Consider the following 72,089-nt stretch of genomic DNA (forward strand, 5'->3'; position numbering starts at 1 on the left):
TCACACTGCCGGTTCCCACTCTCACTCTCCCTCACACTGTTGGCTCCCACTTTCTCTCTCCCTCAAAATGTCCACTCCCACTGTATCTCCCTCACACTGCCAGCTCCCACTCTCTCTCTCCCTCACACTGCCCGCTCCCAATTTCTTTCTCCCTCACACTGCCCAGTCCCACGATCTCTCCTTTACTCTGCAGGCTCACACTCTCTCTGTCTCTCCCTCGCGCTGTCGGCTCTCACTCCCTCTCTCCCTTATACTGCCAGGTCCCTCTCTCTCTCCCTCACATTGCCCGCTTCCATTCTTTCTCTCCCTCACACTGCCCGCTCCCACTCTCAGTCTCCCTCACACTGCTGGCTCCCAATCTCTCTCCCACACAATTCTCACTCCCACTCTCGCTCTCCCTCACATTGCCAGCTTCCACTCTCTCTCTTCCTCACACTTCCCGCTCCCACTCTGTCTCTCCCTCACACTGCCCGCTCCCACTCTCGCTCTCTCCCTCACACTGACTGCTCCCACTCTCTCTCCCCCACACTGCCCACTCCCAATCTTTCGCTCCCTCACACTGCCCACTTCCACTCTCTCCCCCTCACACTGCCAGCCGCCACATTCTCTCCCTAACACTGCCCACTCTCTCTCCCACACACTGCCCGCTCGCGCGCTCTCTCTTCCTCTCAGTGCCTGCTCCCACTCTCTCTCCCTCACACTGCTCACTCCCACTGTCTCTCCATCACACTCCCCGTTCCCTCTCTCTGCCTCTCCCTCATTCTGCCGGCTCCTACTGTCTCTCCCTCACACTGCACGCTCCCACTCTCTGTCTCCCTCACACTGCCCGCTCCCACGCTCACTCTCCCTCACAAGGCCCTCTCCCTCTCTCTCTCCCTCACACTGCCCACACCCACTCTCTCTCCCTCACACTGCCAGCTCCCAATCTCTCTCTCCTTCACACTTCCCGTCTCCCACTCACTCTCTCCCTCACACTGCGTGCTCCCTCTCTCTCTTCCTCTCCATGCCTGCTCCCACTCTCTCTCCCTAACACTGCCCACTCCCACTCTCTCTCTCCATCGCAATGCCTGCTGGCACTCTCTTTCCCCCTCACACTGCCGTCTCCCGCTCTCTTTTCCTCACACTGTCCACTCCCACTCTCTCTCCCTCACACAGCCCACTCCCAACTCTCTCCCTCACAATGCCCGCTATCACTCTCTATCTCCCTCATACTGCCCGCTAACAATACCTCTCTCCCTCAAACTGCCAGATCCCACTGTCTCTCCCTCACACTGCCATCGCCCACTCTCTTTCTCGCATGGAGACTGCTCCCACTCTCACTCTCCCTCACACTGCTAGCTCCTACTCTCTCTCCCTCTCCCTCAGGGTCCCTCTATCTCTCTCCCCCACAATGCCCGCTCCCATTCTGTCTCTCCCTCATACTGCCCGCTCTCACCATCTCTCTCCCTGACACTGCCCGTTCCCACTCTCTCTCTCCCACACACTTCACGCTCCCACTCTCTCTGTCCCTCATATTGCGCGCTACCAGTCTTCCACTCCGTCATACTGCCCACTTCCACTCTCGCTCCCTCACACTGCCAGCCGCCACTCTCTCTCCCTCACACTGCCCGCTCACTCTCTCACCCTCTCCATCACACTGCCGGCTTCCACTGTCTCTGTCCCTCACACTGCCGGCTCTCACTTTCACCCTCGCTCTGCTGTCTCCCGCTCTTTCCCTCCCTCTGCCGTCTCCTACTGTCTCTCCATCACACTGCCCGCTCCCACTCTCTGTCTCCCTCACACAGCCCGGTCTCACGTGCACTCTCCCTGACACTGCTGGCTCACATTCTCTTCCTATCTCTGTCGACTCCCATTCTCTCCCTCACTGCCGGCTCGCACTCTCTCTGTCTCACAATGCCCAATCACACTCTCTCTCGTTCACACGACTGGCTCCCCCCCTCTCTCCCTCACACTGCCCGCTCCGACTCTCTCTCCCTCACACGGCCCACTCCCACACATCATTCTCCCTCACACTGTCCACTCCCACTTTCTCTCTCCATCACACTGCCCGCTGCCACTCTCTCGCCCCCTCATACTAACGTCTCCCGCTTTCGCTCCCTCATACTGTCCACTCCCACTCTCTCTCCCTCACACGGCCCGTTCCCACTCTCTCTCCCTCACACTGCCTGCTACCCCTCTCTCTCCCTCACAATGCTCGCTCCCACTCCCTCTCTACCTCACACTGCCAGCTCCCACTGTGCCTCCCTCACGCTGTCATCGCCCACTCTCTCTCTCAGACACCCTGCTCACACTCTAACTCTCCCTCACACTGCTGGCTCCCACTCTCTCTCCCTCACCCTCAGGGTCCCTCTCTCTCTCCCTCACCCTGCCCGCTCCCACAATCTCTCCCTCACACTGCCAGCTCCCTCTATCTCTCCACAACACTGCGCGTTCCCACTCTCTCTCTCCATCACACTGCCCGTTCCCACTCTGTCTCTCCCTCACACTGCCCGCTCCCACTCTCTCTCTCCCTCACACTTCCCGCTCCCACTCTCTCTCTCTCCCTCACACTGCCTGCTACCACTCCCTCTCTCTCCATAACACTGCCCACTCCCATTCTCTCTCCATCACACTCGCCACTCCCACTATCTCTCCCTTACACTGCCTGCTCCCTCTCTCTCTCCCTCACACTGCCAGCTCCCCCTCTCCCTCTCACCACCACACTGCCCGCTCCCACCCTCTCGCTCCCTCATGCTGCCCACTCCCACTCTCTCAAACTACCCACTCACACTCTGTCTCTCCATCACACTTCCCACTCCCTCTCTCTGTCCCTCACACTGCCCACTACCACTATCTCTCTCTCGCTCACACTGTCCGCTCCCACTCTCTCTCTATCCCTCACACAACCCGCTCCTACACATGTCTCTCCCTCAACTGTCCGCCACTACTCTTTCTCTCCCTCACACTGCCCACACCCACTCTCTCTCTCTCCATCACACTGCTCGCTCCCACACTTTCTCTCCCTCACACTGTCCACTCCCACTCTCTCTCCCTCACACTACCCACTCCCACACTTTCTATCCCTCACACTGCTTGCTCCCTCTCTCCCTCCATCACACTGTTTGCTCTGTCTCTCTCTCCGTCACACAGCCCGCTCCCTCTCTCCCCCTCACAAAGCCCACTCCCACTCTCTCCCTCACACTGCCCACACCCACTCTCTCTCTCTCCATCACACTGCTCGCTCCCACACTTTCTCTCCCTCACACTGTCCACTCCCACTCTCTCTCCCTCACACTACCCACTCCCACACTTTCTATCCCTCACACTGCTTGCTCCCTCTCTCCCTCCATCACACTGTTTGCTCTGTCTCTCTCTCCGTCACACAGCCCGCTCCCTCTATCCCCCTCACAAAGCCCACTCCCACTCTCTCCCTCACACTGCCAGCTACCAGTCTCTCTCCCTCACACTGCCGGCGCCCACTCTCTCTCTCCATCACACTGCCCGCTCCTACTCTCTCTCCCTGACACTTCCCGCTCCAAATCTCATTCTCCCTAACACTGCCAGCTCCCACTCTCTCTCCCTCACACTGTCCGCTTCCTCGCTCTCGCTCCCTCACACTGGCCCACTCCCTCTCGCTCCCTCTCCCTCACACTGTCATCTTCCATTGTCTCTCTCCCTCACACTGCCGGCTCTCTCTCTCTCCCTCACTCTGCCGACTCCTACTCTCTCTCTCTCACACTGCCCGCTCGCACCTCTCTGTCTCCCTCACACTGCCTGCTCCCACGCTAACTCTCCCTTACACGGTCGGCTCACACTCTCTCCCTCACTCTGCCGACTCCCATTCTCTCCCTCACTGCCGGCTCGCACTCTTCCTCCCTCACACTGCCCACTCACACTCTCTCTCGTTCACACGTCTGGCACCCCTCTCTCTCCCTCACACTGACCGCTCCGACTATCTCTCCCTCAAACAGCCCACTCTCACACCTTTCTCTCCCTCACACTGCCGCTCCCGCTCTCTCTCTTCCTCTCAGTGCCTGCTCCCACTCTCTCTCCCTCACACTGCCCACTCCCACTCTGTCTCTCTGCATCACACTGCCTGGTGCCACTCTCTTTCACCCACATACTGCCGTCTCCCGCTCTCTCTCCCTCACACTGTCCACTCCCACTCTCTCTCCCTCACACTGCCTATTGCCACTCTCTCTCTCCCTCACACTGCATGCTTCCACTGTCCCTCCCTCACACTGCCAGCTGCCCCTCTCTCTCCCCCACACTGCCCGTTTCCACTCTCTCTCTCCATCACACTGCCCGCTCCCACTCTGCCTCTCCCTCACACTGTCCGCTCCCACTCTGTCTCTCCCTCACACTGCCCGCTCCCACTCTCTCTCTCCCTGACACTGCCCGCTCCCACTCTCTCGCCCCCTCAAACTGACGTCTCCCGCTCTCGCTCCCTCACACTGTCCACTCCCACTCTCTCTCCTTCACACTACCCATTCCAACTCTCTCTCCCTCACACTGCCCGCTTCCCCTCTCAATCTCTCATAATGCCCGCTCCCACTCTCTCTCTCTCCCTCATACTGCCCGCTACCACTCCCTCTCTCCTTCACACTGCCAGCTCCCACTGTCTCTCCCTCACACTGTCATCGCCCAATCTCTCTCATACAGCTTGCTCCCACTCTCACTCTCCCACACATTGCTGGCTCCCACTCCCTGTCCCTCACCCTCAGGGTCCCTCTCTCTCTCCCTCACCCTACCCGCTCCCACACTCTCTCCCTCTCACTACCAGCTCCCTCTCTCTCTCCCCCACAGTGCCCGCTCCCACTCTCTCTCCCTGACAATGCCGGCTCCCACTCTCTCTCTCCCTCACACTTCCCGCTCCCACTCTCTCTCTCCCTCACACTGCCCACTCCCACTCTGCCTCTCCATCACACTGCCCACTCCCTCTCTCTGTCCCTCACACTGCCCACTACCACTCTCTCTCTCCCTCACACTGTCCGCTCCCACACTCTCTCTATCCCTCACACAACCCGCTCCTACACATCTCTCTCCCTCACACTGTCCGCCACTACTCTCTCTCTCCCTCACACTGTCCACTCCCACTCTTTCTCTCACCCTCACACTGCCCGCTCCCATACTCTCTCCATCACACTGCCTGCTCCCACTCTGTCTCTCCCTCACACTGCCCACACCCACTCTCTCTACCTCGCACTGCCCGCTCCCACTGTCTCTCTGTCTCCTAACACAGCCAGCTCCCACTATCTCTCCCTCAAACTGCCAACGCCCACTCTCTCTCTCCCTCACACAACCTGCTCCTACGCATATTTCTCCCTCACACTGCCCGCTACCACTCTCTCTCTTCCAAACAGTGCCTGCTCCCACTCTCTCTCCCCCTCACACTGCCAACTACCACTCTCTCTCTCCCTCACACGGCCCTCTCCCACTCTCTCTCTCTCCATCACACTGCCCGCTCCCACACTTTCTCTCCCTCACACTGTCCAATCCCACTCTCTCTCCCTCACACTACCCACTCCCACACTTTCTCTCCCTCACACTGTTTGCTCTGTCTCTCTCTCCGTCACACTGTCTGCTCTGTCTCTCTCTCCGTCGCACAGCCCGCTCCCTCTCTCCCCCTCACAAAGCCCACTCCCACTCTCTCCCTCACACTGCCAGCTACCAGTCTCTCTCCCTCACACTGCCGGCGCCCACTCTCTCTCTCTCCATCACACTGCCCGCTCCTACTCTCTCTCCCTGACACTTCCCGCTCCAAATCTCATTCTCCCTAACACTGCCAGCTCCCACTCTCTCTCCCTCACACTGTCCGCTTCCTCGCTCTCGCTCCCTCACACTGGCCCACTCCCTCTCGCTCCCTCTCCCTCACACTGTCATCTTCCATTGTCTCTCTCCCTCACACTGCCGGCTCTCTCTCTCTCCCTCACTCTGCCGACTCCTACTCTCTCTCTCTCACACTGCCCGCTCGCACCTCTCTGTCTCCCTCACACTGCCTGCTCCCACGCTAACTCTCCCTTACACGGTCGGCTCACACTCTCTCCCTCACTCTGCCGACTCCCATTCTCTCCCTCACTGCCGGCTCGCACTCTTCCTCCCTCACACTGCCCACTCACACTCTCTCTCGTTCACACGTCTGGCACCCCTCTCTCTCCCTCACACTGACCGCTCCGACTATCTCTCCCTCAAACAGCCCACTCTCACACCTTTCTCTCCCTCACACTGCCGCTCCCGCTCTCTCTCTTCCTCTCAGTGCCTGCTCCCACTCTCTCTCCCTCACACTGCCCACTCCCACTCTGTCTCTCTGCATCACACTGCCTGGTGCCACTCTCTTTCACCCACATACTGCCGTCTCCCGCTCTCTCTCCCTCACACTGTCCACTCCCACTCTCTCTCCCTCACACTGCCTATTGCCACTCTCTCTCTCCCTCACACTGCATGCTTCCACTGTCCCTCCCTCACACTGCCAGCTGCCCCTCTCTCTCCCCCACACTGCCCGTTTCCACTCTCTCTCTCCATCACACTGCCCGCTCCCACTCTGCCTCTCCCTCACACTGTCCGCTCCCACTCTGTCTCTCCCTCACACTGCCCGCTCCCACTCTCTCTCTCCCTGACACTGCCCGCTCCCACTCTCTCGCCCCCTCAAACTGACGTCTCCCGCTCTCGCTCCCTCACACTGTCCACTCCCACTCTCTCTCCTTCACACTACCCATTCCAACTCTCTCTCCCTCACACTGCCCGCTTCCCCTCTCAATCTCTCATAATGCCCGCTCCCACTCTCTCTCTCTCCCTCATACTGCCCGCTACCACTCCCTCTCTCCTTCACACTGCCAGCTCCCACTGTCTCTCCCTCACACTGTCATCGCCCAATCTCTCTCATACAGCTTGCTCCCACTCTCACTCTCCCACACATTGCTGGCTCCCACTCTCTGTCCCTCACCCTCAGGGTCCCTCTCTCTCTCCCTCACCCTACCCGCTCCCACACTCTCTCCCTCTCACTACCAGCTCCCCCTCTCTCTCCCCCACAGTGCCCGCTCCCACTCTCTCTCCCTGACAATGCCGGCTCCCACTCTCTCTCTCCCTCACACTTCCCGCTCCCACTCTCTCTCTCCCTCACACTGCCCACTCCCACTCTGCCTCACCATCACACTGCCCACTCCCTCTCTCTGTCCCTCACACTGCCCACTACCACTCTCTCTCTCCCTCACACTGTCCGCTCCCACACTCTCTCTATCCCTCACACAACCCGCTCCTACACATCTCTCTCCCTCACACTGTCCGCCACTACTCTCTCTCTCCCTCACACTGTCCACTCCCACTCTTTCTCTCTCCCTCACACTGCCCGCTCCCATACTCTCTCCATCACACTGCCTGCTCCCACTCTGTCTCTCCCTCACACTGCCCACACCCACTCTCTCTACCTCGCACTGCCCGCTCCCACTGTCTCTCTGTCTCCTAACACAGCCAGCTCCCACTATCTCTCCCTCAAACTGCCAATGCCCACTCTCTCTCTCCCTCACACAACCTGCTCCTACGCATATTTCTCCCTCACACTGCCCGCTACCACTCTCTCTCTTCCAAACAGTGCCTGCTCCCACTCTCTCTCCCCCTCACACTGCCAACTACCACTCTCTCTCTCCCTCACACGGCCCTCTCCCACTCTCTCTCTCTCCATCACACTGCCCGCTCCCACACTTTCTCTCCCTCACACTGTTCAATCCTACTCTCTCTCCCTCACACTACCCACTCCCACACTTTCTCTCCCTCACACTGTTTGCTCTGTCTCTCTCTCCGTCACACTGTCTGCTCTGTCTCTCTCTCCGTCACACTGCCATCTCCCACTCTCTCTCGTCTCACACTGCCAGCTCACTCTCTCTCTCCCCCACACTGCCCGCTCTCACTTTTTTGCTCCCTCTCATTGCCCAATTCCACTCGCGCTCCCTCACACTGCCAGCCGCAACTCTCTCTCCCTCACACTGCCCGCTCCCTCTCTCTGCCTCACACTGCCCGCTCTCACATTCTGTGTCCCTCACACAGCCCACTCCCACTCTCTATCCCTCACACTGCCAGCTCCCACTCTCTCTCCCTCACATTGCCAGCGCCCACTTTCTCTCTCTCCCTCACACTCCCTGCTCCCACTCTCTCTCTCCCTGACACTTCCTGCTCCCACTCTCTCTCTCCCTAACACTGCCAGCTCCCACTCTTTCTCCCTCACACTGTCCGCTCCCTCGCTCTCGCTCCCTCACCCTCCCTCTCCCTCACACTGTCAGCTTCCACTGTCTCTCTCTCTCACACTGCCCGCTCCCCCTCTCTGTCTCCCTCACACTGCCTGCTCCCACACTTAATCTCCCTTACACTGTCGGCTCACACTCTCTCCCTCACTCTGCCGACTCCCATTCTCTCCCTCACTGCCGGCTCGCACTCTTCCTCCCTTACACTGCCCACTCAAACTCTCTCTCGTTCACACGTCTGGCTCCCCCTCTCACTCCCTCACACTGACTGCTCCGACTCTCTCCCTCACACAGCCCATTCTCACACCTCTCTCTCCCTCATACTGCCGTCTCCCGCTCTCTCTCCCTCACACTACCCACTCCCACTCTCTCTCCCCCACAGTGCCCGCTTCCAGTCTCTCTCCCTCACAATGCCCGCTCCCACTCTCTCTCCCTCCCTCATACTACCCGCACCCACTCCCTCTCTCCCTCAAACTCCCAGCTCCCACTGTCTCTCCCTCACACTGTCATCGCCCACTCTCTCTCTCTCATACTGCCTGCTCCCACTCTCACTCTTCCTCCCACTGCTGGCTCCCACTCTCTCTCCCTCACCCTCAGGGTCCCTCTCTCTCTCCCTCACACTGCACGCTCCCACTCTCCCTTCCTCACACTTCCAGCTGCCTCTGTCTCTCTTTCCCACACTGCGTGGTCCCACTCTCTCTCCATCACACTGCCCGCTCCCCCCAAACTGCCCGCTGCCAATTTCTCTCTCCCTGACACTGCCCGCTCCAACTCTCTCTCTCCCTCCCACTGCTGGCTCCCACTCTCTCTCCCTCATACTGCCCGCTCGCACTCTATCTCCCTCACACTGCGTGCTCCCACTCTGTCTCTCCCTCACACTGCCCGCTCCCACTCTCTCTCTCCCTGTCACTGCCCACTCCAACTCTCTCACTCTCTCTCACACTGTCCACTCCCACTATCTCTCCCTCACACTGCCTGCTCTCTCTCTCCCGCACAGTGCCATTTCCCACTCTCCCTCTCACCCCCACACTGCCCGCTCCTACTCTCTCGCTCCCTCACACTGTCCGCTCCCACTGTCTCTCTCCCCTCACACTGCCAGCTCCCACTATCTCTCCCTCAAACTGCCAATGCTCACTCTCTCTCTCCCTCACGTTGCCGGCTCACTCTCTCTCTCCCTCACACTGCTGGCTCCCTCTTTCTTCCCCTCACACTGCATGCTCCCACTCTCTCTCCCTCACACTACCCGCTCCCATTCTCTCTCTCCTTCCTACTGCTCTCTCCCTCTCTCTCTCCCTCACACTGCCAGCTCCCTCTCTCTCTACCTCGCACTGCCCGCTCCCACTGTCTCTCTGTCTCCTAACACAGCCAGCTCCCACTATCTCTCCCTCAAACTGCCAACGCCCACTCTCTCTCTCCCTCACACAACCTGCTCCTACGCATATTTCTCCCTCACACTGCCCGCTACCACTCTCTCTCTTCCAAACAGTGCCTGCTCCCACTCTCTCTCCCCCTCACACTGCCAACTACCACTCTCTCTCTCCCTCACACGGCCCTCTCCCACTCTCTCTCTCTCCATCACACTGCCCGCTCCCACACTTTCTCTCCCTCACACTGTCCAATCCCACTCTCTCTCCCTCACACTACCCACTCCCACACTTTCTCTCCCTCACACTGTTTGCTCTGTCTCTCTCTCCGTCACACTGTCTGCTCTGTCTCTCTCTCCGTCACACTGCCATCTCCCACTCTCTCTCGTCTCACACTGCCAGCTCACTCTCTCTCTCCCCCACACTGCCCGCTCTCACTTTTTTGCTCCCTCTCATTGCCCACTTCCACTCGCGCTCCCTCACACTGCCAGCCGCAACTCTCTCTCCCTCACACTGCCCGCTCCCTCTCTCTGCCTCACACTGCCCGCTCTCACACTCTGTGTCCCTCACACAGCCCACTCCCACTCTCTCTCCCTCACACTGCCAGCTCCCACTCTCTCTCCCTCACATTGCCAGCGCCCACTTTCTCTCTCTCCCTCACACTCCCTGCTCCCACTCTCTCTCTCCCTGACACTTCCTGCTCCAAATCTCTCTCTCCCTCACACTGTCCGCTCCCTCGCTCTCGCTCCCTCACCCTCCCTCTCCCTCACACTGTCAGCTTCCACTGTCTCTCTCTCTCACACTGCCCGCTCCCCCTCTCTGTCTCCCTCACACTGCCTGCTCCCACACTTAATCTCCCTTACACTGTCGGCTCACACTCTCTCCCTCACTCTGCCGACTCCCATTCTCTCCCTCACTGCCGGCTCGCACTCTTCCTCCCTTACACTGCCCACTCACACTCTCTCTCGTTCACACGTCTGGCTCCCCCTCTCTCTCCCTCACACTGACTGCTCCGACTCTCTCCCTCACACAGCCCATTCTCACACCTCTCTCTCCCTCACACTGCCGCTCCTGCTCTCTCTCTTCCTCTCAGTGCCTGCTCCCACTCTCTCTCCCTCACACTGCCCACTCCCACTCTCTCTCTCTCTGCATCACACTGCCCGGTGCCACTGTCTCTCACCCTCATACTGCCGTCTCCCGCTCTCTCTCCCTCACACTACCCACTCCCACTCTCTCTCCCCCACACTGCCCGCTTCCAGTCTCTCTCCCTCACAATGCCCGCTCCCACTCTCTCTCCCTCCCTCATACTGCCCGCACCCACTCCCTCTCTCCCTCAAACTCTCAGCTCCCACTGTCTCTCCCTCACACTGTCATCGCCCACTCTCTCTCTCTCATACTGCCTGCTCCCACTCTCACTCTTCCTCCCACTGCTGGCTCCCACTCTCTCTCCCTCACCCTCAGGGTCCCTCTCTCTCTCCCTCACACTGCACGCTCCCACTCTCCCTTCCTCACACTTCCAGCTGCCTCTGTCTCTCTTTCCCACACTGCGTGGTCCCACTCTCTCTCTCCATCACACTGCCCGCTCCCCCCAAACTGCCCGCTGCCAATTTCTCTCTCCCTGACACTGCCCGCTCCAACTCTCTCTCTCCCTCCCACTGCTGGCTCCCACTCTCTCTCCCTCATACTGCCCGCTCGCCCTCTATCTCCCTCACACTGCGTGCTCCCACTCTGTCTCTCCCTCACACTGCCCGCTCCCACTCTCTCTCTCCCTGTCACTGCCCACTCCAACTCTCTCACTCTCTCTCACACTGTCCACTCCCACTATCTCTCCCTCACACTGCCTGCTCTCTCTCTCCCGCACAGTGCCATTTCCCACTCTCCCTCTCACCCCCACACTGCCCGCTCCCACTCTCTCGCTCCCACACACTGTCCGCTCCCACTGTCTCTCTCCCCTCACACTGTCCGCTCCCACTCTCTGTCTCTCCCTCACGCACCCGCTCCTACTCATTTCTCCTCCTCATTCTGTCCGCTACTACTCTCTCTCTCCCTCCCACTGCCCCCTCCCACGCTTTCTCTCTCCCTCACACTACCCGCTCAAACTGTCTCTCCATCACACTGCCTGCTCCCACTATCTCTCCCTCAAACTGCCAATGCCCACTCTCTCTCTCCCTCACATTGCCGGCTCACTCTCTCTCTCCCTCAATCTGCCAGCTCCCACTCTCTCTCTCCCTCACACTTCCCGCTCCCTCTCTCTCTCTCCTTCAGACTGCCCCCTCCCATTCTCTCTCTCCCTCCCACTGCCCTCTCCCACTCTCTCTCCCTCACACTGCCCGCTCTCACTGTCTCTCTCCCCTCACACTGCCAGCTCCCACTATCTCTCCCTCAAACTGCCAATGCTCACTCTCTCTCTCCCTCACATTGCCGGCTCACTCTCTCTCTCCCTCACACTGCTGGCTCCCTCTTTCTCCCCCTCACACTGCATGCTCCCACTCTCTCTCCCTCACACTACCCGCTCCCATTCTCTCTCTCCTTCCTACTGCTCTCTCCCTCTCTCTCTCCCTCACACTGCCAGCTCCCTCTCTCTCTCCCTCACACTGCCAGCTTCCACTCTCTCTCTCCATCACACTGCCCGCTCCTACTCTCTGTCTTTTCCTCAAATTGCCGGGTGCCACTCTCTCTCTTTCCCTCACACTTCCCACTCCCACATTCTCTCCTTAATCCTGCTGGCTCCCACTCTCTCCCCCCCACACTGCCCGCTCCCAATCTCTCTCTCCCTCACACTGCCTGTTCCCACTCTCACTCTCTCTAACACTGCCCACTCCCAATCTCTCTCCCTCACACAGCCAGCTCCCACTCTCTCTCTCCCGCGCACTGTCCGCTCCCTTTCTCTCTCTTCCTCACACTGCCAGCTCCCACTCTCTCTCTCCCTCACACTGCCGGCTCCCTCTCTTTCTACCTCACACTTCCCACTCCTACTCTCTCTCCCTCACACTGCCGGATCCCACTCTCTCTCGCTCTCACTGCCGGCTCCCACTCTCTCTCTCCCTCACACAGCCCGCTCCCATTCTCTCTCTCTCACACTGCCGGCTCCCTCTCTCTCTCCCTCACCCTGCCCACTCCCTCTCTCTCTCCCTCACCCTGCCCACTCCCACTCTCTCTCCATCACACTGCCGGCTCTCACTCTCTCTCTCCACTGCACTGCTCGGGAGTGCTTGTATTTATTGATTTGTGCATTGGAAGCAGGAGTTGGGAGGTTACATCGAGACTTTGACGGACTTTGGTTTGGCCACCACTCGAATACTGCATTAAAATTTGTTCTTCCTGCTATGGGAAGAATAATGTGAAACTTAAAACATTTCAGAAAAGGTTTACAAGGTTGTTGCCAGGATTGAAGTTTTTGAACAATAGGGAGGGAATGAATAGGCTGGGGCTATTTTCCCTGAAGAATTGGGGGCTGAGAGGTTATCTTATTGAGTTTATGAAATCATGAGGAACATGAATAGGTTTAATAGCCAGTATTTATTTCCCAGGGGAGAGGAGTTTAAAATTAGAGGCCCTGGGTTCAAGTTTAGAGGGGTAAGATTTAAGAGGGTCCTAAGTGGAATTTGTTTTCTTGCAGAGTGTGATGTGTGAAATGAATAAGCTGCCAGATCAAGTGGTGAAAGCGGGCAAAATCATAGCACTTAAAAGACACCTGGATGGGCATATTAATAGGAACGCTTACGAGGGTTGTGGGCCAACTGCTGGTGATGGGATGAGGTTAACTTCGAATATCTGGTCGGAACGGATGTGTTGAACTGAAGGGTTCTTTTTTCCGTGCTATACATCTCTATGACACTATCGCTCCATGAAAGCTAGCAAGTGCATGGAGCAGATGAACGAGCACTGGCCTAGGTAGAGTTATAGAGTCATAGACATGTACAGCATGGAAACAGCCACTTCATTCCAACCCGTCCATGCCGACCAGATATCCCAACCCAATCTAGTCCCACCTGCCAGCACCCGGCCCATATCCCTCCAAACCCTTCCTATTCATATACCCATCCAAATGCCTCTTAAATGTTACAATTGTACCAGCCTCCACAACTTCATCTGGCAGCTCTTTCCATGCATGAACCACCCTCTGTGTGAAAAAATTGTCCCTTCGGTCTTTTTTATTACTTTTCCCCTCTCACCCCAAACCTTTGCCCTCTCGTTCTGGACGCCCCCAACCCAGGGAAAAGACTCTGTTTGTTTACCCTATACATGCCCTTCATAATTTTGGAAACCTCTATAAGGTTACCCCTCAGCCTCCGACGCTCCAGCGAAAACAGCCCCAGCCTGTTCAGCCTCTCCCTATAGCTCAAATCCTCCAACCCTACAACATCCTTGTAAATCTTTTCTGAACCCTTTCAAGTTTCACAACATCTTTCCGATAGGAAGGAAACCCGAATTGCACACACTATTCCAACAGTGGCCGAAGCAATGTTCTGTATAGCAGCAACATGACCTCCCAACGTCTGTACTCAATACTCTGACCAATAAAAGAAAGCATACCAAACACCTTCTTCACTATCTTATCTACCTGCAACTCCACTTTCAAGGAGCTATTAACCTGCACTCCAAAGTCTCTTTATTCAGCAACACACCCTAGGACCTTACCATTAAGTGTATAAGTCCTGCGAAGATTTGCTTTCCCAAAATGCAGCACCTCGCATTTATTTGAATTAAATTCCATCTGCCACTTCTCAGCCCATTGGCCCATCTGGTCCAGATCCTGTTGTAATCTGAGGTAACCCTCTTCGCTGTCCACTATATCTCCAATTTTGGTGTCATCTGCAAACGTACTAACTATACCTCTTATGCTCGCATCCAAATCATTTATGTAAATGACAAAAAGTAGAGGGCCCAGCACCGATCCTTGCGGCACTCCACTGGTCACAGGCCTCCAGTCTGAAAAACAACCCTCACCACCACCACTCTGTCTTCTACCTTTGAGCCAGTTAAATATCCACATGGCTAATTCTCCCTGTATTCCATGAGATCTGACCTTGCTCTCCAGTCTCCCATGGGGAACATTGTCAAACGCCTTACTGAAGTCCATGTAGGTCACATCTACTGCGATGCCCTCATCAATCCTCTTTGTTACTTCTTCAAAAAAACTCAGTCAAGGGTAGATCGAATCACTGTTCAACATTTTAAAAAATGATCTGCCAACAACCATGTCTCATGGTTTTCTTTGTGCTGATGACTTAGAGTTAAATTGTCATAGACTTGTACAGCCCTTCCATTCAACCCAATCACCCTGAACAGATTTCGTCCCTTTTGCCAGCATTTGGCCCCATCACTTTAAATCCTTCTTTTCAAATGCTGTCATCGTACCAGCCTCCACCACTTCCTCTGGCAGCTCATTCCATGCAAGCACCAGCTTCTGTACAAGAAAATTTGCTCCATCGGCCCCTCTTAAAATTTCCCATCTCAACTTAAATTTAAGCGCTTTAGTTTTGAACTGCTCTTGCCTGGAAAAAAAAACCTTGGCTATTCACCCTCTCCATGCCCTTCATGATTTTACAAACCTCGATGAGGTCACCCCTCAGCCTTCGATAGCTCAAACCCACGATCCCCAGCGACATCCTGACAAATCTTTTCTGCAATGTTTAAGTTGAACAATATCTTTCCTATAGGAAGGAGACCACAATCCAATGTAGCATTTCAAAAGTGGCTTAACCAATGTCATGTTCAGCCACACTCCTACACTCAATGTGCTGACCAATAAAGGCTCTTTACTTCTGCACCCTGGACCAGCTCCTTAATGAAGGTATTGCAAACGTAATGGAATCCTGCAGCACATGAGGTCTTACATCGAATCTCTCATTAACCATATCCAGTGTATGTCTGCTCCACAACATCTGTGTCCAAATAGAATTGTGCATCTATATTGATGTCCGACATAATCCCAGCCAACATCCATGCCTGTGACTCGTGCCAGAATGTCAATGATTTCCAGATTGTCCTGACCATTAACAGCAAAGTCTAATTGTTGAAGGTCATAAATCTTTTGATCGTATCCAAAAATAAACCTGCAGATGCTTTAAATCAGAAACAAAATCAAAAATTGCTGGAAATCTCAGTAGCTTCTGTGAAGAGAAATCACAGGTAACCTTTCGTGTCCAATGATTGTTTTCAATACTAACCCCATGTCCACCTTGATTGTCCAATAAATACATATCCACTCAATTTTCAGACTGAAATTTGTTGAAAACAAAGTGTACAAACGTGCCTGGATATTCCACCCAAAATCAGATTATTATAAAGTTCAAGCACTTTGAAAATATCTCATTCAGATATTAACTTCCTTACCAAATTATTTTCATGACAATATTTTAATTCTGTTTCCAAATATTCTTCAGTCCAGATACAAATACATTTTAAATTGCTTCCACTTCTCTCCCATGTGAGTAATCTGGTATATGAATGTCAGAGTCTGTGTGATGCTATGCCTGTAGGCCATGCCTCTGAAAGAGAGACAGATTGTTCCAAACAGCATTTCTCTTCAGGTCTTCACAATAGCTTACTGCCTGGGCCCAACCAGCTTACACTCACAAAACCTAAAACCCAGTGCCACCCATTGGTGCTGATTGGACAACATTTTAAATGAATTCTAATGCATTCCTGGGCATTGCTGGTTGGGCCGTCCATTATTGCTCATCCCTAGTGGTTGTTGAGATTGTGCTGTGGGTTTGGAAAGTGCTGTCTAGGGAGCTTCTGGGAATTATGCAGGGCACCTTGTCACTGGTGCACATTGCTGCTCCTGCAGGTCAGTGGTGAAAATAACATGGATGTTTGTGGATGTCGTGGCAATCAAGTAGACTCTTTTATTCCCACTGGTACCAAGCTTCTAAAATACTCTTGGACCTGCCCCCATCCAGGCCTGTGGGGAGTATTCTTCCACAATTTCTACTGGTGTATTGGAGATAGAGGTCGGTCTGTGGGGAATCAGTAGGTGAGTCATTCACTGCAGTATTCATAGCCTCTGACCTGCTCCGTTGTCAGTTTATTTATATCACTAGTACAATTCAATTTCTGGTCAATGGTTACCCCAACATGTTGACAGTTGTGGATTCAGTAATGGTAAGCCCATTGAATATCAAAAGATAATGGTTTGATTCACTGTTTTTGGAGATGATCTGGGATAAGGTGGGGGAGGTGAAATGAAGAATCTAGTGAAATCTACATTGATCAGATGTGGTTGGAGGGTCCCAAGGTGGAAGATAAGGCATTCTTCCTCCTGGCATTGGGTGGCTCAAGTTTGGAGGCGGAAGAGGCCCATGGCTTGCATATCCTTGGCAGAGTGGAAGGGGGAGTTAAAGTGTTCAGCTCCAGACTGGTGGAGTTGTTTAGTGCGTGTATCCCAGAGATGTTCTCTGCAACATTCCGCACGTAGGCGTCCTGTCTCCCTAATGTAGAGGAGACCACACTGAGAGCAATGGACACAATGGATGATGTGTGTGAAAGTACTGGTAAATCTCTGCCAGATTTGGAAGGATCCTCTGGGTCCTACGACGAGGTGAGGGGGGAGGTGTGAGTGCAGGTTTTGCACTTCTTGCAGTGGCCAGGGAATGTGCCGGGAGGGGAGGGTAGGTTTGTAGGGGTGTTGATCTAACAAGGAAATCGCGGAGGGAATGGTCTTTGCAGAACGTTGAAAAGGTGTGGGGAGGGAAATATATCCCTGGTAGTAGGGTCTGTTTATAGGTGGCAGAAATGGCAGAGGCTGATGTGTTGTATCCAGAGGATGGTGGAGTAGAAGGTGAGGACCAGAAGGGTTCTGTCCTTGGTATGATTGGAGTGATGGCGTTCAACTGCGGAGGTGCAGGAACTGGAGGAAATGCACTGGAGGGTATCATCAGCCACGTGGGAGGGGAAACTGCGGTCCTTGAAGATGGAGGCCATCTGGGATGTTCGATGGTGGTTGGACCACCTGGGAGCAAATGCTGCCGAAGTGCAAACTTGGGAATAAAAGATGACATTTTTACAGGAGTGGGGGTTGAAGGAGGTGTAGTCCAGGTAGCTGTGGGAGTCTGTAGGTTTAAAATAGATGTCCATGTTGAGTCATTCACCGGAAATGGAGATGGAGAGGTCCAGGACGGAGAAAGGGTAAAGATCCCTTCCTAATCTGATGCCATTATTTAAGAAAGGGGATAAGGAAAAGCCAGGGAACTATAGACGGGTGAACTTGTTGTCAGTGGTGGGTGACTTTTGAGAAAGAAATCAAGCTAAAAATGTCCTTGATAAAGGACCGATTGTTTATACACGGAGCTTGTGGAGAGGCCCCAATAGGGATGGCTTGGGACAGGTTTTTGTATCCAGAGAGTGAAAGCTGACTGTTGGATTATTTGAGGAGGAGTTTGTTTTTTCATTTGTTCAGTTAAGTGTTTGATTTCTTTTTAATATTTATGTTGTTAATTTTTCTTTGCATGTTTCATATTAAATCTGTGGGTAAGCAAAGATAGTTTAATTTGATATTTAAGGTGCTATTGAGAGATCTCTTTTGGATGAATGTTACTGATGGCCTGCAAGAGATCTTGAGTGTGATGACTAAGGGATTAACGAAGTGATTACACAGCAGGATCATTCAGATAGGTAATTGTCCATCAGGAAGGGTATGAAGGTGGTTTAGAAGTCTCCTGTGGCCATTCCTCTCTCAGACAGATATTCCATTTTGGATATTGTTGAATGAGAAAAATAGAAATGGTCATCAGACCTTGGGTGCTAACAATGAATTTTATGTTAAATGGGTTTGACAAGATTTAAATGAACAATTGTTTGGGGGAACTCACCTGCGAGGAGCATAGACAGGGGATTCTGCCGTAGTGAGTGTGAATTGAGGATAATACGTTGCTTTTCTGGTCCCAGGGTGAAAGATGTCTTAAAATGTTTGAAGCAGATTGTCAAAGGGGAGAGTGAGAAGCCGGAAATTGTTGTACACATTGATAGGAATGACATAGTCAGGGAAAGTGTAACTGGTTAGTTAGAAGGTTAAAAAAACAGAATATGAAAGGTAATAATTTCTGGTTTACTTCTGGTGTTAAGTTCTAATGAGGGAAGGAATAAAAGGACAGGGCAGATAAATCAATGGCTGACGAGGTGCTGCAATGTGCAGGGATTCACTTTCTTGGAGCATTGGGATCTCTTCTGGGACAGAAAAGGCCTGTTTAAAAGGATGGGTTTCATCTGAACTAGACCAATATCCTGGTGTGAGATTTGCTCGCTCTATTTCGGGAGATTGTAAGATTTGAGAGGGGTGGGGCAGGACTTTCTAAACAACAGTGAATATAGAAAGAAAGATAACATTGATTCTGAATGAGAAAACAACAAGTTATTGAGAAAATACAAACAAGAACAAGTCAGAGAACAAAGGAACACTGAACACTTAAACTGCATTTAGTTCAATGCAAGAGGTCTCTTGGATAAGGCTGCTGAACTCGGAGCATGTAAGGGAACATGGGCCTGGTATTTCATTGCTATTGCAGAAACTAGGATGAGGAATGGAAAAGACTGGCAGCTCATGGTTCTGAGACTGAGATGGTAAAGGAAGGACAGACAGAGGCAAGGCAGGAGAGGACTGGCATTTTTGATTAAGAAAAATATTACTCCTGTATCTCGGGAAGATATTTCTGAGGGATGATTTTGTGAAAATATACGGGTTGAAATTAGAAATTAAAAAATAATGATCATCTTGATGGGATTGTAGTATCGATTCCCCAATAGTCCGAGGGCAATTGAGAAACAAATATTCAGAGAGAGCTATTTTCGAATAATAAGGTTGTAAAAGCAGGGAATTTTAATCTTCCAAACATTGAATCAGAATGCCATGGTATCAAATGTTTTGATGTGAAGAATTTGTTCAATTGCAAGAAAACGTTTTTTTATCAATATATAAATGTTCCTATGAGAGACGGATCAAAACTTCACTATCTCTTGGGAAATAAGGCAAGGCAAGTGACTGAAGCGTTTGTCAGGGAACACTTTTGGACCAGTGATCATAATGTCAGTACTTTTAAAATAGTTAAGTAAAAGGATACGTCTTCCCTAAAAGTTAAAGTTCTAAATTGGAGTTAGGCAAATGGGTATGAAAGGGTATGAAACAAGACCTTTCAAAAGTTGATTGGAGTAGACTGATCACAGGTAAAAGGATGACTGACAAGTGGGAGGACTTCAAAAGTGTGATAACAAGAGTTCAGAAGCATTCTGTTTCCTGTTAGAGTGAAAGGCAAGGTTGGTAAGATTACAGAACAATTGATGAATGAAGATGTTGAAGTTCAAGTTGAGAATCAAAACTAATCATTGACTAGAGAGACAATTGAGATCAACAGAATGTCTTGAAGAGCATCAAGAGTATAGGGGCATACTTGAGAAGGAAATGAGGAAGGCAAAGAGGGGACCGGAGATAGCCTTGGCAGGTAAGGTAAAGATAAGCCAAAGAGATACAATAAATACATTAACCGTGAGGGAGCCACTAGAGAGAGTATAACCCCTTAGAGACCAACGAGATTGCCTTTGTATTGAACCTCAAGAGATGGGAGAGATATGAATGAATATCTTGCATCAGCTTTTATTGTTGAGGAAGAAATGGAAGCGAGAGAAATCAGGGAAATAAATATTGATATTTTAGAAACAGAAGAGGAAGTGCTGGAGATGTTAAAAAAAAAGATAGATAAACCTTGAAGACCTGATCAAGTGTGTCTCAGGACATTGTGGGAAGTTAGAGAGAAAAATGTATGGCACCGAGCAGAAATATTTGTATTATCTATAAACCATGGGGAAAGAACTGGAGGATTGGGGTGTGGATAATATGTCATTGTTTAAGAAGGGATGTGAGGAGAAGCCTGGGAATTATTTACCTGAGCGTCTGGCGTCGGTGGTGGGTAAGTTCTTGGAGGTGATTCTGAAAGATAGGATTTACGCAGGGTGGAGAGGAAAGGATTGATTAGCGATGGTCAGTATAGTGTAGTGTGAGGGAAATCATGTCTCACACACTTGATTAGGTTTGTTTTTAGAAATCACCAAAATGATTGATGAGGACATAGTGTTAGATTATGTTTGCTTGGGCTTTAGTAAAGCCTTTGTCAAGGCTCTGCATGGTAGACAGTTTAATAAAGTTAGATCACAAGGGATTCAGGTTGGGCTTGCCAATTGGATATGTAATTGGCTTGGTGGTAGAAGACAGCAGGTGATGGTGGAACATTGTTTTTCAGACTGGAGGCCTGTGACCAGCGGTGTCCCACAGGGAGCGGTACTGGCTCCACTTCTGTTCGTCTTTCATAGAAAGGATTTGGGTGAGAATACAGGAGGCATGTTTAGTAAGTTTGTGGATGACATCAAATTGGTAAATCGGACAGTGAAGAATGTGACCCAAGATTACAAAGAGACCTTGATCAATTGGGTCAATGGGCTGAGGAGGAGCAGATGGACTTTAATTTGGATAAACGTGAGGTATTGCATTGTGGTAATACAAACAAGGTCAGGACTTAACGGTAGGTCCCTGGGTAATGTGGGAGAGCAGAGAGAGACCTCAGGTTTCAGGGACATAATTCTTTGAAATTTGCATCACAGTTATACAGGGTAGTTAAGAAGATGTTTAGCATGCTTGCCTTCATTGCTCAGGCCTTTGACTATAGGAGTTCTGAGATCATATTGAACTTGTACAGGACAGTGATGAGGCCTCTTCTGGATTAATGTGTGCAATTCTCATCGCCCTCTTATAGGAAGGAAATTATTAAACTGGAGAGGGTTCAGTAAAGATTTACCAAGATGTTGCCAGAAGTGGAAAGTTTCAGATATAAAAATGGGCTGTTGCATTCGATGGTGAGAAGCGACCCTATGAATGTTTAAAAAATCATGAGGGTATAGATAAGGAAATGACAGCGGTCTTATTCCTCGGGTGGGGGAGTTTTAACCTGTGAGGTGTATTTTTTAAGGTGAGAGGAAAAAGATTGAAAAAGGACATGAGGGGCAGCATTTTTCGTAGTTCATGTGTGTAATGCACGACCAGAGGAAGTGGTGGATGCAGGTACAGTAACAATGTTTAAAATACATTTGGATAAGTTCATGAATAGGAAAGGTTTAGAGGGATATGTGCCAAGCGTAGGCAGGTGGGAATAATTTAATTTTGGAACATGGTCGGTGTGGCCTGGTTGGTCCGAATGGTCTGACTTTGTGCTGCATGACTCTTTGACTCCATGACATTACGGTACGCAGTCAAAAGACATGTCAGTCTCTGCCCTTTGCCCTCCAGCCCAGCGGCTGGGTCGCAGCAGGGGGGAAGGCTATTGGTGATGGATGGAGATACCAAGGGACCTTTATATACAGTGGGTGTATAATCGAGGAACTACAGAGGGACAGTTTAGGGGAGATGAAGCTGCACAGGGAGGGGCAAATGGACAGAGGCCTTGGAGGGGGACAGGGGCCTTGGAGAGTGATAGGGGCCATGGAGGGTGACAGGGGCCCTTGAGAGGGACTGAGGCTAAATGTGCTTTGGGAGGGGGAGGGTGTCCAAAATTGAAAGCGACGGTGCTGTTTCAGGATTGAAAACAGACATAAGGAAGAAAAGGAAAAAAAGGAAAGAGAGAGAGAAAGCGAGAGAAGAAGAAACAGCAAAAGAGTGTGAAAGAACATAGATAAAGGTGGGAAGTGGAGACAGGAGAAAAAATGCAAATGAAGAGACTGTTCGTAACAGAGAGAGAGAAAGATAGTGTGAGAGAGAAAGATTGAGAGGGAGAGAAAGATGTAGAGTGATACAGACAGCGAGTGAGAGATAGAGACATAGAGAGAGAGAGGGGGAAAAAAGGAAACGTCAGACAGATACAAACAGGTGATAAGGAAATATATGGCAAGATTAAAGAGGTGATATTCACCATTTCAGTTGGCCCAAACTCTCTCCCTCTCTCTATTTGGGACAGACTCAGCTCCAGGGGCTTGCTTTAGGAGAGATTGTTTCAGGAAGGGGTTGGGTTAAAGGATCAAAACTGGAATTGAGGTTCAACACTCCTCACACTCTGAGTCACACAGAAACCGACAGAAACACACCGATAATCACCCCCTACTCAGTGCACACAGTGAAAGGGACAATTGGTTGCCAGAAACTGTTTGAAGTATCTGCAGGTCTCTCACTCAAAGCCCCTTCTCTGCCCACATCCTCCCTCCCTCTACCTCGGGCATACCTCTCCCGGGGATGGAGCACAGTCAGAGTCATCTCAGTTCGATTAGAGGGGGAGGGAGGAGGTGTGAGGGAATGCAGCAGCTAAATGGTTTTATCCAGGTGAAAGTGGATACTGCAGATGCTGGAGATGAGAGTCAAGATTAACTGGTGCTGGAAAAGCACAGCATTTGAGGAGCTGGAAAATTGAACTTTCAGGCAAAGGCCCTTCATCATGAATAAGGCAGGGTGCCTCAGTAGTGGAGAGAGAAGTGGGAAGGAGGTGGGGCGGGAATAATGTCGCTGAGATTGCAACAGTTGGACGGAGGTGGGGGTGAAGGTGATAGGTCGGACAGGAGGGTGGAGCGGATAGATAGTAAGGAAGATTGGCAGGTGGGACAGGTCATGAGTCTTCCTTCCCACCTTTTGTTGTTCCACTTTCGGCTAGTTGTTGCTGATTACTAACAGCACTTTACACTGGCTTTCCTCCTCCAGGCTCTTTCATTTTGCTCCTCAGATGGAGTCATTCCTTGCCCATTAGGAAAGGAGTGTTATCATGTTGCTGCTCCTCCTTCTCCTTTCACTCCATTCCTCACGTGGACTCCTCGATACCGTTCTCTGTTGCACCTAAAGTTGCCTCTCAGTTACTTGGATTGATTCATCAATTGAATTATTTTTCTAACTGGATATGTCATGGCATACTTTAACTGGTCTCTGAAATGTTTCTGTGTCACCACATAAGTAAGGGCATTTGTGCAGCAACGTAAGTTCCTCAGCATATATCCAATCTGATCAAAGAGACGATAGGAAACAGAATCCAAGGAATAACCAGCATTAAAGAAATCTAAAATATGCAACAACCAGAGAAGTATGAAGCTGGCAGATATGGCAAAGAGTAAAATCACTGAATTCTTCCTGCTCTCTACCTCTGGATCATTCTCTGTTTTTCTCTGACCTCTCAGGTCTTTCCGCACCTTAATGGCCTCGAAGATATGTCTGACAGTCAGAATGTTGATAAAAACAATAAAGGTGAATGGGAACATTGGTGTTAAAAAAGTCTGAAAATATTTAAAACCTATCCACCCAGGGTCATAATAATAACCAGACCTGATATAACAGTACCATGGAACATTGTTGATAATCTTTCCGGGGTAATACACAAAGGAGTTGGGAATATTCTTTAAACAAAAGAAGATGTAGATTGTTGCTAGAACCCTGGTTGCAGTTTTCCCTGTGCAATACTTAGTTTTCATCTCATGTAAACAAATGGCGACAAATCGATCAAAGGAAAAAGCAACCGTGAACCACACAGAACAATCAATGCTCAAGTGGTTGAGGGCATAGATAACACCACAAACAGGAGTGATTTGCAGGAAACACAGTGGATAATAATACTGTCGAAATCGGTGAAGGATGATGTAAAAAACAATGAACAGTAGATCTGACGTTGTCATGGCCATAAGATAGCGAGTGCTGCATGTAGAAAGGCCACATTTGCCCCGAGCTAAGATTACAATCACCACGAGACTAACTGTTAGAGAAAGGAAAAAAATAGATTTGAAGTTATTAATCAAACATTCTCTGTGCCTGAGCCCAGACTGTAGGTAAGGACACAAAGATAATTGTTGGTCCATGTTATATGAAGTTTAAAGAATCTGAACTATATCAGCAAACTCTCTCTAAATGAATCATTGAAATTTTAAATGACATAGGGAAGAACATTAGCAGCAGATTACTCACAGAAACGCAGTCATTTACTCAATGTGGTTTTGGGTCAACAGTTGTCAATTTTACCTGCTCCTTGAATGCTGCCTTTTCCAGCACTATGCTCTATCTGCAATCATCAATGTCTCCTAATCCCGAATGTTCTGCGGAACCGACACATTTCCCTGTTGTATCTGGGCTCCCATTTGTAGTGAGCTGCCTGAGCAAGATCCACCAACACAATTCCTTTCCATCAAGGAATGGGAAACACCAGGTGCCACTGAGAGGTGGGTTGTCACAAAACCCATATCAGGCTGTGGACTACCAACACTGGTCTTGCTTAACACTGTGGCCTCAGTGTCAACCCATTCTTCACAGTATAGAAAAACACACAACGCTGCGCATTACTGAAGAGCCTCTGAACTGACAACTATTCTCTTGAGATTCAGTAAATGAGCACACTATTAACTGGCATCAGGATTTGCCTTGCTAAATGAAGATATAATTATTTATCAGTTATCTGTAGAAATGATGATGATTCAATGCAGAGTTTTATATAAGTTAAGTTGTTCCAACACTTACCAGGAACACCAACGACAGCAAGGATGGTCTCGTACACTCTATCGATCCTTTCCCTGAGAAGATGCATTTGGTTGTTTGTGACACAACCTTTCCTTTCCTGCTGCTGGCAATCTGTTGGAATTGGAGAATTCTCTCGAAGATGGAGCTGACACTGTTCCAGAGACTTTGTTTTATATTCTGTGGCATCTTCACTGGGAAACCGTGATTACAGCTTCAAACATTTTAATATTATTCCGCACAAACAAGTTACGACAGTAGGTTTATTTTAATGATGTAATAGCTTTGGGATTTACGTCCGTATTTGAATACCCAGAAGACTGGTTTAATCTGATCCTGTTAGGTCTCAAACATTAGTTCCAATTTGTCTTCAAGCAACAACACTTGCAATATTTCACTCACTATCAGTCCCATCAATATGAAAAGATATTTAGATATTCTTTTCAGTGATGACAATCATTCTGCTGAGGTTATTCAGTCGTTACATATCTCATGTTGGAGAGCTCCTTGAGAGCTGTTCTACTGCACACTGCTGTCCCCAGCTTTCCATGACTGACTTGGGAAATTCTCTCTGCGAATGAGCACTCTAATACAACCTGAAGCACATCAACAGCTGGAACTTCCACTCACTCACGTTTCCTCAAAACAAAGACAAAAATAATTATTAATCTAAGTTCAAAATCTTGGAATGATGGCATCATACAGGATAGAGTTTGTATCGAGCTTGTATGTCTAAAATCTAAAATCACACTCAAAACAACACAGGGCTGGAAAATGGGAAGTCTTCAAAAATAAGTCCAGAGGCAGTATGTTCCTGTTAGGCAATGCTGTTAGGTGCAGGGAGTATTGAATGACTAGTGAAATTGGGTTTTGGTTAAGAAAAAGAAGGAAACAGAAGTCAGATATAGACAGCAGAGATCGAGTGAATCCTGAGAACAGTATAAATGCAGTAGGAGTATACTTCGGAGGGAAATCAGGAGGGTGAAAAGGGGACATGAGATAGTGCTGGTAAATAGAGTTTTGGAGAATCCAAGGGAATTCTATAAGAACATTAAGGACAAAGGATTAACTCGGGAAAGAATAGGGCCTCTCAAAGATCAGCAAGGCCACCGTTGTGTGGAACCACAGGAGTCTGGGGAGATACTAAACGAATATTTTGCTTCAGTGTTTATTGTGGAGAAGGACATGGAAGATATAGAATGTGGGGAAAGAGATGGTGACATCTTGAAAAATGTTCATGTTACACAGGAGGATGCGCTGGATGTCTCAAAATGCTTAAAGGCGGATAAATCCCTAGGACTTGCTCAGGTGTACCCGAGAACTCAGTTGGAAGCAAGTAAAGTGATTGCTGGGCCCCTTGCTGAGATATTTGTATCATCGATAGTCACAGGTGAGGTGCCAGAAGACTGGAGGTTGGCAAACGTAGTGCCACTATTTCAGAAATGTGGTAAGAAAAAGCCAGGGAACTATAGACCAGTGAGCATGATCGTGGAAGGCAGGATATTGGAGGGAATCCTGAGGGACAGGATTTGCATGTATTTGGAAAGGCAAGGACTGTTTAGGGATAGTCAGCATGGCTTTGTGCGTATGAAGATGATTGATGAGGGTAGAGCAGTAGATGTGATCGACATGGACTTCAGTAAGGTGTTCAACAAGGTTCCTCACTGTGGACTGTTTAGATCTCGTGGAATACAGGGAGAAGTAGTCTATTGGATACAGTACTGGCTCAAAGGTTGAAGACAGAGTGTGGTGGTGGAGGGTTGACTTTCGGCCTGGAGGCCTGTGAGCAGTGGTGTGCCATAAGGATCGCTGCTGGGTTCATTGCTTTTCGTCATTTCTACAAAAGATTTGGATTTGAATATAGGAGATATATTTATAAGTTTGCAGATGACACCAAAATTGGAGGTTACCTTAGATACACAAGACCATGATCAGATGGGTCAATGGGCAGATGGAGTTTAATTTAGATAAATGTGAGGTGCTGCATTTAGGAAAGACAAATCAGAGCAGGACTTATACACTAATAGTAAGGTCCTGGGGATTGTTGCTGAACAAAGAGATGTTGGAGTGCAGGTTCATAGTTCCTTGAAAGTCGAGTCACATGGAAATAGGATAGTGAAGAAGGCTTTTGGTATATTTTCCTTTATTGGTCAGGGCATTGAGTATAGTAGTTGATAGGACATGTTATGGGGGTACAGGATATTGGTTAGGGTACTTTTGGAATACTGTGCGCAAATCTGGTAATCCTCCTATTGGAAGAATGTTGTGAAACTTGAAAGGGTTCAGAAAAGATTTACAAGGATGTCGCCAAGGTTGGAAGACTTGAGCTGTAGGTAGAGGCTGAATAAGCTGAGGTTGTTTTCCCTGGAATTTTGGAGGCTGAGGGGTGACTTTATAAAAGTTTATAAAATCATGAGGGGCATGGATAGGGTAAATAGTCAAGGATTTTTCCTCGAGTTGGAGGAGAAATTTAAAAGGGACCATCTGGGCAACGTTTTCATGCAGAGGGTGGTGTGTGTATGGACTGAGCTGCCAGAGGAAGTGGTGGAGGCTGGTACAATTACAACAATTAAAAGGCATCCAGATGGGTAAATGAACAGTCAGGGTTTAGGGGGATATGGGCCAAGTGCTGGAAAATGGGACTAGATTAACTTACGATATCTGGACAAGTTGGACCAAAGGGACTGTTTCTGTGCTGTACATCTCTATGATTCTATCTCTCTCTCACTCTCTCTTTCAGTCTCACACACGCTCTCACACACAGACAAGATATACATCACAGACATGTAAGTAATGTTTCTGCCTTTCTAAGTAATACCTTCCTTTGCATGGGAGAACAATTTACTCTGCTCTTCTATATTTCCTTTAAACAATGTACTAAGCAAATTCACGAACCTATCTCAATCAGGATCAGATTGGGTGATCTCATAATCATTCAGATAGGATTCAAGTTCATGTAGTTGACAGCCCTCACTCAGTCTGTCTGTATTCCCATTTTCTTGGGAGCAAATAGAGACAAACAAACATTACACTCAATGCTAAATAATAAATCTTAAACCTCTATTTGCTAATTGGGACAGAAATGTCAAGTTGGAATCGAAATCAGTCAGGAGGCCAGCCATTGAACTGGCTCATATTCAGACACTTGCCAACTCATATCCTGGACCCGGGTCAAATCCTATCAGAGACAGATATCAGAACTTCAGTTTAATAATCATGTGGAGTTATGAATCTAATATTGACTACGAAACTCTTGTCAATTGTTGTTAAAACTCATCTGGTTATTTAATGCCCTTTAAGGATTAGGCCGGCACGGTGGCACAGTGGTTAGCACTGCTGCCTCGCAGCGCCGGAGACCCGGGTTCAATTCCCGCCTCAGGCGACTGACTGTGTGGAGTTTGCACGTTCTCCCCGTGTCTGCGTGGGTTTCCTCCGGGTGCTCCGGTTTCCTCCCACAGTCCAAAGATGTGCAGGTCAGGTGAATTGGCCATGCTATATTGCCCATTGTGTTAGGTAAGGGGTGGATGTGGATGTGTTACGCCGAAGGGCCTGTTTCCACATTGTAAGTATTCTAATCTTATCTTGTCTGGGCTACACGTGACTGCAGACCCACAGCAATTGGTGCGGTTGGTGGAGGTCAGCCATCTAAGCTCCAGGCCCTCACAGCAGGAGGTCCACAAGATTGTATCCTAGCCCTAACTATCTTTAATGACTGTATAATTGACCTTCCCTCAGGCAGAATGTCATGAGCCCGAGGGTTCGCTAATACCCACACGATGTTCAGCAGCATTCTTCTGAAGCACTCCATGTGGCTCTGCAGCAAGGTCCTGGCAACTTCACCTCCTCGGAAACAGCGTTAGGGAACTGGGGCCAGAGCTGGATGAACTTCGGATTATTCGGGAGGCTGAGGGAGTAATTGAGAGGAGTTACAGGGTGGTAGTTACACCTCAGGTACAGGGGAAAGGTAGATGGATGACAGGCAGGAGATGGAAAGGGACCCGGCAGACAGTGCAGGGACCCCCTGTGGCCGTTCCTCTCAATAACAAGCATACTGTTATTGATACTGTTGGGAGGGGTCGCTTACCAGGTAAGACATGGGGTACAGATCTCAGGCACAGAGTATGTCCCTGGTGCTTAGAAGGGAAGGGGGAAGAGGGTCAGAACATTAATCATTGGGAACCCCATAGTTGGGGGGCAGATTGAAGGTTCTGTGGGAACGAGAGAGACTCATAGTTGGTGTGTAGCCTCCCAGGTGCCAGGGTTCATGATGTCTCAGATCGTGTTTTCGGGATCCTTCAAGGAGAGGGGGAACAGCCCCAAGTTGTGGTCCACCTTGGCACTAATGGTATAGGTAGGAAAAGTGATGGGGATGTAAGGGAGAAATTTAGTGAGTTAGGTTGGAAGTTTCGAGCTAGAACAAACAGAGGTGTTATCTCAGGTTTGTTGCCTATGCCACATGCTAGCAAGGAATAGGGAGAGAGAAGAGTTGAGCATGTGGCTACAGGGATGGTGCAGGAATAGGTGGGTCCTCTACAAACAGGGCGGTCGACACCTGAAACAGAGGGGCTCTTCAGGAGGATTTAACGTAATTTAGCAGGACATAGGAACCTGAATTGTAGCTCCAGTGGACAGGAGGTTGAGTGCAATTAGGTCAGAAATAAGGTTTCATGGTCGGAGGAGTACCGTGGCAGGCAGGAAGGGGGTTTGAAGTGTGTCTACTTCAATGCCAGGAGCATCCAGAGTAAGATGGGTGAACTAGCAGTATGGGTTGGGACTTAGAACTTCGATGTTTTGGCTATTTCAGAGACATGGATGGAGCAGGGTCAGGAACAGCTGTTGCTGATTAGATGTTTCAGGGATTAGATGTTTTAGTAACAACAGTGAAGATGGTAAAAAAGGGTGAGGCGTGGCTATGTTAGTCAAGGACAGTATTATGGTGGCAGAAAGGACATTTTTTGAGGACCCCTCGACTGAGTTAGAATGGTCTGAGGTTAGAAGCAGGAAAGGAAAGGTCATCCTGTTGGAAATTTTGTATAGGCTTCTGAATATTTTGAGAGATGTAGAGGAAAGGATTGCAAAGATGATTCTGGATAGGAGAGAAAGTAACAGGGTCGTTCTTCTGGGGTCTTTAACTTTCCAAGTATTGACTGGAAACATTGTAGTTCGAGTACTTTAGATGGGTCAGTTTTGTCCAATGTGTGGAGGAGCATTTCCTGACACAGTATATAGACAGGCCAACAAAGGACGAGGCTACATTGGATTTGGTACTGGGTCATGAACCCAGGCAAGTGTTTGATGTGCAGGTAGGTGAGCACTTTGATGATAGTGACCACAATTAGGTTAGGTTTACTTTAATTATGGAAAAGGACAGGGCTATATCGCACGGAAAGTTATATTGTTGGGTGAAAGGTAATTATGCTGTGATTTGGCAAGATTTAGGATGCATAGATTGGGAAGGAAACTGCAGGGGATGAGCACGATTGAAATGTGGAGCTTTTTCAAGGATCAGCTACTGCGTGTCCTTGCTAAGTATGCACCTGTCAGGCAGCGAGGAGGTGGTGGAACAAGGGAACCATGGTTTACTAAAGTAGTTAAATCTCTTGTCAAGAGGAAGAAGGCTTATGTAAAGATGGTTTGGAGATGCTGGTGTTGGACTGGAGTGTACAAAGTTAAAAATCACACAACACCAGGTTATAGTCCAACAGGTTTAATTGAAAGCACACTAGCTTTCGGAGCGACGCTCCTTCATCAGGGCACCTGATGAAGGAGTGTTGCTCCGAAAACTAGTGTGCTTTCAATCAAACCTGTTGGACTATAACCTGGTGTTGTGTGATTTTTAGCTATGTAAAGATGAGATGTGAAGGCTCAGTTAGGGTGATTGAGAATTACAAGTTAGCCAGGAAGGACCGAAAGAGAGAGTGAAGAAGAGCCATGAGGAGTCATGAGAAGTCTTTGGCAGGTAGGATCAAGGAAGATCTTAAATCTTTCTATCAGTATATCAGGAATAAAAAATGACTAGAGTAAGATTAGGACCAGTCAAGGACATTATTGAAAAGTTGTGTGTGGAGTCTGAGGGGATAGGAGAGGTGCCAAATGAATATTTTTCATCAGTATTCACACTGGATAAAGGCAATGTTGTCAAGGAGAATACTGAGTTATGGACTATTAGGCGAGAGGAGATTGAGGTTCATAAAGAGGAAATATCAGCAATTCAAGAAAGTGTGAAAATAGATACGTCCCCTGGGCTGTCTGGAATTTATCCTTGGATTCTTTGGGAAGCCAGGGAAGAGATTGCAGAGACTTTGACTTTGATCTTGATGTCACGATTACCGTCAGGAATACCGTCAGGAATACTTACTCTCTCGGAGGAGCAGTTAACGGCTGTCTGTTGGTGTTTTTTTTATGTCGCGGTATAGTCCAGTTATTGTTTTATTAACGGCTAAAATTTAAAGTTTTTTTTAAGCGCCTAGCGGACCCGGAAGCTGGTGTCGCGCTAGCTTACCTGGAAAGATTTTTTTTCTTATAAAAGCGCACAGGCGAGGAACCCAAGGCACTTCAAGGATAGAGCCTCCTACCCGCCCTCCTCCTCTAACCTAATAATACGACCCGTTGTGGTAAGCAGGTAAGTGCTGCATTTTGCTTGTTTGTTTCTTTAGATCTAGTTTCTAAAGTTTACCTTTTAGAGGGATAGCAGCGAAGGCAGTGCAATGTTCCTCTTGCAACGTGTATGAGGTGAGAGAAGCCATTAGCGTCCCTCCTGATTACACTTGCAAAAAGTGCTCCCATCTCCAGCTCCTCCAAGCCCGTGTTAGGGAACTGGAGCTGGAGTTGGATGAACTGCGGATCATTCGGGAGGCAGAGGTGGTCATAGATCAGAGCTTTAGGGAAGTAGTTACTCCGAAAGTTATAGAGAGATGGGTGGCAGTGAGGGGAAGTGGGAGGAAGCAGCCAGTGCAGGGAACACCTGCGGTCATTCCCCTCAAGAATAAGTATACCGTTTTGGATACTTGTGGGGGAGCTGACTTACCAGGGGTAAGCAATGAGGTTCAGGCCTCTGGCAGGCAGCCTGTCCCCGTTGCTCAGAAGAGAAGGGTGGTGAAAGGTAGAGCGATAGTTATTGGGGACTCAATAGTGAGGGGCACAGATAGGCGGTTTTGCGGGGGCGACAGAGACTCACAATTGGTATGTTGCCTCCCAGGTGCAAGGGTACGTGATGTCTCTGATCGTGTTTTCCGGGTCCTTAAGGGGGAGGGCAAGCAGCCCCAGATTGTGGTCCACGTTGGCACCAACGACATAGGTCGGAAGAGGGGTGAGGATGTTAGACAGGCTTTCAGGGAGCTCGGTTGGAAGCTCAAAGCTAGAACGAACAGAGTTGTTGTCTCTGGATTGTTACCCGTGCCACGTGATAGAGTCAAGGAATAGAGAGAGAGAAGAGTTAAATGCGTGGCTACAGGGGTGGTGCAGGAAGGAGGGATTCCGGTATTTGGAAAACTGGGGTTCTTTCTGGGGAAGGTGGAACCTCTATAAACAGGATGGTCTACACCTGAACCTGAGGGGCATCAGTATCCTTGGGGGGAGGTTTGCTAGTGCTCTTTGGGAGGGTTTAAACTAACTCTGCAGGGGCATGGGAAACTGGACTGTAGCTTTAGGGTACAGGACATTGAGTGTAGGGAGTTTAGGAACATGGCATCGATTTCGAAGGAGGGTGCCTGTAAACAGGAAGGTGGCTTGAAGTGTGTATACTTCAATGCCAGAAGTATAAGAAATAAGGTAGGTGAGCTTGCAGCATTGGTTGGTACCTGGGACTTCGATGTTGTGTCCATTACAGACACGTGGGTAGAACAGGGACAGGAATGGCTTTGCAGGTTACAGGGTTTAAATGTTTTAGTAGGGTCAGAGATGGGGGTAAAAGAGGGGGAAGTGTGCCATTGCTTGTCAAGGATAGTATTACAGCAGGAGAAGGGGTGATAGAGGAATACTTGCCATCTGATGTAGTTTGGGCTGAGGTTAGAAATAGGAAAGGTGAGGTCACCCTGTTAGGAGTTTTCTACAGGCCTCCTAATAGTCCGAGAGAAGTAGAGGAAAGTATTACGAGGATGATTCAGGAGAAGAGTGAAAGTAGCAGCGTGGTTGTTATAGGAGACTTTAACTTGCCAGATATTGACTGGTAAAGCTAGAGCTCGAGTTCGTTAGATGGGTCAGTGTTAGTCCAATGTGTGCAGGAGGGTTTCCTGACACAATATGTAGACAGGCCAACAAGAGGTGAGGCTATACTGGATTTGGTTCTAGGTAATGAACCAGGCCAGGTGTTAGACTTGGAGGTAGGTGAGCACTTCGGGGGCAGTGACCACAACTCGGTGACTTTTACTCTAGTGATGGAGAGGGATAAGTGTGCACTGCAGGGCAACAGTTATAGCTGGGGGCAGGGAAATTATGATGCGGTGAGGCATACTTAGGATGCGTGGATTGGAAAAACAGGCTTCAAGGGAAGAACACAAATGATATGTGGAGATTGTTCAAGGAACAGCTAATGGGTGTCCTTGATAAGTATGTACCAGTCAGGCTGGGAGTAAAGGGTCTTCTGAGTGAGCCGTGGTTTAACAAGGAATTTGAATCCCTTGTGAAAGGGAAGAGGGCGGCCTATGTAAAGATGAGGCGTGAAGATTCAGTTGGGGCGATTGAGAGTTATAAGGTAGCCCGGAAGGATCTAAAGAGAGAGCTAAGAGCAGCGAGAAGGGGACATGAAAAGTCCTTAGTTGGTAGGATTAGGGAAAACCCAAAGGCTTTCTATAGGTATGTCACGAATAAAAGAATGACTAGGGTAGGTATCGGTCCAATCAAGGATAGTAGTGGGAAGTTGTGTGTGGAGGCGGAGGAGATTGGTGAGACACAAAATCAATGCTTTTCGTCAGTATTCACTCAGGAACAGGACATGGTTGCCGATGTGAATGCTGAGTCACAATTAATTAGAATGGACGGCTTTGAGGTATGTAGGGAAGTGGTGTTGGAATTTCTGGAAAGGATGAAAATAGATAAGTCCCCTGGGCCTGATGGCATTTATCCTAGGATCCTCTGGGAAGCTAGGGAGGAGATAGCGGAGCCATTGCCCTTGATTATTATGTCGTCGTTGTCTACGGGCATAGTGCCAGAAGACTGGAGGATAGCGAATGTGGTCCCCTTGTTCAAGAAGGGGAGCAGGGATAGCCCGAGTAAATATAGGCCAGTGAGTCTCACTTCTGTTGTGGGCAAAGTCTTAGAGATAATTGTAAGGGATAGGATTTATGAACATCTGGATAGGAATAATGTGATCAAGGATTGTCAGCATGGCTTTGTGAAGGGCAGGTCGTGCCTCACAAACCTTATTGAATTCTTTGAGAAGGTGACCAAGGAAGTGGCCGAGGGTAAAGCAGTAGATGTGGTGTATATGGATTTTAGCAAGGCGTTCGATAAGGTACCCCATGGCAGGCTAATGCAAAAACTACGGAGGTATGGCATTGAGGGTGCATTAGAGGTTTGGATTAGGAATTGGCTGGCTGGAAGGAGACAGAGGGTAGTAGTTGATGGTATAGGTTCATCTTGGAGCGCAGTTACTAGCGGTGTTCCACAAGGATCTGTTTTGGGACCATTGCTGTTTGTCATTTTTATGAATGACCTGGAGGAGGGGCTTGAAGGCTGGGTGAGTAAGTTTGCGGATGACACGAAAGTCGGTGGAGTTGTGGACAGCGAAGAAGGATGTGGCAGGTTACAGCGGGATATAGATAAGTTGCAGAGCTGGGCAGTAAGGTGGCAAATGGAATTCAATGTTGCTAAGTGTGAAGTCATTCACTTTGGTAGGAGTAACAAAAAGATGGATTACTGGGCTAATGGTAGACTACTTGGTAGTGTGGATGAGCAGAAGGATCTTGGTCTCCATGTACACAGATCTTTGAAATTTGCCACCCAGGTAAACAGTGCTTTGACGAAGGCATATGGTGTACTGGGCTTTATTGGTAGAGAAATTGAGTTCCGGAGTCCTGAGGACATGTTGCAGTTGTATAAGGCTCAGGTGCGGCCTCATCTGGAGTATTGTGTGCAGTTTTGGTCGCCATATTATAGGAAGGATGTGGAGGCATTGGAACGAGTGCAGAGGAGATTTACCAGGATTTTGCCTGGCATGGTAGGAAGATCGTATGAGGAAAGGCTGAGGCACTTGGGGCTTTTCTCATTGGAGAAAAGAAGATTTCGGGGAGATTTGATAGAGGTGTACAAGATGATTAAGGGTTTAGATAGGGTTGACAGTGAGAACCTTTTTCCGCGTATGGAGTCAGCTGTTACTAGAGGACACAGCTTTAAATTAAGGGGTGGTAGGTATAGGACAGATGTTAGGGGTAGATTTTTTACTCAGCGGGATGTGAGTTCATGGAATGCCCTGCCAGTAGCAGTGGTGGACACTCCCTCTTTATGGTCATTTAAGCGGGCATTGGACAAGCATATGGAGGTTATTGGGCTAGTGTAGGTTAGGTAGGCTTCGGACGGCGCAACATCGAGGGCCCAAGGGCCTGTACTGCGCTGTATTTTTCTATGTTCTATGCTAGAAGATTAGAGGATAGTAAATGTCGTTCCCTTGTTCAAGAAGGGGAGTAGAGACAACCCTGGTATTTTAGACCAGTGAGCCTTACTTTGATTGAGGGTAAGGTGTTGGAAAGGGTGATAAGAGGGAGGATTTATAATCATCCAGAAAGGTTGAAGTTGATTCGGGATTGTCAACATGGTTTTCTGAAGAGTAGGTCGTGCCTCATTGAGTTCTTTGAGAAGATGAACAAGCAGATGGATAAGTGTAAAGTGGTTAATCTGGTGTATATGGATTTCAGTCAGGCATTTGATAACGTTTTCCATGGTAGGTATTTCACAAAATACAGAGGCATGGGATTGAGGATGATTTAGCTTTTTCAATCAGAAATTGGCAAGGTGTAAGAAGACAGAGGGTGGTTGATGGTAAATATTTATCCCAGAGCTTGGTTACTAGTGGTGTACCACAAGGATCTGTTTTGGGTCCACTGCTGTTTGTCATTTTTATAAGTGATTTGGATGAGAGCACAGAAGGATGGGTTCATTAAATTTGGGAATGTCACTACTGTCAGTGGAGTTGTGGATAGTGTGGAAAGATGCTGCAGATTACAGAGGGACATAAATAAGTTGCTGAGCTGAGACGTGAAAATGGAGTTTAATGTGGAAAAGTGTGACGTGATTCACTTTGTTTGGAGCTAAAGGAATACAGATTGCTGAATTAATGGGAAGATTCTTGGTAGTGTGGATGAGCAGAGAGATCTTAATATCCATGTGCATAGATCCCTGAAAGTTGTTACCCAGGTTGAAAGGGGTGTGAAGAAGGCGTACAGTGTGTTACGTTTTATTGGTAGAGGGGTCGAGTTTCGGAGCCATGAGGTCATGCTGCAACTGAACAAATCTTCGGTGTGGCTGCACTTGGAGTATTGCATATAGTTCTGGTCACCGCATTGTAGGAAGAATGTGCAAGCATCGGAAAGGATGCAGAGGAGATTTCCAGGATGTTGCCTGGTATGGGGACAAGGTCTTATGAGGAAAGGCTGAGGGACTTGAGGCAGATTTTGTTACATAGAAGAAGGCTGAGAGGTGACTCAACACAAACATACAAGATGATCAGAGGATTAGGTAGGGTGGACAGCGAGGGCTTTTTTTCCATGGATGGAAATGGCTAGCATGAGGGGTCAGAGCTTTAATTTGAGGGGTGATAGATACAGGACAGATGTCAGAGGTAGTTTCCTTACTCAGAAAATAGGAAGGGAATGGAATGCCCTGCCTGCAACATTACTAGACTTGTCAACTTTAATTGTATTTAAATGGTCATTGAATAAACATATGGATGAGAACGAAATTATGTAGGTTAGATGGGCTTGAGATTGTTTTCACAGGTTGGCACAACATCGAGGGCCGAAGAGCCTGGACTGCGCTGTCATGTTCAATGTTCTATGTTCCAGGCCTGGGCTGACAAATGGCAATTAACATCCGTGCCACACAAATGCAAAACAATTATCACCTCCAAGAAGAGATCACATCGATAACGCCTTTTGACATTCAAGGCTTTGCTGTTGCTGATTCCCCCACAATCAACAACCTGGGAGTTCCCATTGAGCTGAAAATGAAATGGGTTTACAATGTAAGTACTGTGGCTATAAGAGCAGCTTAGGGGGCAAGAACACTGTAGTGAGGGATGTACCTCATGGCTCCAAAAGCTTCTCCACCGTCTCCAAGGCACAGGTCAGGAGTGTGATGGAATACTCCCCACTTTCCTGGACGGAAATATCTCCAAAAACCCTCAAGAAATGGGATCCCAGCAAGACCAAGCAGCCATGTAAAAGCACAATGTTGCAGACACTCAAAATCCGAAATGAAATCAGAGAAATTCTGCAAATCTGGCAACATCTGTGGAGAGAAATATAGATTTAACATTTTGAGTCCAAAATAACTTATTCAGAACAGTGCTGACAAGGTGTCATGTCAGACTAGAAACATTCATTCTCTTTCTCTCTTCAGTTACACCAGGCCTGCTGAGTTTCTCCAACATTTTCTCTTTTATGATGAATTAACCCGTTTGATCGGCACCACATCTACAAACAATGTCTATCCACCACCGGTGCTCATTGGCAGCACTGAATATCATTGACAATAGACACTGCAGACACTCCCCAATACTCCGTAGACATCATCTTTAATCTTCAGCATCTATGACCACTACCTTCCTAAATTCAAAGCAGTAGATGTAAGAGAACCTGCATGTTCCCTTCCAGCCACTCACCATCCTGACTTGGGTATATATTCCTTCAGTAAAGTCTCTGAGGTCCCAGTGGACCATAGGGCTGCTCTCTCATTAGTGAGAAATAACTGGCCGTGAGTTTAACCTGAGGGTCACCGTGCCTAAGGGGAACGGAGAGGTTGGGAAGGTAGGGCCTTCATGATGATCTCAGCCAGTGCCCTTCAGCCCTCGATGTTGTGCCAACCATTTACCTGACTCTATTGTTCTCTCCTCTATGTGCCTATCCAAGAGTTAATTAAATTGCACAAAATACGGAGGCATGGGATTGAGGGTGTTTCAGCAATTTGGATCAGAAGGTGGCTAGCTGAAAGAAGACAGAGGGTGGTGGCTGGTGGGAAATATTCACCCTGGAGTTCGTTACTAGTGGTGTATCACAAGGATCTGTTTTGGGTCCACTGCTGTTTGTCATTTTTATAAATGACCTGGATAAGGGTGTACAAGGATGGGTTAGTACATTTGTGGATGATACTAACGTCAGTGGAATTGTGGATAGTGCTGAAGGATGTTGCAGACTACAGAGGGACATCGAGAAGCTGCAGAGCTGCACTAAGAAGTGGAAAATGCAGTTTAATGTGGAAAAGTGTGAGATGATTCACTTTGGAAGGACGAACGTGAATAAAGAGTATTTGGCTAATGGTAAGATTCTTGGCAGTGTAGATAAGCAGAGAGATCTCAGCGTCCAGGTACATAGATCACTGCAAGTTGCCACCCAGGTTGATAAGGTTGAGACTGTTTTCATTAGAGGGAAGAAGGTTGATTTGGGCCATATAAGATAATCAGAGAGTTAGATAGAGTGGACAGTGAGAGTCATTTTCTTTGGATGACGATGGCTAGCATGAGGGACATAGCTTTAAATTGAGGGGTGACAGATATAGGACAGATGTCAGAGGCAGTTTCTTTACTCAGAGTAGTAGGGGCATGGAATGCTCTACCTGCAACAGTAGCAGACATGCCAACTTTAAGGGTATTTAAATCATCATTGCGTTGACATATGGATAAAAATGGAATAGCGTCGGTTAGGTGGGCTTCTGATTGGTTCCACAGGTCGGTGTAACATCGAGGGCCGAAGGGCCTATACTGCACTGTAATGTTCTATGTTCTATTATCTAAATGTCCCTAATGTATCTGACTCTACTCCCACTGCTGTCAGTGCATTCCACACATTCACCACTGTCTGTGTTAAGAACTTGCCTCTAACATCTCCCCTAAACCTCCCTCCAATCACCTTAAAATTATACCCCCCTCATGATAGCCATTTCTGCCTAAGGAAAAAGTCTCTGTCTATTCCCTCTGTCTGTGTCTCTCATCACCTTGTACACCTCCATCATGTCAGCTCTCATCGTTCTTCACTCCAGTGAGAAATACCCTCGCTCCCTGAACCTTTTTTCATCAGACATGCCCTCCAGTCCAGGCAGCATTCTGGTAAATCTCCTCTGCACCCTCTCTAAAGCTTCCACATCCTTCCTATAATGAGGCAACCAGAACTGAACACAATGTTCCAAGTGTGGTCTAACCAGGTCTCTGTAGAGACCTCATGGCTCTGAAACTCCATTCCCCGCTAATGAAAGCAAACACACCATACGTCGTATACCAACTATGGGGTGGGGGGGGGGGAACTTTGAGGGATCTATAGACATGGAAACCCAAGATCCCTCTGTCCCTCCACACTGCCAAGAATCCTGCCTTTATCCCCGTATTCTACATTCCAATTCAACATTCCAAAATCCATCATTTCACTCTTTTCCAGGTTGAACTCCATCTGACACTTATCAGTTCAGTTCTGCATCCTGTTAATGTCCCATTGCATCCTCCAACAGATCTTCCACCAACCTTCATGTCATTGGCAAACTTACTAACCCACCCTTCCACTTCTTCTCCAGGTCATTTATAAAAATCACATGGGGAATCTTATCAAATGACTTGCTAAATCCCATGTGCACCACATCTCCTGCTCTACCTTCCTCAGTGTATCGTGTCAAATCCTCAAATAATTCAATAAGGTTTGTGAGGCATGACCTGCCCTCACAAAGCCATGCTGACTATCTCTAACCAAACTATGGCTTTCCAATTAAATATAAATCCTGTCGCTCAGAATCCTCTCCAATAATTTGCTCCACCACAGACGTAAGACTGACCCGTCTGTAATTTCCAGGATTATCCTTATTCCCTTTCTTGAACTAGGGAATAATAATTGCCACCCTCCAATTATTTGGCACTACTCCAGTGAACAATGAGGACACAAAAATCATCTTCAAAGGCACAGCAAACTCTTCCCTCGCTTTTTGCAATAACATTGTGTATATCCCGTATAGCCCAGGGGAGTTAGCTATCCTTAAAACTTTCAGCGCATCCTCCTTTTTAACATCAACCTGTTTGAGCATGTCAGCCTGTTTTATGCTGTTCTCACAAACATCAAGTTCCCGCTCATTAGTGAATAATGAAGCAAAGTATTCATTGAGTACCAACACTACCTCTTCCTCCGACTCCAGGCACAAGTTCCCTCCACTGTCCCTGATCGTCCCTACCTTCACTCTGACCATCCTCTTGTTCCTCACATCAGTGTAGAACACGTTGTGATTTTCCTTCATCCTGCCTCCTAAAGCCATTACATGCACCCTCCTAGATCTCCTAAGTCCATTCTTCAGTTCCTTCCTGGCTACCTTGTAACACTCTGGAGCCCTGTCTGATCCTTGCCCTCGTCAACCTTAAGTAAGCTTCCTTCTTCCTCTTGACTAGATGTTTCACATCCCTTGTCACCCAAGGTTCCTTCACCCTACCATCCCGTCTTTGCCTCAGTGGGACAAACCTGTCCAGGATGATCAGCATGTGCTTCCTAGACACACTCCACATTTCTGTCGTGCATTTCCCTGGGAACATGTGTTCCCAGTTAAGACACCCCAGTTCCTGCCTAATGGTATTGTAGTTCACCCTCCCCCAATTAAAGTTTTCTTATTATACCCTCTGCTCCCATCTCTCTTCATACGGTGTAGGTGAGGGAATTGTGATGACTATGCACAAAAATACTCTCCCACTGAGAGATCTGACACATGGCCTGGTTCGTTGCCAAGCACCAAATCCAAAATTGGATGTTGGTGTCACTCTCCATCACAAACCATCCGTCCAGCCCCCAAGTGCTGCAGGAGGTCAGTTAGTACAGTTGGCTGGACGGCTGGGGTGAGATGTAGAGAAGTGAGGTGGTACTTTGATTAAACTCACCACCAGTTGTCTCTCTCCCTCTCTCCAAGACAGAACAGCCTTTTGAAATGTGCAATTCCTTCGGTATCCCTCTCACAATCCTAGAGCGAAGGCTGAGAGGTGACTTAATTGAGACAAACAAGATAACCAGGGATTCAATAGAGTAGACAGTGAGAGCCTTTTTCCTCTGATGGTGATGGCTGGCACGAGGGGACATAGCTTTAAATTGAGGGGTGATAGATACAGGACAGATGTCAGAGTAGTTGGGGCATGGAACACCCTGCCTACAACAGTTAGAGACTCACCAACTTTAAGGTCATTTGAACGGTGATTGGATAAACATATGGATGAAAATGGAATAGTGCCGGATCGATGGGCTTCAGATTGGTTCCACAGGTCAGTGTAAAATCGAGGGCCTGTACTGTGCTGTAATGTGAGATGTTCTATTTTAGTGACCAGCTGATCACTAAAAGGCTAAAGGGTGAGAAAAAGGAGAGACCTGCAGAGATCCAGAGATGGAGAGCAGAAGGAAGGCTGTGATTCTGCTCTTCACCATCTCTGGGAGCTTCACCCTCCCGTGTTTAATCAGTGTTGTAGATTTCTGATATTATGTCAATCGAGGCATCAATCCTGATTATTACCCACTGTTTCTATTAGTGTTCAGTGTTGTTGATCACATGCTGCAGAGGTTACGTTGTTGTACAAACAGATTATTTGTGCAGCAACGCTGTCTATGTTCAGAGGGAAGATCAGTAACACAGTAAAACCTCTGGCTACACAAATTCATTACGTTCTGAATAAATAAAACTCTTCATTGAAGCCAAAGAGACGGTCCCATTGTTCCCAGACTGTGGAATGATATTTTTCATTGACCCGTGGGATATGGGCAGAACTGGCTGGGCCAGTGCTTTTTCCCCATCCCTAGTTGCCCCTTGAAAATGTGATGGTGAGCTGACTTCTTGAACTCAGTGCACTCCATGTGATGTAGATAGACCCACAATGTGCCCCTTAGGGAGGGAATTCGAGGACTTTGACCCATTGAAACTGAAGGAACGGCGATATGTTTCCAAATCAGGATTGTGAGTGGTTTGGAGGGGAACTTGCAGGGGGTGGTGTTCCCATGTAGCTGCTGCCCTTTTCCTTCTGGATGGAAGTGGTTGGGGTTTGGAAGGTGCTGGTTGAGGATCATAGGTGAATTTCTGGAGAAGTCCTGTGGATGGTACACACTGCTGTCATGGAGCATTGGGAGTGGTGGGAGTGGATGCTTGTGGATGTGGTGCCAATCAAACTGAGGCCACTTTGTCCTGGCTGGTGTTGAGCTCTTGAATGTTGTTGGATCTGCCCCTATCTAGGCAAATGGGGGGTTATTCCATTGCATTCCGGACATTCCTTGTCCAAGTGCGGGATTCTGCTGTTTCCCCATCGGAGCACAACCCAGTAGAATTGTCAGGGACAATAGCCTTTCCCACTGGGGAATTCCTGTCAGCTTGAAGCCCTGTGTAAATCTCCATCAAAATCAAATCCGTTGGAGTGTTCCGCTGTAATTATATAGATTAGTTCATCAGAAAATGTTTGACAATTAAACACATGGTCTCCATTCTCAGCAACAACTTAACAGACCCCATACTCCTGCCACAAACAGCCACATATGAGCTGTCTCAATGTGAGAAATTGCGGCAGGTGATCACATGACATCATCAGAACCCACCCACCAAACATTGAATAATGCAGCAACTTTGTCTCGGTTCAGAGTGAAGTTCAGGAACGGAGTAAGTACAGATAGACTTCACACTTATTGTTGGAAAAGTTGAGCTATTTTGAGAATGAAATTAAAAAGGACTTCTGAACCGAGACAAAGTTGTTGCATAATTAAATGTTTGGTGGGTGGGGTCTGAGGATGTCATGTGATCACCTGCATTTCAATGAACAGAATCCAGCAAATCCCATTCTAAAAGTTGAAATATTTAATTTAAAATTGTTGAATGTATCACATCCCCATGACACTGGACTCCTTTGTCTCTAAATTCTGATATTAGAATCCAAAACGACCTGATGAAGGAGCAACGCTCCGAAAGCTGGTGTTTCCAAATAGACCTGTTGGAGTATAACCTGGTGTTTTGTGATTTTTAACTTTGTCCTTTCTAGACCAACTGAGCCTTGGATTTGTATCTGGATACCTTCAGCTCACCGTTACCTGAGTGAAACAATCAGAAGTTATTGTGTTCCTGCTGAACCACAGCAAACACAGGGACAGAAAGAAATATCAGCCCATCTTTATGAATGAGCTTTGTTTCAGATATCAAAGATTACACGGGAATTTAAAAATAATGTTGCAGAAGATTTACCCTCGGGCAAGAATCCAGTTGTATCCCTTGGACATGAACCAGTGTTTGTATCTGGTTTAGGTCAGGAGAAACCAACATGCTAGTATGAAGTAACGATCTCAGCATCAGTCCGTCCAGAGAGGAGAAGGTAATAAACAGAAACAGGGAAATGTACTGTGCAGGAGGAGGCCATTCAGCCCACTGCCTTTGTACAAACAGAAAGCAGGGCTCCAGACTTACCCACTTCCCAGCTGTTGGGATGGAGCCTGTAAAGTTATGACCCTTAGGCTCCCACCCAAGATTTTATTTAAACATAATGAAGGTCTTGTTAGGTTTGAAGCAGTGAGTTCCAAACACTTACTCCCTGTGAGGTGAATAACCATTTTCAACTGCCTTCTAATATTTACATCTCAGGCCCATTGTTATTGAGCCCCCTGTTAACAGAGATTAACGCGTCATCATGGAAACCAACCGAGTCTCTCCGTGCTAAACTATTTCCCTTTAATTCCATTCATCCTGATGTAAAGATCCAAAACTCTGCAGTGTTTCCTCTGTGCCATCTCACCAAAGCACTGTCCAGTTGTAGGAACTCTCAACTCCACCTAATCTCCAACTTCATCAAGCAAAGGCTTTTCTTTCTCCTTCCGAAGCCGTTTGCTGTGCCTGTGTGAGAACTATTTTTTATTTGTGTAGATCACCCAGACTGCCCTGTATCACAACGTTCTCCAACCATCTTCAGTTAATGAATATTTCACTTTTCCATGGTGCTTACCAGATGGACAATATACAGTCGTATACTCATACTATCTGCCATTTTTTTTCACTCACCTTCACAACGTGTTCCCATTGCAGACTCTTACTATCCAACTCATTCATTTCCTTTTTGACGTTGTACTCGTGTGAGTACAGTTTGTCAATATGAAGGGTCCAGCACTGATCTCTGACACTCTCCTTGTTATAGTTTGATGACCTGAAACTGACCCGTTCTTTACTGAATCTGTTTCTCGTTATGATTTAATTCTCACTCTAAACTAAAGTATTAACCCCATCACCATGGGTTCTCATATTGGGTTGGAACATTATTTCTGGTATATTATGCACTCCTTTAGAAATGTAAACCTGCGGCATCTGCTGACTGCCCTTTCTCCATCCTGCTTGATTTATCCCCATAGGAAACAGGCTGATAGTCATCATGCTGTGACAGGGATTGACCCTCAGTCAGTGACAGGGATTGACCCTCAGTCAGTGACAGGGATTGAATTTCAGTCAGTGACAGGGATTGACCCTCAGTCAGTGTCAGGGATTGAATATCAATCAGTGATAGGGATTGACCCTCAGTCAGTGACAGGGATTGAGCTTCAGTCAGTGACAGGGATTGAGCTTCAGTCAGTGACAGGGATTGAGCTTCAGTCGGTGACAGGGATTGACCCTCAGTCAGTGACAGGGATTGACCCTCAGTCAGTGACAGGGATTGAATCTCAGTCAGTGACAGGGATTGAGCTTCAGTCGGTGACAGGGATTGACCCTCAGTCAGTGACAGGGATTGACCCTCAGTCAGTGACAGGGATTGAATCTCTGTCAGTGACAGGGATTAAGCTTCAGTCAGTCACAGGGATTGACCCTCAGTCAATGACAGGGATTGAATCTCAGTCAGTGACAGGGATTGAGCTTCAGTCGGTGACAGGGATTGACCCTCAGTCAGTGACAGGGATTGACCCTCAGTCAGTGACAGGGATTGACCCTCAATCAGTGACAGGGACTAAACCTCACTCAGTGAGAGGGATTGACCCTCAGTCTGTGACAGGGATTGAACCCATGCTGTTGACATCACTGAATTTCAAAACAGTTGTCTGCGAAGCAACGCACTCTCACAGTGAGAATGGAATCAGAAGATGGCATTCCCATCCAACTGGGAAATGGAGGTGAGGCTGGACTACTGCTCAAAGATTAAAGTGGAGATGCTGGTGAAGAAAAAGAGGCTGTTGTGGTGTTAGCCCCTGGCCGGTAAAACCGTGAGAACAATTTGACTGGATGGAGGGTAACCACCATCAGGACGGTTACCCCTTGAGAAATGAGCAGGTACCAAACATAGCCGACAGTTTGAAAAATGTATTCCAAGAATGTTTCATTTTCACAAGTGGAATCCTTCTTAGCTGTAATAGAATAGGCCATTCTGAGTGAGACCACAGGTTGGCATTTACTCAGTCTGGGAAGAAAGTTACAGTTTAATGTTTTTTTTTAACCAAAGTCAATATCAAAATGAAGGGAGGTTTCATCACCTTCTTCATCTCTTCCCTGAATTTTGTTTTGGGTAGCTGCATAATTACACGTGTTTGTGCAGAATCTCAAACACATTAGAATGTCCCCAGTATCAGTGGCCGTGTATGTTGGAGCTGTATTAGCACCTCGAGAATGTACTGTCGCTGTCTTTTTACTGGTTAAAAAGTTAATGATGGCTGTAAGCCACAAAAGGACAAAACTGCCTGATAGAGTGAACAGTAAAACTATGGATTTCCTTCTGAGTTTCATCTGTGTCCTTGCTGTTCTAATTGCTGAGATCCCACAATCCCCTGCAGACTCTGCTGTCCACTAAAATACACCGGATTGTTAAAGAGTTAAGCAGTAATCTCAAACAAAAAGGCAGCCCTGCAACTGAAATCCTTTTCACCCAGGAGGCTGCCTCACCTGCAGTTGATGTGTAAAAGGTCACATTGGAGCGACAGCCCCAGGCAACGTTGGAAATTATTCAGCCAGGGTCATATGGAAACCAGCAGGATGTGTTCTGAAAAGCAATCAGGGCAGCGAATGCTGTCATCATCAGAGCAGCAGTTCGCACTGTGCAATAGTCTATTTTAAAAATCTGACAACAGATAGTTACAAAACGGTCAATTGTAAAGAAGACAGTCAACAAGACTGACATATCCAATGTGGCAGGAATAAAACAAAGGATGACTTTACAAACTGTAGCGTAGGACAGAAATGTATCTGGAACGTGATACAACACCGAAAAACAGCACCAGGAAATCTGCAGTAGCCATGGGGAAAATCTACACCGAGATACATTTGGAATGTCCACACTTTCCATTGAAGAGAATGATGATGGTCAGCAGGTTTGTTGTAAGAGGGAGAGAGAAGAGATAGCAAGGAGTACCTTCATATAAAATAAAATCACTGAAATGTTTGGGGTGTATTGTGATGTGATATTCGATAGAGTTCTCCACAGATTTGTTTTCACACGACAGACCAATGCTCCTGACAATTTGTCTGAGGAAAAAAAATCTTTGAAGATTTAATATATTTGTTCTTTCAACAAACTTTACTTCCTACATATCTGATATAACTTCTTGATAATTGCTGAATATGTGTAGATTCAAGTAAAATGTTCAGCTTCATCAGAAACATTACATTAAAGTCTTCAGACTTGATTTTCTTTGCTGATCCTCATCCTAGGGGAGCTGCTCAGTAAATGAGGACTATTCCCGAAATCTGTTCAATGAACACCATGACGTTCACTGTACATGAAGAAAATGCATTGCCTTTCTGGAAATGCCAAAGGCTGCAATAACAGGGGAATGAATGTTCTTTATCTGGAGAAGAGCTCCCCCTGTTCTTTTATGAAGAATGAGCAAATTCGCTCAAGGTTTCTGATTCCAAGTGAAGACATCTGAGATCCTTAATTTCACCTCCTTTATAGATCCGGCCATGTTCCTGAGAGGAAATGAGGGGGTGGAAGGTAACATGACCAGGACAGCTGAAGATGGAGTCACAGGGAGAATGGAATGGAATCCTTACAGGAGTCAGGATGTGAGGAAGTGTATTCCAGGTAAGTGTGGGAGTCCGTGTCTTTGGAATGGATATTGATGTACAGCCTTTCCCTAGAAATGGAAACAGAGAGGCCAAGGAAGGGAAAGTTCAGAAATGTGGCCTTGAGGGAAAGACAGAAATAGGAAACAAATTAATATATTTTTCCTCTACTTCTGGCGGGGAGCAGGAATAGCAGCAATTGTGTCACCAACAGGTTGGAGAAAGAGCTAAATAGGACTGCGCCAAGAACTATTCCACCTTCCCCACAAAGACACAGATACACTGGGACCCGTGCAGGTAGCCAGAAGCAGCCCTTTGACTTGGAGAATGTAAAGCCATTGAAAGGGAAACGGTTCCAAATGAGCTTACCCTGATGGATGGGGATGGTGGGTGATGGGGACTGTTCAGGTCTCTTTCTGAAGAAGAGGCAGAGAACCTTCAGACCATCCTGATGGGGGGTGGATGGACAGAGGGATCATTCACCGCTCTCCCACCTCCTAACTGACACCCCCCCCCCCCCCCCCCCCCGCCACCCCTCCCCGCCAATGTGAGTGTTGCTTCAAGCCCCAGCATTATCGGATATGTGGATCACTGGGGCATGTTTTGCAGTGAGGATACATGATACAAGAGGGACGGATTGCAAATTAATAGGTGGGGGACCAGCATTCTGGCAAGCAGATTTGCCACTACAACCCAGGTGTGTTTAAACTCAGTATTGGGGGGAAGGGGACAAACTGGAAATTCAAGAAGGAAGTTAAAGGGAAAGTGAGAATAACAGAAGTTAAGAAAGACAACAGACTCAACGGAGCAGAAAGCTCAAGAAGGGATCATTCTGCATGGTCAAGTGAAATAGGGGTAGATAGGAAGGGTGAGGGGAGTAAAAAATTAAAACTATTATATATGAAGGCACAAAGCATAAGAAATAAGGTGGGAGAGTTTGAGGCTCAGTTGGAAATTGGCAGGGACCATGTTGTGGGGATAGCTGAGGTGTGGCTTCAAGACGCCAGGGCCTGGAAAATGAATATTCTAGGCTATATGTGCTATCGAGAGGTCAGACTAATGGGCAGAGGGGGTGGGGTGCCCCCATTGATGAGGAATGATATTCAGCCGGTTGCGGGGGGGGGGGGGGGGGGGGGGTATAGAATAAGGAGTTGTAGAGTCTGTCTGGATAGAGCTGAGAAATTGTCAGGGTAGAAAGACCCTAATGGGAGTTAGCTGCAGGCCCCCAAACAGTAGTCTGGATGTAGGGTGCAAGTTGCATAAGGAGTTGAAATTGGCCCGTTGCAAAGTTATGTTATGGGATTTCGACATGCAGGTAGTCTGGGAGAATCAGGATGGTACTGGACACCAAGAAAGGGAGCTTGTGGAGTGCCTCCACGATAGAGTCTTAAAACAGCTTGTCGTGGAGCCTACCAGGGAGAAGGCAATTCTGTATCTGGTGTTGTGCAACAAACTGGATTTGATCAGGGTCCTCAAAGTAAAGGAGCCATTAGGAGGTAGTGACCATAATATGATAGGTTTTAATCTGCAATTTGAAAGGGAGAAGGGAGAATCGGAAGTGTCAATATTGCCGTTGAACAAAGGGAACTATGGAGCTCTTAGGGAGGAGCTCAATGGTTCAATACCCTCCCAGGGATGGCAGTGGAACAACAATGGCAGGTAATTCTGGATATAATGCAGGAGGTGCAGGATCAGTTCATTGTAAAGAGGAAGGAAGATCCTGCCAGGAGGCAGGGGCGGCCGTGGCTGACGAGGGAAGTTAAGGACTGGAAAAAAAAGAAAAGAAAAGAAATATAGCACAGCAAAGATGAGTAGGAAGCCGGAGGACTAGGAAGCTTTTAAAGAGCAACCGAGGATAACTAAAAAGGCAATAGGCAGGGAAATAATGAGGTACAAAGGCAAACTGGCCAAAAATATAAAGGAGAATAGTAAAAACATTTTTAGGTATGTGAAAAGAAAAAAAAGGTTAAAACTAAAATTGGGCCCTTGAAGACGCAAACAGGCGAATTTATTATGGTGAACAAGGAAATAGCAGAAGAGTTGAATAGGTCCTTTGGATCTGTCTTCACTGGGAAGACACAAGAAATCTCCCAGGTGTAATAGTGGCTGAAGGAACTGGGGTAATGGATGAACTGATAGGAATTTATATTCGACAGGAAATGGTGTTGGATAAACTGTTAGGTTGTAAGACTGTTCAGTCCCTGGGACCTGATGGTCTTAAGCAGATGGCTCTAGAAATCATGGATGCATTGATAATCATTTTCTAATGTTCTATAGATTCAGGATCAGTTCCTGCAAATTGGAGGGTGGCTAATGTTGTCCCACTTTTCAAGAAAGAAGGGAGAGAGAAAACAGGGAATTATAGACCAGCTAGCCTGACTTCAAGGATGGGAAAGATGCTGGAGTCACTTATAAAAGATGAAATTATGACCTATTTGGATAGCAGTAACAGGAGAGGTCAGAGACAACATGGAGTTCCGAAGGGGAAATCATACTTGACTAATCTTCTGGAATATTTTGAGGATGTAACAATGAACATTGACTGGTTCAAGAAGTCATAGTTTGAAGATATTAGGTGGAAGGTATAATGGAGACATCAGAGCTAGTTTCTTTACACAGAGAGGTGTGAATGCATGGAGTGCGTTGCCAGCTGTGGTGGTGGAAGCAGAGTCATTGGGGACATTGAAGTGACTGCTGGGCATGCACATGGATAGCAGTGAGTTGAGGGGTTCGTAGGTTAAGGTACTATCTTTGACATTCGGATTAAATCTTGGCACAACATCGTGGACGAAAGGGCCTGTTCTATGCTGTACTTTCCTATGTTCTTTGTTTTTAAATGGACAAGGGAGAGCCAGTGGCTGTCGTGTACCTGGGCTTTCAGAAACCTTTGATAATGTCCCACAGAGGAGATTAGTGAGCAAAATTAGGCTACACGGTATTGGAGGCAAAATACTGATTTGGGCTGAAAATTGGCTGGCTGACAGGAAGCACAGAGTAGTGATAAACGGGTTCCTTTTCGAATGGCAGGCGGTGAGGTGACCAGTGGGGTACCACAAGGTTCAGTGCTGGTACGGCAGCCGTTTACCAGAAACATTAATGATATAGATGAAGTTATTAAATGTAATATAAGCAAATTTGCTGATGGCATAAAACTGGGTGGCAAGGTGAATTGTGAGGAGTATGTTATGAGAATACAGAGTGACTTGGACAGGTGGATGGATGCTTGGCAGATGCAGTTTAACGTGGATAAATGTGTGGTTATTCACTTTGCTGGCAAGAACAGGAAGCAGATTACTATTACCTCATTTTCTCCTGATGCACAAGAACACCTAGATCACGTTTTACATCCCCTTTACCTAACTTGACTCTATTTAGATAGTAATCCAGGTGAGACCGCACCTGGAATATTGCGTGCAGTTTTGGTCTCCAAGTTAGAGGAAGGACATTCTGGCTATTGAGGGAGTGCAGTGTAAATTCACGAGGTCAATTCCTGGAATGGCGGGACTATCATATGTTGAAACATTGGAGAGACTAGGCTTTTATACACGAGTTGAGAAGGTTGAGAAGGGATCTGATTGAGAAGTATACGATTATTAAAGGATTGGACACTCTGGAGGCAGGAAGCAAGTTTCTGCTGACGGGTGTGTCCAGAACCAGAGGACACAGTTTAAATATAAGGAGTAGGCCATTGAGAACAGAGTTGAGCAGAAACTTCTTCACCCAGAGAGTGTTGGATATATGGAATGCTCTGCTCCAGAAGGCAGTGGAGGCCAAGTCTCTGGATACTTTCAAGAAAGAGATGTATAGAGCTCTTAAAGACAGTGAAATCAAGGGTCATGGGGATAAGGCAGGAACAGGATACTGACTGTGGATGATCAGACATGATCATAATGAATGGAGGTGCTGACTCGATGGGCAGAATGGCCTACTCCTGCAACTATTGTCTATTGTCTACTGTCTATTGTCTTTTATAAGTACGGCTTCCAATTGCTTTCCATTTCAATAAACCACAGTGCTCCCGTGTAATCATTACCCCCACCAAACACCACCCCACACCTTCCTGCCATGATATTTGGTGGTCATTTTATGGGATAAAAGCTAAGCTCAGGGTTTTCCCCTTTATCAATGACACATGTTACAGCCTCAAAGAAATTCAATGGACACACACAACAATGTCGACTCTGCCAGATTATCTTCAATTTATCAATGTGACCTGCTGTACCTGGTTGAATAATACCTTCCAACAGTTTCCCTGTGATATGTTAAGCTAACCAGCCTGTGCTTCCTGCTTTCTGTTTCCATTTTTTAATGAAGTGCTTACACTCACTACCTTCGAATACACTGGGGCTGAACCATGAATCACCAGGAACAGCAACAGTTTCAAGAATGGGATAGTAAAGCTGTTTCACTCGCTAAATAGCAGTTGTCCCATTCTCCATCAGAGTGGATGATTTCTTTAGGAGCTGAAAGATTATTGACTATGGTGTGGCTAAGATAATGACAGTGAATCTATCTTGTTACAGATGGTGGTGGAGAATGGTCACTATGTGCACTTTTCATTGTCCTCATGTGTTCCTATACGTGAACACACGTGACAATAGAATTTAATTCTAGTTCTAAACTGAAAACCCAGCGAATCAATTCGGTTCACGAAATAGGTAGAACATAGAACAATACAGTGCAGAACAGGCCCTTCGGCCCTCGATGTTGCGCTGACCTGTGAACTATTCTCAGCTCGTCCCCCTACACTATCCCATCATCATCCATATGCTTATCCAAGGATTGTTTAAATCTCCCTAATGTGGCTTAGTTAACTACATTGGCAGGCAGGACATTCCACCCCCTTACCACTCTCTGAGTAAAGAACCTGCCTCTGACACCTGTCTTAAATCTATCACCCCCACAATCTGTAGTTATGCCCCCTCATACAAGCTGATGTCACCATCCTAGGAAAAACACTTTCACTGTCTACCCTATCTAATCCTCTCATCATCTTGTATGTCTCTTTCAAATCCCCTCTTTGCTTTCTTCTTTCCAATGAGAATAGAATCAAGTCTGTCTGCCTTTCCTCATAAGACCATCCCTCCTGACCAAGCAACATCTTGGTAAATCTCCTTTGCATCTTTTCCAATGCTTCCACATCCTTTCTGAAATATGGCGACCAGAACTCTATGCAATACACACACAAACACACACACACAATCTGAAATAAACTGTCTGAATTTTCTGGCAGCCAAAAGATTGTCTGTCAACATGTTTTGTTCAGATGTGTTTCAGAATTAATCAAGGGGACTTCGACTCCGATGGCTGGGTCAGAATTTACTGCCCTTGAGATTATGGCGGTAGCTGCTTTCTTGTGCCACTACAGTCCTGATGATGTGGGAACAATTGGTCAGTGGTGTGAAGGGAGTGGGGGGAGAGGGACGTTCCAGGATTGTGGCAGAGGGACACCGAAGGAATTGCCCTATTCAAATGGTTATTCTGTCTTGGAGGGAGGTAGAGAGACAACTGATGGTGAATTTAACCAAAGTACCACTTCGCCTCTCTACATCTCACACCAGTTGTCCAGCAAACTGTGATAACTTACCCCCTGCAACAGTGGGGACTGGACGGCTGGTTTGTGTTGGAGGGTGACACCAACATCCTGTCCTGGATTTGGTGCTTGGCAACGAACCAGGTCAGGTGTCAGATCTCTCGGTGGGAGAGCATTTAGGTGATAGTGATCACAACTCCCCCAGCTTGACGATACTCATGGAGAGGGATGGGAGCAGATGGCATAAGAGAACATTTAATTGTGGGGGGGGGGGGGGTGGAGGGAATTACAATGCTATTAGACATGAACTGGGACATCTAAATTGGGAACAGATTTTCTCAGGGAAATGCATGACAGAAATGTGGAGATTTTTTAGGGAGCACTTGCTGATAGTGTTGGACAGTTTTGTCCCACTGATCCAAAGAAGCGATGGGAGGTTGAAAGACCCTTGGGTGACATGGGTTGTGGAACATTTGGTTAAGATGAAGGAGGAAGCTTACTTAAGGTTGAGGATGGCAAGGATCAGACAGGGCTCGAGAAGGTTACTCGGTAGCCTGGAAAGAACTGAAGAATGGACTTAGGAGGTTGCATGAAATATCTTTAGCTGGTATGATTAAGGAAAAGCCTAAGGTGTTCTACACTTAAGTGAGGAACAGGATGATGGCCAGAGTGAGTGTAGGGCTAATCAAGGACAGCAGAGGGAACTTGTGCCTGGAGTCGGAGGAGGTAGGGGAAGTCCTTTATCAATCATTATTCACCTTGGCATTTGTGAGGACAGCGTGAAATAGGCCGATCTACTCAAACAGGCCGATCTACTCAAACAGGCTGATCTACTCAAATAGGCCGATGTTAAGAAGGAGGATGTGGTGAAAATTTTGAAAAACATAAGGATAGATAAATTCCCAGGGTCAGATGGAATATACACTGGGATACAAAGGAAATGAGGGAAGAGATACTGCACCCTTGATGGTGATCTTTGTGTCCTCACTGTTCACTGGAGTAGTGCCAAATGATTAAAGCATGGCAAATGTTATTCCCTTGTTCAAGAAAGGGAATAGTGCTAATCCTGGGAATTAAAAACCAATCAGTATTAAGTTTGTGGTGAGAAAGTCAATGGAGAGGATTCTGAGAGACAGGATTTTTGATTACTTGGAAAACGGAAGCTTGATTAGAGATAGTCAGCATGGTTTTGTGAGGGGCAGGTCATGCCTCACAAACTTTATTGAATTCTTTGAGGATGTGTCAAAACATATTGCTGAAGTAAGAGCAGTGGATGTGGTGTAATTAGATTTTTGCAAGGCATTTGTTAAGGTACCCCATAGTCGGCTCATTCAGAAGGTAATCAGGTATGGGATACAGGGAAACATGGCTGTCTGGATACAGAATTGACTGACTCATAGCAGAAAGAGGGTGGTAGTAGATGTAAAGTATTCAGCTCAGTGACCAGTGGTGTTCCTCGACGATCGGTTCTGGGACCTCTGCTCTTTGTGATTTTTATAAATGACCTGGATGAGGAATGGGAAGGGTGGGATACTATGTTTGCCGATTGCATGAATGTTGGTGGAGTGGTGAATAGTGTGGAGGACTGCTGAAGGTTGCAACAGGACATTGACAGGATGCAGAACTGGGCTAATAAGTGTCAGATGTAGTTCAACCTGGAAAAGTGTGAAATGATTAATTTTGGAAGCTTGAATGTAAATGCAGAATACAGGGTTAAAGGCAAGATTCTTAGCAGTGTGGAGGAACAAAGGGATCTTGGGGTTCCATAGATCCCTCAAAGTTGTCACCCAAGTTGATAGCACTGTTAAGAAGGTGTAGGGTATGTTGGATTTCATGAGCATGGCAATTGAGTTTCAGAGCCATGAGGTTGTGTGGCAGCTCTTTCGAGCCCTAGTTCGACCACGGTTGAAATTTTGTGTTCAGTTCTGGTCGCCTCATTGTAGGAAGGATGTGGAAACTTCAGAGCTGGGGCAGAGGAGATTTACCCAGATGCTGCCTGGACTGGGGCACATGTCTTATGAAGATAGGTTGAGGAAAATCAGGGTTTTCTCATTTTCGCGAAGATAGATGCAAGGTGACTTGATAGACGTGTCCATGTTGACGAGGTACAGAGAGAGTGTATAGTCAGAGACTTTTTTTCCTCAGCTGCAAATGGTTATCATGAGAGGGCATATATTTTAAGGTGATTGGAGGAAGATTTGAGGGGATGTCAGAGGTCGGTTCTTTACACAGCCAGTGATGGGTGTGTGGAATGCAATGCCAGCAGTGGGAGTTGAGTCAAATAAATGAGGGATATTAAAGTGACTCTGGGATAGACACATGGAAGGTGGAACAATGAAGGGCATGTAGATTCCTTTGATCTTGGAGGAGGATAACAGGTCAGCAGAACATCGAGGGCATATACTGTGCTTTCCTGTTCAATGTCCTATGTTAACAGCATAGGTTCCATTCCCACATTGGTTAAAGTAAAAAAATCACACAACATCAAGTTATAGTCTAACAGGTTTATTTGGAAACACTAGCTTTTGAAGTGATGCTCTTTCATCAGTGCTTTGAAACCTAGTGCTTCCTTATAAACCTGTTGTACTATAACCTATTGTTGTGATTTTTAATTTTGTCCACCTCAGACCAACACCACCTCCTCCAAATCACGCTGGTTGAGATCACCATGAAAATCCTACATTCTCAACCCCCCACTCCCCTGAGGCATGATCACACTCAGGTTAAACACACGACCAGTCATGTCTCTGAGAAATCAGCCCTATGGTCGAATGGGACTATAGCGACTTTACTGAAGGAATATATATCAAATTCAGGATGCATGAAGGGAACATGCAGGTTGTGGTGTTCTCATGCATCTATTACCTGTTTCTTTAGGAAGGGAGTGGTCATAGACGTTGAAGATGCTGTCGACAGACCACTGGTGGTGGATGGAATGAATGTTTGTAGATGTGGTGCCAAAAAAACTGGTTACTTCATTGTAGAAGAGAATATGTTAGAGAAACCCAGCAGGGTTGGCGGAACTGTAAAAAGAGAAAGACAATTAATGTTTATAGTCGACATGACTCCTGATCAGCACTATTCTGAAGAAGAGTTATATTGGACTCAAAATGTTAACTCTACATTTCTCTCCACAGGTGTTGCCAGATTTGCAGAATTTCTCCAGCACTTTCTGATTTCATTTCGGATTTTGAGTGTCTGCAACATTGTGCTTTTATATGGCTGCTTGGTCATGCTGGGATCCCATTTCTTGAGGGTTCTTGGAGATATTTCGATCCAGGAAAGTGGGGAGTATTCCATCACACTCCTGACCTGTGCCTTGGAGATGGTGGAGAGGCTTTTGGAGCCATGAGGTACAACCCTCACTGCAGTGTTCCTGCCCCTGAGCTGCTCTTCTAGCCACAGTAAATACATTGTAAACCCATTTCATTTTCAGCTCAATGGGAACTCCCAGCTTGTTGATTGTGGGGGATTGTGGGGTATGTCACACGGCGTTATCGATGTGATCTCTTCTTGGAGGTGAAAATTGTTTTGCATTTGTGTGGCACGGAGTTTAATTGCCATTTGTTAGCCCAGGCCTGGAACATAGAACATTGAACATTACAGCGCTGTACAGGCCCTTCGGTCCTCGATGTTGTGCCGACCTGTGAAACCAATCTGAAGCCCATTGAACCTGCACTATTCCATTATCATCCATGTGTTTATCCAATGACCATAACGTTGGCAAGTCTACTACTGTTGCAGGCGGGGCATTCCATGTCCTTACTACTCTCTGAGTAAGGAAACTACCTCTGACATCTGTCCTTTATCTATCATCCCTCAATTTAAAGCTCTGTCCCCTCATGCTAGCCATCTCCATCCAGGGAAAAAGGCTCTCACTGTCCTCCTGATATAATCCTCTGATCATCTTGTGTATCTCTTTTAAGTCACCTCTTAACCCTCTCTCCAACAAAAACAGCCTCATATCCCTGAAACTTTCGTCATAAGACCAGCTCCATACCAGGCAACATCCTCGGAAATCTTGTCTGCATCCTTTCCAATGCTTCCATATTCTTCCTATAATATGGAGACTTAAACTGTACGCAACACTTCAACTGCGGCCTCACCAGAGTTTTGTACATCTGCAAAATGGCTGCATGGCTCCGAATCTCAATCGCTCTCCCAATAAAAACTAAGACACTGTACACCTTCTTAACAACCCTGTTAGCCTGGGTGGCAACTTTCAGGGATCTAGGCACATGGACATAGAGATCTCTCTGCTAATCCACACTACCAAGAATCTTCCCATTAATCTAGTACTCTGTGTTCCTGTTGTTCCTTCCAAAGTGAATCACCTCACACTTTTCCGTATTAAACTCCATTTGCCACCTCTCAGCGAACACTTTACCGACAATCGAAGTAATGCTCACTGATCTATAATTACCAGGGTTGTCTCTACTCTCCTTCATGAACAAGGGAATAACATTTACTAACCTCCAGCCTCTGGCACTATTCCTATAGACAATGACAAAATAAATATCAAAGCCAAAGGCACTGCAACCTCCTCCCTGGCTTTCCAGAGAGTCCTACGGTCAATTCCATCTGACCCAGGGGACATATCTATTTTCACACTTTCCAGAATTGCTAATAGTTTCTCCTTATGAACCTCAATCCCTTCTAGTCTAATAGTTTGTACCTCAGTATTCTCCTTAACAACATTGTCTTTTTCCTGTGTGAATACTGATGAGTAATATTAATTTACTGCCTCTCCCACCACCTCGGACTCCATGCACAACTTCCCGTTACTCTCCTTAACTGGTCCTAATCTTACTCCAGTACTTTTTTGTTCCTGACATCCCTCTGGAAAGCCTTCCGGTTGCCTCGTTCCCACCTGCCTTCTCGTGCCCCCTCCAGGCTCTTCTTAGCGTTCTCTTTAGATCTTTCTTGGCTAATTTGTAAATCTCAAGCACCCCAACTGAGCCTTCACATCTCATCTTAAGCGTTCTTCTTGTTCTAGACAAGTGACACAACTTCTTTCGTAAACCACGGTTCTCTGCCCTCCCTGCCTGACAGGTACATACTTATCAAGGACATACAGTAGCTGTACCTTGACAAAGCTCTTGCCCTGCAGGATATACTTTTTCATTTCCATCACTAAAATGAATGTAACCGAATTGTGGTGACTATCACCAAAGTGCTCACCTACCTCTAAATCTATCACCTTGCCCAGTTCGTTAGCCAGTACCAAATCCAATTGTCCTTGCCTCTTGTTGACCTATTTGCATAATGTGTCAGGAAACCGTCCTGCAGACATTGGACAAAAACTGACCCATCTAAAGTACACAAGTTATAGCGTTTCCAGTCAATATTTGGAAAGTGAAAGACATCATAACAATTACCCTGTTACCTCCTCTCCTATCTAGAATTATTCTTGCAATCCTTTACTCTACATCTCTGGAACTTTTTGGAAGCACATACAAAACTCCCAACAGGAGAAACCTCTCCTTTCCTGTTTCTAAACATTGCCTGTTCTACCTCAGGAGATGTGTCCTCATCAAATATCCTTTCTGCTACCTGTAATACTGTCCTTGACTAACAATGCCACACCTCCCCCTCTTTTACTCCCTTCTCTGTTCATACTGAAACATCTAAACCCCGGAATCTGGAACATCATTCCTGTCCCTGCTCTCTGCATGTCTCTGAAATGACCAGAACATCGAAGTTTTAGGTACCAACCCATGCTGCATGTTCACCCACCTTATTCTGGATGCTCCTGGCATTGAAGTAGACACACTTCAAACCACCTTCGTGCCTGCTGCTGCACTCCTGTGACTTTGAAACCTTATTTTTGACCTCACTACTCTCAACCCTCTGTCCCCTGGAGCTACAATTCAGGTTCCCATCTTTTGCTGAATTAGCTTCACCATTCCTGAAGAGCATAAGCATATTGCCCCCCAAGGATATTGTTACCTCTCTGGTTCAGGTGTCGACCATCCTGTTTGTAGAGGACCCATCTACCCCAGAAGGAGCCCCAATTATCCAGGTATCTGAAACTGTCTCTCCTGCACCATTCCTATAGCCATGTGTTCAACTGCTCTCTCTCCCTATTCCTCATCTCGCTCGCAAGTGACATCAGTAACAATCCTAAATTTCTGCCTTAAATCCCCAGCCCTTTTCCTACCTATGTAGTTGGTGCCTATGTGGAACATGACTTGGGGCTACACCCCTCCCCCTTAAGGATACCGAAAACACGATCAGAAACGTCATGAACCCTGGCAACTGGGAGGCAACACATCAACAGTGAGTCTCTCTCGTTCCCACAAAACCTTCTATCTGTCCCCCTAACGATGGAGTCCCCAATGACTAATATTCTGCTCCGCTTCCCCCTTCGCTTCTGAGCGCCAGGGACATAATCTGTGCCAGTGATCTGGACCACATGGCTTATCCCTGGTAAATCGCTCCCGGGCAACAGTATCCAAAACAGTGTACTTGTTATTGAGGGGAACTTGTTATTCCGTCTCCTGACTGTAATCCATTACCTTTCCCCTGGACCTGAGGTGTGACAACCTCCCTGTAACCCCTCTCAATTAATCCGAAGTTCATCCAGCGACGGCTCCATTTCCCTAACACCGTTTCTAAAGAGCTGAAGGATCTTGCTGCAGAGCCACATGGAGTATCTGAGGAGGGAAGACTGCTGCTGAACATTGTGTGGGTATTAACGAACCCTCGGACTCATGACATTCTGCCAGAGGGAAGGTCAGTTATACAGTCACTAAAGATACTTAGGGCTAGGATACAATCTTGAGGACCTCCTGCTGTGAGGGCCTGGAGCATAGATGGCTGACCTCCACCAACCACAACAATTGCTGTGGGTCTGGAGTCACATGTAGCCCAGAAAAGACAACGACAGCGCTTATCCCTAAAGGGCATTTGAGCACCAGATGGGTTTTAACAACAACTGACAAGGGTTTCATGGCCAGCATTAGATTCGTAATTCCACAGTCGTAATTCAGAAACGTCATGAACCCTGTCACCTGGGAGGCAACACATCAACCGTTCCACATCATAATTCTGACATCTGTCATTGATAGGATTTGATGCGGTTCCAGGATAATAGTTGGGAAATATCTGAATATGAGTCAAATCAATGGCTGGCCTCCTGGCTGATTTAGAATCAAACTTGTTATTTCTGTCCCAATTACAAAATAAAAGTTTAAGTTTTATTATGTCTCATTGAGTGTAATATTATTTTGTCTCTATTTGGTTCCTTGAAAATCAGAATTCAGACAGACTGAGTGTGGGCTGTCAACAACATGAACATGAATCCTATGTGAACAGTTGTGACATCACCCAAGTTGAGATTGAATAATGAATTTGCTCAGTAGAAAGTTTAAATCGACTATAGATGAGCAGAGTGAGTTGGTTTTCCATGGAAAGGAAGGTATTATATGATTGTGTGTGGTGTATATCGGGTGAGTGTGTGTGTGTGTGTGTGAGAGATAGAGAGAATCATAGAAATGTACAATACAGGAACAGACCCTTTGGTCCATTCCAGCCAGATATCCTAAATTAATCTCATCCCATTTGCCAGCACTTGGCCAATATCCCTCTAAAACCTCATTGTTCACATACCCATCCAGATGTCTTTCAAATGCAATTGTACCAGCCTCCGCCACTTTCTCTGTTTATTCCACACACGCACCACCCTCTGCATTGCCCCTTAGGTCCCTTTTAAATTTCTCCCCCACCCAGGGAAAAGTCCTTGTCTATTTATCCTATCCATGCCCCTCCATATAAACTCTATAAGGTCACCCCTCAGCCTCCAACGGTCCAGGAAAAACAACCTAAGCCTTTTCAGCCTCTCCCTACAGCTCAAATCCTCCAACACTTGTAAACCTTTCAGAACTCTTTCAAGTTTCACAACATCCTTCCGATAGGAGGGAGACCAGATTTGCACACGGTATTCCAAAATTGGTCCCTAAACAATGTCCTGTAACAGGACCTCCCAACTTCCTTTCTCAATTCACTGACCAATAAAGGAAAGTATACCAAACGCCTTCTTCACTATCCTATCTACCTGCAACTCGACTTTCAAGGAACTATGAACCTGCACTCGAAGGTCTCTTTGTTCAGCAACACTCCCCAAGATTTGCCACTAGTGTATAAGTCCTGCTCTGATTTGTCTTTCCAAAATGCAGCACCTCACATTTATCTAAATTACACTCCATCCTCGACTCCTTGGCCCATTGGCCCATCTGAACATGATCCTGTGTATCTTCCTCATTCCTGAAGAAGGGCTCATGCCCGAAACGTCGATTCTCCTGTTCCTTGGATGCTGCTTGACCTGCTGTGCTTTTCCAGCAACACATATTCAGTTCTATTCTGAGGTAACCTCCGTTTTGATGTCATCTGAAAACCTCCAAACTATACCTCCTATGTTCACATCTAAATTATTTGTATAAATGATGAAAAGAAATGGACCCAGCACCAATTCTTGTGGCACACCACTGATCAAAGACCTCCAGTCTGAAATGCAACTCTCCACCACTACCCTCTGTCTTCCACCTTTTGAGCCAATACTGTGTTCAAGTGGCTGGTTTGCCCTGAATTCCACGAGATCTAATCTTGCTAACCAGTCGACCATGAGGAACCTTGTCGAACGCCTTACTGACGTTCATGTAGATCACACCCATTACTCTGCCCTCATCAATCTTCTTCATAAGCACAAAACCATGCTGACTATCCCTAAACAACCCTTGCCTTTCCAAATATATTCCCTCCAACAACCTGCCCACCATCGATGTCAGACTCACCGGTCTATAGTTCCCTAGACTTTTCTTACCATCTTTCTTAAATAGTGCCACGACATTAGCCAATCCTCAGTCTTCCAGCACGTCACCTGTTACTATCAATGACACAAATGTCTCAGCAATCACTTCCCAGGTTTCCCACAGAGTTCTAGGTACACCTAATCGTGTTCTGGGCATTTATCCATTTTTATGCATTTTAAGCCCAGCTCCTCCTCCTCTGTAATATGAATATTTTTAAGATGTCACTATTTCTTTCCCCACGTTGTATTATCTTTATTTCCTTTTCCACAGTAAACATTAATGCGAAATATTCATTTAGTATCTCCCCAATCTCCTGTGGTTTTAAACATAGGCTGCCTTCCTGATATTTGAGGGGCCCTATTCTCTCCCCAGTTACCCTTTTGTCCTTAATATATTTATAAAATCCCTGTCGATTCTCCCTAATTTTATTTGCCAGTGTTACCTCATGTCCATTTTCAGCCCTCCTGATTTCCCTTTTACGTATACTCCGACTGCATTTATGCTCTTCTCATGGTTCACTCGCTCTCTGCTGTAATTGGCATATGCTTCCTTCTTTTCTTTAAACAAAACCTCAATTTCCCCCGTCATCCAAAATTCTCTATACCTAACGTCCTTGCCTTTCACCCAAACAGGAATACATTCTGTCTGGACTCTCAATATCTCATTTTTGAAGGCTTCACATTGTCCAGCTCTGAGTAGCTTTGAGTGTGAGTTTAGAGATAAAAACACAATGGAGCGAAGGGCCATCTCTTTCCTGTATGATGTCATCATTCTATGGTTTTGAACAGAAGGGTCTGAGTATTGTTGTCTTTGTTTTAAGAAAATGTGACCGAGTGGAAGTTCCAGCTGTAGGTGTGGTCGGTATCAGCTTCAGGTTCTGTATTGGAGTGCTCATTCACAGAGAGAATTTCCCAAATCAGTTTTATTCCTCTCCCTATTCCTTGCTAGCATGTGGCATAGGTAACAAACCAGAGTTGACATCTCTGTTTGTTCTAGGTCTAAAATTCCACCCTAACACCCTGAATATCTGCTTTAAAACCCCATCCCTTGTCCTATCCATGTTATTGGTGCCTATGTAGACCAGGAGTTGGGGCTGTTCCCCCTCCACCTCAATGATCCCGAAAACACGATCTGAGACATCATGAACCCTGGCACTTGGGAGGCAGCACATCAACCCTGATTCTCTCTCGTTCCTATAGAATCTCCTATCTGTCCCCTCACTGTGAAGTCCCCAATGACTAATGCTCTGCTCCCCTTTCACTTCAAACAACAAAGAGCCAATAAAATTTAAAGCCAAAGAACTGGCCCTTCGGCCGTGCAAACATGAGCCAACTCAAACCTACTGTCTAAACCTGTCGCCCAGTTCCTAAGCATCTGTATCCCTCTGCTGCCCAGCTACTCATGCATCTATACAGTCGCATCTTAAATGGGTCTAACATACCTGCCTCTACTGCCTCTGCTGGCAATGCATTCCAGACACCTACCATCTTCCGTGTAAAGTACGTGCCGTGTGTATCCCCCCTTAAACTTTTCACCTTTCACCTTCAAAGCGTGACCTCTCATTAGTGAATCCTTCACCCTGAGAAAAAGCTTACCTCTATCTATCCTGTCTATTCCCTTCATACCCTCAATCAGGTCCCCCCTCAATCATCTTTTTTCGAATCCTTCGTTTCTGAGCAACATGGACAGATTCTGTGCCAGAGACCTGTGCCCCATTGCTTACCCCTAGTAAGTTATCCCTCCCCAGCAGTAACCAAAACTATATGTTTGTTATTGAGGGGAACGGCCACAGGGGAACTCTGCATTGTCTGCCTGTTCCTTTCGGTCTCCTGAATGTAATCTACCTTTCCCCTGTACCTGAGGTGTGACTATCACCCTGTAACTCCTCTCAATTACTCCCTCAGCCTCCCGAATGATCCGAAGTTCATCCAGCTCTGGCCCCAGTTCCCTAACGCTGTTTCCGAGGAGGTGAAGTTGCCAGGATCTTGCTGCAGAGCCACATGGAGTGCTTCAGTATCTGAGGAGGGAAGAAAGCTGCTGAACATTGTGTGGTTATTAGCGAACCCTCGGACTCATGACATTCTTACGGAGGGAAGGTCAGTTATACAGTCACTAAAAATAGTTAGGGCTAGGATACAATCTTGAGGACCTCCTGCTATGCGGCCCTGGAGCTTAGATGGCTGACGTCCACCAACTGCACCAATTGCTGTGGGTCTGAAGTCGCATGTAGCCCAGACAAGAGAAGAGAATCCAAAATCCCTAAATGGCATTAGAGAACCAGATGGGTTTTAACAACAATTGACAAGAGTTTTATGGAGAGATAAAAGAGAGGAGGGTGGCGGTGGGGAGAAAGTAGCATAGAGTACAATAGGTGAGTGGGGAAGGGGATGAAGGCTCCAGGTCGGCGGCGGGGGAGGGTGGAGTAGATAGATGGAAAAGAAGATAGGCAGGTAGAACAAGTCATGGGGACAGTGCTGAGCTGGAAGTTCGGAACTGAGGTGAGGTGGGGGAAGGGGAAATGAGGAAACTGTTGAAGTCCACATTGATGCCCTTGGTTTGAAGTGATCCGAGGTGGAAGAAGAGGCGTTCTTCCTCCAGGCGTTTGGTGCTGAGGGAGCGGCGGTGAAGGAGGCCCAGGACCTCCATGTCCTCAGCAGAATGGGAGAGGGTGTTGAAATGTTGGGCAACAGGGCGGTGTGGTTGATTGGTGCGGGTGTCCCGGAGATGTTCCCTCAAGCGCTCTGCTAGGAGGCGTCCAGTCGCCCCAATGTAGAGGAGACCGCATCGGGAGCAATGGATACAATAAATGTTATTGGTGGATGTGTAGGTAAAACTTTGATGGAGGTGGAAGGCTCATTTAGGGCCTTGGAAGGAGGTTCAGCAACAAACCCATTAGCGTATAACTCCTGCTCTGATTTGTCTTTTCAAAACATAGCACCTGACATCTATCTAAATTAAACTCCATCTACCACTCCTTGGCCTATTGCCCCATCTGAACAAGATCCTGTGAACTCTGAGGGAACCTCCAATTTTAGTGTCATCTGCAAATCTACGAACAATACCTGCTATTTTCAAATCCAAATCATTTATGGAAATGATTCGATTCATGATTAGATTAGATTTCTTACAGAGTGGAAACAGGACTTCGACCAACAAGTCCACACCGACCCTCTGAAGAGCAACCTACCCAGACGCATTCCCCCACATTTACCCCTTCACCCAACACTACGGGCAATTTACCGTGGCCAATTCACCTAATCTGCACAACTTTGGACTGTGGGAGGAAACTGGAGCACCCGGAGGACACCCACGCAGACACGGGGAGAATTTGCAAACTCCACACAGACAGTTGCCTGAGGCAGGAATTGAAACTGGTTCTCTGGTACTGTAAGGCAGCAGTGCTAAATACTGTGCCACCTTGCCACCGCAACTTGCTTCTCACTGATTTCTAAGGTACATCTGATCAGGTCCTGGGATTTATCTATCTTTATGCATTTTGAGATGTCCACTACGACATGATGAAAAGCAATGGACCCAACACTGATCCTTGTGGCACACCATGGATCACAGACCTCCAGTCTGAAAAGCAACCCTCCATCATCAACCTGTGTCTGCTATCTTTGAGCCAGTTCTGCATCCAAATAGCTCGTTCTCCCTGCATTCCATGATCTCTAATCTTGCTAATTAGTCCACCGTGAAGACCCTTGTTCAATGCCTCATTGAAGTTCATGTAGATCACAGCCACTGCTCTGCCCTCATCAATCCTCTTCACACACAGAGTCATGCCGACTATCCCTAAACAGTCCTTGCCTTTCCAAATATATGTAAACTCTATCCGTTAGGATTACCTCCATCGACTTTTCCACCATCAATCAGCCTCACTGGTCTATAGATCCCTTGCTTTTCCTTACCATGTTTCTTAAATAGTGGCATCCTGTTAGCCAACATTCAGCCTTCCAATGTCTCACCTTTGACTATCGATGATACAAATATCTCAGCAAGAGACTCAGCGATCACTTTACTTGCTTCTCACTGATTTCTAGGGTACACCTGATCAGGTCCTGGGATTTATCTATCTTTATGCATTTTGAGATGTCCACTGTAACATGAACATTTTTTTAGATGTCGCCATCTCTTTTCCCACATTCTATATCTTACATGACCTTCTCCACAGTAAACACTGATGCAAAATATTTGTTTAGTATCTCCCCATCTCCTGTAGTTCCACACATAGACTGCCTTGCTGATCTTTGAGGTGCACGGTTCTCTCCCCAGTTAATCTTTTATGCTGAATGTATTTACTGAATCTTTTTGGATTCTCTTTACCCCGCTTTGCCAGTGCTATCTCATGTTCCGTTTTTGCCTTCCTGATTCTGCTCTTAAGTGTATTCCTACTGCATTTATACTCTTCTCAGGATTCATTTGATTTCTGCTGCCTGTACCTGACATATGCTTCCTTCTTTTTCTCAAATAAAACCTCAATTTCTCAAGTCGTCCAGTATTCCCTGCACCTACCAGGCTTGCCTTTCACTCAAACAGGAACATACTGTCTTTGGACTCTCATTATCTCATGTTTGAAGGCTTCCCATTGTCAAGCCCTGATTAGCTTTGAGTGTGAGTTTCGAGATAAAAACTCGACGGAGCGAAGGGCCATCTCTATCCTGTATGATGTCATCATTCTATGATTTGGAACTGAAGGATCTTCTATGATTTGGAACTGAAGGATCTGATTATTTTTGCCTTTGTTTTGAGAAAATGTGACCGAGTGGAAGTTCCAGCTGTTGGTGTGGTCAGTATCAGCTTCAGGTTCTGTGTTAGAGTGCTCATTCACAGAGAGAATTTCCCAAATCAGTCGTGTAACTAGATTAACACGCAAAGCAGTGGGATAACAGTGTGCAGTAGAACAGCTCTCGAGGGGCTCGACAACATGAAGTATTAAATGACTGAATAACCTCAGCAGAATCAAAGTCATCACTGAAAAAAAAAATCAAAAGGTATTTAGATATTTATGTGATTGATAGAGAGTGAAATATTGCAAGTATTGCTGCTTGAAATCAAATGGAAATGAATGTTTGAGACCTGACAGGATCAGATTAGTCCAGTCTTTGGGGTATTCAAATCCAGACGCAAATCTCAATGCTATCACATAATTCAAATAAACCTGCTGTCGTAACTTGTTTATTCAAAATGATATTAAAAAGTTTGAACCTGTAGTCACGGTTTCCCAGTGGAGATCCCACACAATATAAAACAAAGTCTCTGGAACTGTGTCAGCTCCATCTCCGAGAGAATTCTCCAATTCCGACAGACTCCCAGCAGCAGGAAGAGAAAGGTTGTGTCATAAATAACGAAATGTTTCTTCTCAGGGAAAGGATCCAGAGAGTGTATGAGACCATCTGGCTGTCGATGGTGTTCCTGATAAGTCTTGTAACAACTTAACTTATATAAACCTCTGCATTGAATCATCCCCATTTCTCCTGATAGCTGATAGTCATTATATTCCCATTTAGTAAAGCAAATCCTGAAGCCAGTGATAGTGTCCTCACTTACTGAGTTAAAGTGAATAGTTTGTAGTTTGGAGGCTGCTCAGTAATGTTTGTTTCCCTATACTGTGCAGAGTGCGTTTACATTGAGGCCACAGTGTTTAACAAGACTGTTTAACAAGACTTTAATAAGAATACCTCTCTCTGTGGTAGTTCACAGCTTGATAAAGGTTTTGTAACAACCCACCTTTCAGTGACAACTGGTGTTTCCCATTCCTTGATGGAAAGGGATTGTGTTGGTGGATCTTGCTCAGGCAGCTTACTTCAAATGGGAGCCCAGATAAAGCAGGGCAATGTGTGGGTTCAGCAGTTCATTCGGAATTAGGAGACAATGGTGTTTGAAGATTGAGTGCGGCGCTAGAAAAGGCACAGCAGGACAGGCAGCATCCGAGGAGCAGTTGGAATCGACTGCCGTAGAGCGATATACAACACCTTGGGTATATCACCATGTTTCTATGAGTAATCTGCTGCTCATGTTCTTCCCTATGTCCTTTAAAATTTCAATGATTCATTGCGAGAGATTCTTTAAATTTCATATAACATGGAACAACAATTATCTTTGTGTCGTTACTTACATTCTGGGTTCAGGCACAGAGAATGTTTCATTAGTGACTTCAAAACTATTTTTTTCTTTCTTACAGTTAGACTCGTGGTGATTTTCATCTCAGCTGGGGGCAAATGTGGCCTTTCTACATGCAGCACTCGCTATCTTGTGGCCATGACAACGTCAGATCTACTGTTCATTGTTTTTTTATATCATCCTTCACCAATTTCGACAGTATTATTATCCACTGTGTTTCCTGCAAATCACTCCTGTTTGTGGTGCTATCTATGCCCTCAACCGCTTGACCATTGATTGTTCTGTGTGGTTCACGGTTGCTTTTTCCTTTGATCGATTTGTTGCCATTTGTTTACATGAGATGAAAACTAAGTATTGCACAGGGAAAACTGCAACAAGGGTTCTAGCAACAATCTGCATCTTCTTTTGTTTAAAGAACATTCCCAACTCCTTTGCATATCGACCTGGACAGATTATCAACAATGTTCCATGGCACTGTTATATCAGGCCTGGTTATTATTATGACCCTGGGTGGATAGGTTTTAAATATTTTCAGACTTTTTTTAACTCCATTGTTCCCATTCACTTTTATTCTCTTTATCAACATTCTGACTGTCAGACATATCTTTGAGGTCATTAAGGTGCGGAAAGAACTGAGAGGTCAGAGAAAAACACAGAATGATCCAGAGGTAGAGAGCAGGAAGAATTCTATGATTTTACTCTTTGCCATATCTGCCAGCTTCATACTTGTCTGGTTGTTGCATATTTTAGATTTCTTTAATGCCGGTTATTCCTTGGATTCTGTTTCTTATCGTCTCTTTCATAAGATTGGATATATGCTGAGGAACTTAAGTTGCTGCACAAATGCCCTTATTTATGAGGTGACACAGAAACATTTCAGAGACCAGTTAAAATATGCCATGACATATCCAGTTAGAAAAATAATTCAATTGATGAATCAATTCAAGTAACTGAGAGGCAACATTAGGTGCAACAGAGAACGGATCGAGGAGTCCACGTGAGGAATGGACTGAAAGGAGAAGGAGGAGCAGCAACATGATAACAATCCTTTCCTAATGGGCAAGGAATGACTCCATCTGAGGAGCAAAATGAAAGAGACTGGAGGTGTAAAGCCAGTGTAAAGTGCTGTTCGTAATCAGCAACAATTAATAGGAAGTGGAGGAACAAAAGCAAAACCAAAAGAGGAATTAAATATACACAAAAACTACATTCATCCCAAGTAATCCGTTCTCAGTGAGTGAAGTGGGTAGAAATATAAATGTTGTGGAGGAAGGTGTAATCGTTCACTGTAGGCCAGAGAGGGAAATGCAACGACAGTCTCCTGTTCTCTCTTCCTCACTGAATTCTCTGAGCCACACATCTGGGCAAATTAAAACACACGAGAAGTTTCCTGTCAGAAAGAGGAAAGAACATACTGTAAGGATTCTGTGTCTTTTGATTGCACATTTATTTTCAACAATAATTGACTTTGTTTCCATTCTGCAATCGCAAATTAAGATTTTCTCATTGATCAGTAGGAAACCATAAAAACAATGATAATTTGATCAGTTTGTGAATACATTTGTTTTTTATTCCAAGACAATAAAATGTGAAGCAGGAGTAGACAAAGGCAGACTGGATGAAAGTGTTTACCTGCTGCATTCTCTCACACCTCCTCCCTCCCCACTGTGATCCCACTGAGATGACTCTGGCTGTGCTCCATCCCTGAGGAGGTATATCCCAGGGGGAGGGAGCTTGGAGCTGACTGAATGAGCTCGGACTTGGGCAGAGATTCGGCTTTGAGTGAGAGACTTGGGTTTTTTTCAAACAAATTCTGGCAACCATTGTCTCTTTCACTGTGTGCACTGAGCAGGGGGTGAGTATCGGTGTGCTTCTGCCTGTTTCTGTGTGACTGTGAGTGTGGGGAGTGTTGAACCTCAATCCCAGTTTTGATCCTTTAACCCTAATCGCTCCCTGAACCAATCCCTCCTACATCAAGCACCTGGAGCAGATCTGTCCCAAATGGGAGAGAGGGAGAGAGCTCGGGCCATCTGATATAGTGAATATCACCTCTTTAATGTGGCCATATCTTTCCTTATCACCTGCTTGCATCTCTCTGATTTTTCCTCTTTTCTCTCGCTCAGTCTTTCACTTTTTCTGTATCTCTCACTCTCTGTATCACTCTACATCTCTCTCTCCCTCTCAACGTTTCTCTCTCACACTATCTTTCTTTCTCTCTCTCTCTCTTACTAACAGCCTCTTCTTTAGTATTTTTCTCTCCTGCCTCTTCTTTCTATCTTTATCTATGTTCTTTCTCACTCTTTTGCTCTTTCTTCTTCTCTCATTTCCCTCTCTCTTTCTTTCTCTTCCTTTTCTTCCCTATTTCTGTCTTTCAATCCTGAAACAGCACTCTTCCCTTCAATTTTGGACACCGTCCCCCTCCCACAGCACATTTAGCCCCTGTCACCCTCCATGACCCCTGTCCATTTGCCCTTCCCTATGCTGCTTCATCTCCCCTGAACTGCCCCTCTGCAGTTTCTCTGTTTCATATCCACTGCATATAAAAGCCGCTGGGTATCTCCATCCATCAACAATACCCTTCCCCCTGCGGTGTCCCAGGTCCTGGTCTGGAGGACAAAGTGAGCGTGTGAAGAGACTGACGTGTCTTTTGACTGCGTATCGTAATTTCATGGAGTCATAAAGTCATGCAGCACGGAGACAGACCCTTTGGACCAACCCGGCCACACCGACCATGTTCCAACACTACACTATTACCAACTGCCTGCGCTTGGCCCATATCCCTCCAAACATTTCCTATTCATGAACTTATCCAAATGTATTTTAAACACTGCAACTGTATCTGCATCCACCACTTCCTCTGGCAGAGCATTCCACACATGAACTGCGAAAAATGCTGCCCCTCATGTCCTTTATCAATCTTTCTCCTCTCACCTTAAAAATATAACCCACAGCTTTGAACTCCACACCCGAGGGAAAACACCCCTTTCATTCACCTTATCTATGCCCCTCAGAACTTTATAAACTTCAATAAGTTCACCCCTCACCCTCCAGTGCAACAACTCATTGTTATAACTCAAACTGATGTGCAGGTTTGGTGAATTGGCCATGCTAAATTGCCCATAGTGTTAGGTACATCAGTCAGAAATGGGTCTGGGTGTGTTACTCTTCAGAGGGTCAGTATGGACTTGCTGGACTGAAGGGCCTGTTTCCATACTGTAGGGAATCTAACAGAGGGAATCTAACCCTCCATTCCTGGCAACATCTTGGTAAATCTTTACTCAACCCTCTGCATTTTAATAATAGCCTTCCTATAACAGAGCGATGTGAATTGCACACATTAATCCAGAAGAGGCCTCATCACTGTCCTGTACAAGTTCAATATAATGTCACAACTCTGATACTCAGAGGTCTGAGCAATGAAAGAAAGCATGCTAAACACCTTCTTAACTACCGTGTCTAACTGGGATGCAAATTTCAAAGAAGTATGTCCCTGACCCTGAGGTATCTCTGCTCTCCCACAATACCCAGGGCCCTACCGTTAACCCCTGTCCTTGTTTGTGTTACCGCAATGCAATACCTCACATTTATCCAAATTAAACTCCATCTGCTACTCCTCAGCCCATTGACCCAATTGATCAAGATCTCTTTGTAATCTTGGGTCACATTCTTCACTGTCTATTTTACCATTTTGGTGTCATCCACAAACTTACTAACCATGCCTCCTACACTGTCATCCAAATCCTTTGTATAAATGACAAACAGAAGTGGAGCCAGGACCCATCCCTGTGGGACACCGCTGGTCACAGGCCTCCAGTCTGAAAAACAATGATCCACCATCACCTGCTGTCTTCTCCGATAAGCCAATTACATATCCAATTGGCAAGCCCACCCTGAATCCCATGTGATCGAACTTTCCTAATCTGTCTCCCATGCAGAGCCTTGTCAAAGGCTTTATTAAAGTCCAACCAAACAACATCTACCACTCTGTCCTCATCAATCATTTCAGTTACTTCTAAAAACAAACCCAATCAAGTGTGTGAGACATGACTTTCCTCACACTAAACTATACTGACTATCTCTAATCAATCCTTTCCTCTCCAGCCTGTGTAAATCCTACCTTTCAGGATCATCTCTAAAAACGTATCCACCACGGAAGTCAGACTCGCAGGTCAGTAGTTCCCAGGCTTCTCCTCACAATCCCTTCTTAAACATATTAACCACACCCCAACCCTCCAGTTCTTCATATGTGTTTTTAGATGATACAAATATTTCTTCTCAGGCCCCTGCAATCTTCTCTATAACTTCCCACAAAGTCCTGGGACACACTTGATCAGGTCCTGCAGGTTTATTAATCTTTATGTTTTTTAGGATCTCCAGCACTTCCTCTTCTGTTTTCTGTGAACTGTTCTCAATACATCAATATTTATATCCCTG

Source organism: Chiloscyllium punctatum, chromosome 33, assembly GCF_047496795.1.
Source record: "Chiloscyllium punctatum isolate Juve2018m chromosome 33, sChiPun1.3, whole genome shotgun sequence".
NCBI classification, from domain to species: domain Eukaryota; kingdom Metazoa; phylum Chordata; class Chondrichthyes; order Orectolobiformes; family Hemiscylliidae; genus Chiloscyllium; species Chiloscyllium punctatum.